The 72,089-nt window shown below is 36.0% G+C and overlaps 2 protein-coding genes and 1 long non-coding RNA gene across 3 annotated transcripts in view; 1 reads left to right on the forward strand and 2 right to left on the reverse strand.

The window, feature by feature from the left end:
• Nucleotides 1-1,732: 1,732 nt before the first annotated feature.
• LOC146477621 (uncharacterized) lies at nucleotides 1,733-51,883 on the reverse strand. The gene is made up of 10 exons (XM_085113084.1): nucleotides 51,785-51,883; nucleotides 24,116-24,187; nucleotides 22,718-22,789; nucleotides 17,671-17,742; nucleotides 15,427-15,501; nucleotides 12,891-12,965; nucleotides 12,585-12,778; nucleotides 8,296-8,421; nucleotides 5,821-7,428; nucleotides 1,733-2,100 (listed from the first exon to the last, which is right to left on the reverse strand). The coding sequence occupies exons 5-10, from the start codon at nucleotides 15,495-15,497 to the stop codon at nucleotides 1,733-1,735; spliced, it is 2,442 nt and encodes an 813-aa protein (XP_084969210.1). The 5' UTR covers nucleotides 15,498-15,501; nucleotides 17,671-17,742; nucleotides 22,718-22,789; nucleotides 24,116-24,187; nucleotides 51,785-51,883.
• LOC146477622 (uncharacterized) lies at nucleotides 26,684-28,000 on the forward strand. Its single transcript, XM_085113011.1, has 3 exons — nucleotides 26,684-26,748; nucleotides 27,396-27,797; nucleotides 27,898-28,000. Exons 1-3 carry the CDS (start codon nucleotides 26,684-26,686, stop codon nucleotides 27,998-28,000), a joined length of 570 nt encoding a protein of 189 aa, XP_084969137.1.
• A 10,861-nt stretch (nucleotides 51,884-62,744) lies between the features above and the next one.
• Nucleotides 62,745-72,089, reverse strand: part of LOC146477623 (uncharacterized) — a 26,667-nt gene continuing 17,322 nt past the window's right edge. Inside the window, exons 3-4 of the long non-coding RNA XR_014865292.1 lie at nucleotides 70,622-70,693; nucleotides 62,745-62,850 (exon numbers count right to left, since the gene is read on the reverse strand). This is a non-coding gene — a long non-coding RNA (uncharacterized LOC146477623). The remainder of the gene's footprint in view (nucleotides 62,851-70,621; nucleotides 70,694-72,089) is intronic.

Consider the following 72,089-nt stretch of genomic DNA (forward strand, 5'->3'; position numbering starts at 1 on the left):
TAATGTAATCTTTAAGTTTCACTTTCGTTGGTGTCGTCGTCGTCTCTGCCGAGGTCCCTATTTTCTCTTCTACACCGTATCGTTTCCCTGGCAACATTAAGGGTGCAGTCTGATCTATGTATAAACGAATCAATATTCACTTTAGTTGATAAATAACGTGAATCACCGAACTTACTGAATTTATCTACTGAATCTTTTCCTTTTTTTTATTTTACCTACTAAAGCTTTTCTTTTCATGCTATCTACTAAATCTGTTCCTGTTATGTTATCTACTAAATATTTCCTAGCTACTAAACGTTTCTTTTTTTCATCTACTAAATTCTTTTCTTTTATTTATCTGCCAAATCTATTCTTTTAATGCTAACTATTAAATCTTTTCTTTAATGTTATCTACTACATCGTTTCTTTTAATGTTATCTACCAAATCTTTTCTTTTTGTGTTATCTATTAAATCTATCCTAGCTACTAAATCTTTCCTTTTTATGTTATCTACCAAATCTTTATCTTTTCTTTTAATGTTTTCTTCCAAATCTTTTCTTTTAATGTTATCTATTAAATCTTTTCTTTTCATGTTATCTACTAAATTTTTCCTAGCTACTAAATCTTTTCTTTTTATGTTATCTACTAAATCTTTTCTTTTAATCTTATCTATACCAAATCTTTTCTTTTTATGTTATCTACTAAATCTTTCCTAGCTACCAAATCTTTTCTTTTAATGTTATCTACTAAAACTTTCCTAGCAACTAAATCTTTTCTTTTAATGTTATCTACTAAATCTTTTCTTTTTATGTTATCTACTTAATCTTTTCTTTTAATGTTATCTACTAAATCTTTCCTTTTTATTTTATCTACCACATCTTTTTTTTTTATGTTATCTACTAAATCTTTCCTAGCTACTAAATCTTTTCTTTTAATGTTATCTACTAAATCTTTCCTTTTTATGTTATCTACCAAATCTTTTCTTTTAATGTTACTACTAACTCTTTTGTTCTTATGTTATCTAATAAATCCTTTCTTTTATGTAATCTACCAAATATTTTCATTTTATGTTATCTACTAAATCTTTTCTTTTTATATTATCTACTAAATCTTTCCTAGCTACTAACTCTTTTCTTTTATGTTATCTACTAAATCTTTCTTGTTATGAGCCATTTTTCAGGCGATTTACTCTTTCGGAAGGTAGCATCCCATAACTCACTAATTAGCACGCCACAGAGAAGGTATATTTATTATCCCCTAATGTTTGCTTTTCCCTTTGTTATTTATTGGGATTCGCTACTTTTAAAGTCAATCATCCTGTTGGTAATCATAATTGTACTAGTTAGAAATAATAAGGATTCACTTATTTTATTATTGAAATTATTTTACTTGGACCTCACTAACTGACTCGTAATTCAGAACAGCATCATTTAATAGGTATCTATGTCTCTCGGATAGATTGTTTGTAACAGCGTTGGCAATGTAACCTAGACCCCGTTCTTTCTACGTACTTAAATCATACAATTATTTCAGAGTGGAGTGACGCCTGGATCACGTTTTACACTTCTATCCTATAAATTATATTTAAAAAGTGAAGGCTACGTTTTTTTTTTTTGCGCAAGTGAATAGAAAAGAACATAAAAAAGTAAAAAACATTAAAATTAAAATTAAAATAAAAATAACCAGCCAACTAAAAACAAACACAATCACTATTACAACAAAACAATTACAACGTTGGTTGCGTATCATTTACTCAAAGTTTAGTATTGTATGATTTTGTTGGTTTGGCGGTGTGGATAGTGACGACAGTCACATCAGTGTGGGATTCGAAGTTGCCGGGCCGTTCTTCGTCCTCTCTCCTTGAAGGATTCTCAGTTGATTCTTCCTCTTCTTTGAGGGTGAAGTTGACCACGCCGCTGTCTTTTATGGCGGTTGTCATGGACGGCATGTCAATTCTACCTGTCTGAAGTTGATGCTTAAGAACGTTAGCCGCAGCCAAACCTCGAATTTCGCCCTGAAGTTCATTCAAAGGTAACAATAGGGCGAGGCAGCAAGATAGGGACCATTTTGGATTTTTGCGCCATTCTTTGACGTAACGATAAATGTAGATAATGTACTGGACTGAAAAGACAAAATAAACCAAATTACTTAAATTTCAATGGGACAGTTAAAGTATCTCTTTCTAGGATTGAGAAATAAGGAATTCGGCACTTTGGAACCTGCCTCATTGGGTATTGAGCGCTTTTACTTATACCTTTTCCAAAAATGGCAGCCGATAAATTATTAATTTATTTTCATGGAAATTAGCCTTAATAGGCTGGCTAGCATAGGCAAAATTCAGTAGAATTTTTACTTTTAAACGAAGTTGGTAAGGCCTATTAACATATATGAAAAGAATAATAAATCGGCCGCCATTAATGAAAAAGGTCTATGCAATACTCGTTGGTCTGCTTCTCTTTTTTTCCTCGTATTCGTTATTTAGACATTAATGAAATACGGAAATTCCCCAATAGGCTTGATCTTCTCTTAAACACAATGATTTACCTATTTTTAGCGAATAATTTTATCAAAACTGAAAAAAAGTGTAAAAAAGAAAATAACTTGGCATGGGAATTGTCAGGCTTATATCTTCGAAAGAGAAATTTTTATGGACGTTCAAAATTAGAAGGATTTGTGTGAGAAAAAGCCAGCTTGCCATCCAGTCAGGCTTCAGTGCTTTTCCATACAAATCCTTGTAAATTTTCGAATTTTTAAACTGGCACAAAATCTTTCGCTTTCATTTTGTTGGTCTGAAAATGTATATTCCGGCTAAGTTTTTCACCCTCTTTCTGTCTGAGCGATTAACTACGGAAAACGTGACTAGATAACAAGCCTTTCTCGTTTCCATACAAAACCGTACAATTTTTCCAACATTCAAATCGTCCTGAAATCTCAGCCTTTAAGGTTATTGGTCTGAAAATTGGTGTTCTAGCTAGCAAAAACATGCTCTTTGCATTTCTGTAATTCATATAGCTGCAGCTATTGGCAAGTTTGCTAATTTTTGGACACGTGATCAACTGTTGCAAAAGGCCTATTCCTTAGGTACATCATGTCCCAGGGAAATTTGTGTTACCTTCTGAAAACACAGTAACTGAGGATTGGCCAAAATTTGAACTGTCCGCTGAGAAGTGGCAAAGTTTATTTTTTTACCTGATAGCTATGAAACGTTCATCAAATGTTACCTGTTTGAGATGCCTAACCTTTGTTTGAGTATAGCCATTGTAGATTTTTATTGGGAAACAACTACCCAGTTACAGTGTAGTTAATACCTAGGGAATAAGAGGCTAACGATGATGGCTTGTAGCTCCTTAGTTTTGTCTAAAGGTCTTGTGATCGTTAGATGATGATGTCCAGTGTTCGTAAAGTCTCAGAAGAGATTGGAATCACTTGAAAGTTATTTGGAAATGTTCGGATGATACCCGGCGCTGTCGGATTAGCCAATGAGAAATGGCTTAACAGAATGCCGTCTTTGCACATATATCGTTTGTTTCAAAGAAGAGATAAAATGCATCCGTAAAGGTAAGAAAGAGAAATTGTATTTGCCGTATTTATAGTCAGGCACGCGAAATGCGAAGGACTGGACTGAACAGACTTGAGGTGGCTTACTTCAGTTTTCTGGTGTGAAAGAAGGCCTTGAATCAAACTTAAGAAGAACGCTAGGAGGAGTTGTTTTGTAAGTTTTTCAGCACAATAAATACAATTGAGATACTTTTGATTCAGAAATAAAATTTGTTCAAAGAGTGTAAAATAGTCTTAAGTGGGGGCCTGGGAACTCCACCTTTTAAGGTTGTCTGGTTCTAAATCTGGTCGTACTACCCTACTTTAAAATCTCAACCTCTGTCAGGTAGAAATTTGGCAAATGACAAAATTTTGAAATTTTGCCTAATTTGAAACTTTCTAAAATATAGCAAATATTTGAATGTAGGTTGTACGGCTAGATTTGTAGAAATTTAGCGAGAAAAATGGTTTTCGCAATCTAAAGCCATTGCGCATGCTTGTTTCAGGGAAAACCCGGGTTGCAGCGTGTGCGTGCGCTCCAACAGGTGAGCGCATGCTACCTTCGTGTTCAGGGATTTCCCGCAGCTCTGCAAAGGCTTCAAGGCTGTTAAGGACCAGCAACCATTGAAAAACACGTTTTGTCAGTTTTGTGTGTGGTGCTTTCGTGCTGGGAGAGCGCGCATATAACGCTCGCGTAGTACAAAACCAGCGTCCTGTAGTAAGCCACCAAAAAGGATCTTAGTCAACCACGGCTTTAATGTTGTTTGGCGGTCTAAATTGGTTATCAACGTGCGAAAAAGATTAACAGTATAACTTGCATTATTAAAGTATTTGTGTTTTCAACACTCGATACATGACACGATGCAAATATTTATGGAATGTTTTATATTATTCAATATCTGTATGAATATCGAATACTTAAAACCATGTTATACTGGGTATCCGAATTTTTCACGGCCATAGACCACAAGAAGAAATGGCATCAAGGGGTTCGCGTAAATACAACATTCGGTTGAATAAATCGCATGACCGAATTCGTACAGGTTAAGACAATAACATTTTACATCCCTTTACACAACAAGCCATGACGCCATAAAATAAAACCTTTAAATGGGTTTTATTTGGGGTGTCTTGAAAATCTGGAACATGGAACAGTTCCCCAAAGTCTCTCCTGGCGACTGAGCGCTGGCCAAAGAGCCCGAGAACTCTAAGTACGAGATTGGCGGGTGACAAGAACGAAAGTTCTATGCTTGATTTTAGGGCACGTCCCAGAGCTACCGAGAGAGGATCAACATTTTGGAATACTTCAATGATTAAAAAAAAGTTCTCCATTGAGAGAAGCTGGATTAAGTCGGTGAGAAGCGCAAAAAGCAAGCCGAATAACGGTATTACAAACATGGATTCGCTTTTAGAGGAAATGGTCGGAAAAAAATTGGAAATGTGTGGTCCTCTGATTGATTCGTACTTGAAGGAGACCGGGAAAGCCATAGGTTCGAAGCTAAGTAGATCAAAAGCCACCAGCTTAGCCAATCCAGTTATTCCTTCCGTTCCTTGGCCTGTGTTCCGCCATGTCCGTACTCTAGCTAGGGGATACTCGGGAGACACAACAGCCTTGAGCCCCTCCCCGTGAGATTTTCATGCAGAGAAAGAGTTATTAATAATTTATGCAAATTCAAATGACAAACGAACAATAAGGATATTGGCCTGGAACAAAGTCAGGCGAATATATCTACATAAATTATTATTACGGATGCCATCTTAGAAACTAAGTACATCGCATGACCAGAACAGCGTCGCAGAGGAAAGTCGCCTAGCAACGGGCCATCGTGTCTACACACGGGTATCAAAGAAGATGTTCCAATGATGAATTAATCCATCAAACAAATTCACTGGTAAATTAAAAGTGTGTTGATAGTGAATTAAACCCAGAACGTGTTGTATAAGGCAAGATGCAGCAGAATTTCATTCCACCGTGTAAAAATTAAACAAATAAATAAACAAACAAAAACAAAAAAAACCCCTTGAATTTCTATAAAAGAGAGAACGGTAGATTTCCCTGTCGAGGAGTGCAAAGCATAATGGGTGACAATGTTGTCAATATCTTGTCGGCATGGTAACAGCAAGCCACTTGATAAAATTACTGTTATACCAGATTGTAGGCTGATACATCTTAGGAAAAGTCAGCAAGTTTGGTGGTGTTTGCTTTCGTACTTTAAACGTCACGAGCTGATTCTAGATCAGCCTCCCCACCCTCTCTTTCCAGGCTGAATTGGATAAAAAGATGACTTACAAAAAGGCACTTACCAATTAGAAGGAGGATCACTGAAGCATTTGCTCCAACCACCAGTAACTCGAACATGATTTTATCCACGGAATGATCCACAGATGTAGGGATATTTTCACTGGGAATCTTACTCACGGCTCCTATCCCCAAGTTGATGAAAGTGACCGCTAAAGATGTTAGCATTAACCTGTTATCGAACGGATCTACCATTGGTTTTTTGACGGCAAAGGCAATTGCATAGATACCTGAAATGATGGAAGCGATTCCTGCATAGGACCTGCTCTCACTGCCGATTAGGATTAAACCAGATGTCAGAATAACCTTGCGCACTGTATCAACAAGTTCCCAGTACCATGCAGAAGGCCTGTAATTTTCAAACAGGAATCGTAATCCCGTGAGCAATTCAGCGCTTTTTGCTTCATTGTCGTCGTCGCAACTTTCACCTTCGTCGTCGTTTGGGATAGTTTGCAGCGCCCTTCGTTGACACAAGAAGAGAGTGAGGAATGAAGCTGCTGGCAGGAAAAGCACGTAACCAACGGCAACGTATCCGACGATAACTAAACGATTGTATCTTGAACTATCACAGTTTATGCCAAAGTCCGCCTTTAAATATCTGGTACAATCATCCTTTTCATCATCAGTGCAAAGCGTACGACAAGCGAGAGGCAGTACGGCTGCTGTTTTCAAACACGTGCTGAGGTAGGTAACAAACAGGATGAAAAAAGCGTTTCTGTAGATCAACTCTTTCGTCTGAGACATTTTCAGGGCTTTCTGTTGGTCATCCAAGGTGGAACGCAATCTCAGGTATAACTTTCTGATTCCGTAAACACAGATCGACAGGATGATAACTAAAGCGTTTAGCGTGAGTATGGAAAAAAGATCTCCAAATGCATCAATTTTCAATTCTGGAAAGAGACAGTGAACAGGCGCAATCTGGAACACGTTTAACTGCAAAGCCTGGGAATATGTTCCGATGAGGGCAAGAGAGTCGGGCCATTTAATGTATGCAAATGCTTCAAGCAGTCCAAACGTTACTTGGTAAAAACCAATAACGATTTTGAGCCGCCCAAGAACAATGTCCACTGAAGAACGCCCGACATTCTTTTTGCTTTTCTTTTTGCTTGACCATACCACGATAGTGATTATTATGATAATGATCGCAGCTGAAATAGAAAGCTGCCCGATCATCCATTTTTTTGTTGGGCACAGTTCGCAGCTTTTAAATTGCTTGTAGTAGCCATCACTGCATACTTCACACAACGGACCTTTGTATCCAGTGCTGCAGTTAGAATCTATACCTCCAGTACAAGATTCTTGGCGAGGACATCTATGAGGTTTCGGTAGAGCGTGTGGGTACTTAGTTAAAGACCGATTGGGTAGCGAGCCATTCGTGTGTGCATTAACTTCAGCGGTAACATTAAGGACATTGCTTGTGAATTCTTTATAGAGATGTTTGTGTGTCTCATTTTTCCAGTTCCACCAGAAACCAGACTTTAAAGTTGCGAAGTCATCAGCGCATTCTAAACCATCACCAGCACATGGTTTGCATTCCCCAAACAGATCTGTCCGATGAAACGACTGCAGGCATTTGCAAGCTCGAAATCCAGCAAATAAGCTAGAATCAGTTCCTGTTAACGAAAAATAAAGTATAGTTTTTAATCTGCTTATCTATGCATGTATAGCTTTTGGCCTCTGTGTCTATTAGTGATTTTGAGGTCGCTCATAACGGTTTGCAGCTTTTCTCTTCAGTTACAATTTGATCGATAAGTACTGCTATTCTTTATCAATAAATGGTGCAAAAACAGTCAATTTTTCGACTTAATAGGTAACCATAGCAAAAATATAGCCGTTAAAAACATCCCTTGTTTTAGCTTAGGTTAGCATAACACAAAAACAAGCTGTATGATCCCAACGTTTTACAATGGAAGTGTAACCAGCATGCCAATAAGCACCTTCTTGCAAACTCACTAAAAAAAGATGTTATAGGAGGAGTTTGGGAGCCACCTTAAATTTTCAAAAATGTGAGGTGAGTTATTTATCGCAGTATAAATTAATATTTCATAACTAGTGTACTGATATGTACTGCCGGGACTGAAAGCCTACCAGCTGGGATTATAAAAGTAAATTTTCCTTGTTGTTTTCATTTGTTATTTTTTTTTTAAAGTTGCTCATGTTTGCAAATCGTTTCAATCTTTTCCAGTAAGGAAAATTGTCCTTTAACATTAGGATATACAGTAGGGTGTTTGTTTAGAGGAAGAACGAAAGAAAAGGAAGCACCAACGTTTGAGTATCTTGGCGAGGGATGAGTAAACTCTGCAGCGACACATTTGGTTTTTCATCGATGCGTCGGGATAAGTGAAAGAAGGGACAACGCCCAAAACCTTTCCAGGGTTTCGAATCTAGGACTGGGTTAGGTTACTACATGCCTTGTGTTACGCTGTAGATTTTTAATCCCTTTAAACACGATGGACATTTTAGCAAGATAATGGTACTACCTTGTGGACAGGCTCTGCAATCTCTAGCTCTCTTCCCAGGCGCATCGTTCTCAGAAACAAAAGTTCCATTAGGGCATCGTAAACAACTGTCACTGACAAAGGCTTCAGTGTCCGAATAATAACCTCCTAAAATGTTAAACACAAAAACGGTATATTCAAAACATAAAAGCCTGAACCATGCTTTCTAGGGTAAGCAGGGAAATGGCGGGAACGTAAAACAAGTGGAACGCGATAAACGAGCAGCTCACCATACTTATTGAGCGGCCATGACATTTTCGGATAACCAAACAAGCAGTTGAAAGGACTCTTTTCTTTTCCTTATAATTACTTTTAATTAATAATTAATACTTTTATTAATGCATTTAGAAATAAATTCGCTTCAATCTGTAAGGAAAAAAAATAACGCTTGCGCGCGTTAAGTTGTGTCATATAAAAATAACATGCTGGAGTCAAGAATGTGCTTTCTGAAGCACACTAGATAAATTAAAGGGGCGGTATCATGGGAGATATCATGATTTTGGGCAAAAAGTCACTAAATTTAAAACTTTGAACACTGCGTTACAGTTAATTTCAAAATCGTTTATTTAAAGAAATATAAACAGTGAGACAAAAGGTTGAACAAAAATATAGTACAGCCTATTTTTAGTGCTTTACGACGGCGAAAATTGAAAACGTCGGCCCGACGTTTTCAAATTTGAACCCATTTTTACTTTGGTCATCTGCCGGTGAAAATATCTGTGGATAGTTTCTTGGCATTCTGATAGTCTTTTTATGGAATTTTGGTCATTGTGTCTTGGCTGCTGTCAACCGAATAGCGTCTTTTCGATTTCGAATGTGTTGCTAAAAATAGCGTGATCCCTTTAAGATGAAGTTTTTCCAGGATAGTATTTATTATTTTGTAGATTCAATTTCCATAACAATCAAGCATCACTAGAATTAAGAATCTTTCATTATGGTAGATCTGTACATTTTAAAACATCATATCTTTTTAAGTTAAAAAAAATACGTCCATCTTATGAAAAATACTTGAAAAATTGCAAGGTCTTTAGTAAAGAACAGGAAACCTTAATCGTTTGTGGTTTTATATCAGGTTGTTAGTCTGCTAAGTAAGAATATGACGGTTCAAACAGCACGGTGATATTTTTCCCCCTCTGGTTGGTGGCAAATTATGATGCCCTATTATCCATGATTCTATGATCATGTCATATCTGTTAATAATCCACTATTTAGTTTTTATCTAGCGCGGACATGAAAATTCTTACTTCCTTTCTAGAAGCGCTCGTACTGTCTAGGTTTCTTATTCAATCGAAAAATACAATCGAATGTTCCCTTCCTTTTCGTGGAGATAGTGAAAATGCCTTATTTTGGAAATCGAGAGTATTTCCGGTTGCGAATGCACATGCATATGATTCACTTTTAGTTATACCGAATGCCATAATTTGACTAGGCTGATTATAGAAAGTACACTGAACTCTCCCTGTCCTGAGAATAAAACCATTTTCTTACGATAATCTTCTTTTATTAGTGTAACTTATTGCTTTAGTTCTTTTTGTTTTAAATCTCTTCATTTTTGGTTCCTCACCTGTCATTCATTTCTAAACATCATTACGTAACATGGAGGCCAACTAAAAAAATCGGATGTTAACTTGGCCTCCATCCTCAATCGTTACTTCAAAATTATTCAAAACAAATTAAATTTTTACTATACAAGAATATACTTATAACAAGCTAATTACCATGAGGAAATAAAGTTGTTGTTGTTAGAGAGTAAAGCTACAACTGGCTATCTCAAACTGATTTTTCTGGAACGAAAAATTGTCTCCCTTGATTGTTGGAGATAGCGGAAGTCTAAGCTATAGACTTCTTGTAGAATTCACTTGTCATAACTTCAATCGGTCACGTTGTCCTATCTGATTGATCCATCCAATTGGCCCTCTCTAAGTATCAAATTTTGAAGCCTTTGTTTTGTACACTTATAAACATAAGTTTTAAAGATATCAATCTTAACACTTTTTTGAAAGTAATTTCCAGCTGGATCCCTTTGAGCGAACGTTTTGCTAAATCAAGGTTGGTTCTTATTAAAATTTATTTTTCGTGTCCTGTAATCGTGATAAAGTGGACTTCAACTCTATTTGTTTATTTGTTTATTTATTTTTCTGAATTCGTGAAATGGAATTTTGGCAAGGAAATGACCATAAAAATCGATGCGGCTCAACAGGGTTTTTTGTTTGTTTTCTTTTAATTATCATCACTTTTCAGGGCTATCCATGTCCCATTAGTCTTCCGGGCTAGGTGAGACCGTACGCAGTGAGACAATAGGGACCTTTAGCATTAGATTTTTCAAGGCGACGGCAACGTCTGTGACCGATTAAGACTGGGGTGGAGTCTGCGTTTTACCCGCCGAAATAGAAAATCTTTAGGTTTTTGCCACGGCAACGTCTTGATCACTCGAGGGCAAAACCTAAAGGCCTAAAAGATGAACTCAGAACTGATTAAAAAGCATACGGTAATTACTTTTATTTTACTTGGTTATGTAAACAATGTCGTTTCAGATACTGATTTTGTCCTTCTTTATGACGCTTTTTAATCCAAAAACCCAGATTTTAGTTACCAGCAATACGACCCGTTCAATCTCGATGACATCGATTCAGCCGAATGTAAACAGCGATGCCACTAGCTGCCTCCTCCTCTCTATTCTTGGACTTGAATTTTCGTCGAAACAATTCTTAGCGTTTTGTAACTCCTCTCTTATCTTTGATTCGAAACTGTGGCGAATGTCTGATTTAACTTTTCAGCTATCGAGTCCCACGCATTCCCCGGCTGACGCTTCCTTTCTTTAAGGAAAATACATCGCTGACAATCATTCCTCTGAGCATCACCACGTCGTGTTGGTCGGTCCACTGCATCGGCGCTCTTTATAAATAAAGAATAAAACAGGAATGATGAAACAAAATTTATTGTCGCCGTACATTTGAGTTTCGTCAGTGCTGAGCTTTCGTTCTGCAAGGCCTTGAGTTCAGTAAAATTTTAGCAAGCTGCTTGACACCACCGAGCTTTTCTACTCAACATCATTTTCACTTTGCTGTTATCGTAACGAGGTCAAAATTGTGGAAAATCGTAATACTCACAAGGTTACTCAAAGCCACACCAACAATTCATCTAGAAAGTCATATATCTTCGTAAAAATAGGATTTATCGAGTTATTTTTCCAGATTTTGCGTAAACTTACTCGTGAATGAACTTACTTTAATACAAGCTGCTTGCCTTCGTTCGCATTCCAAGCCATGCCGTAGACCTGAAAGTAGTACGAACAGATTTAACCGATTATTTAGCCTAAAAGTAAACTTAAATTTTAATTCCCTGTTGCCTAGTTTGCGTTAAGGCTTTCCGAAACAAAATAAGGGTGAAATGAAAAATAATTACTGTATAAAAGAAAAAAATGTACTTACGTTTTGTAGACAACGGGAACCTTGCTGTTCCCGCGTCCGCGCGGAAAGGGATGGCTGCCAGTCAAAACGTGAAACGTCTACCGGAAATAAAATTGACTTTCGGTCGCCGTAGCCGTCGCGAAAATCTGAGTTGCTAAAGGTCTCTAATGTGTCACTTTCCCGACACCCCTCCCGAAATGCCTACTAGGTTCCTGGATACCGTATGCCCACCTTGGCTAGATCACTATCCTATGATCATGTTGCTCTGCTGAGCACGTTTATAACACATGTCATAACCCGGACACAGAGTATTCAAAGGAGTGGACAAACATCTAACGGTGTAATACTGGTGAATAGCCAGCAAAAGATGTTGAAGTTAGATAGTCCAAATAAATACCAATTATCAGCTGTTTATTTCGAATGAATGAATGAATGAATGAATGAATGAATGAATGAATGAATGAATGAATGAATGAATGAATGAATGAATGAATGAATCATGAACAAAACATTTTTTTAAATTAATCAATTGTTTTAAGACGAAAGTTAGCGATAAGAAAATCCGAAGTTTAGACGACTCTGTGTCTGTCGTTATCAATAAATATGCAAAGTAAACGGAATATATATATCGCGACAAAAAGTCGTCATAACGTCGATTTCCTTCTCGCTAATTTTTGTTATAAAATGCTAGTCAAAATGTTCAGTTATAATAAGCCAATTGTTTGCTAGCTTTAATCCAGTCCTGGTTATTTCCGTAAATCTTGCACCGATGAGAACTTTTTATGAAACATCTGCCTCAAATCACTAAATGGTGATTTTAACGTGAACTTCTATACAAGATAGACGCTTGAAGAGACCCACCTGCTGGGCACTCTTGGCAGGTAAGGATTTCCAGCTTCGAAAAGGTGCCGGATGAGCATGGAAGGAGTCTGTATTCTCCAAGTGACGTATCTCCAAACCCAGCAGCCACAAAAGCCTGTTTTATTCTCTGCCCAAACGTTGTAAACGACATTTTAGAAAGGTTGATATCTTCTGATTCGCCTTTCCCCAGGCCACTTCAACACAAATCGCAACAGAAATAAATAAATAATAGAATACTTAGGCGATAACGATGAAGCTAAGAATTGCTCAATACTATATTTAGAAAATAATTAGTTTAAAACTTACAGCTGGATTTTGCAGCGCTCCATGCCATCCGCACCAGTGAATTTCATGGTACCTATTTGCCCATTTTCCACGCTTCTGCAAAAGGTACAAACAAAACTATTTGCTTTTAAACGGGTGAATTGAACCATGAAATTAAGATGAAAAACATTACGTCCAAAGTTTTAAATCTTTAAAGGAAAGCCTTGTCTCACTTTAGAAGTCTGGTAGGGATGTTTTATTCCGAATTTTTGAGGTGGAATCTTATTAATTTGAGGTAGAATAAATTAAAGCCGATGACGTCATCGCCTACTGTCTTGATTTCATGAATAAAATGCGGTGGATTCTCATTAACGTGGCATTAATTATAATAGGATGATGTCATGTTTTATTTTAGCCTTACCAACAGGTTATGATCTGGTTTGATAGCTTTATCAATGATGTCATACTCTATTTTATCTTATGGTCGTCATGCCGGGAGTCACCGGTTTGAAAGGTTTTTGAAGTAGTCATGCCTATTATAAACATGACTATAGGCATGACTATTATAAACACATGAAGGCAAACTCGGCGATTCAGATTTAGAACTGTGAGTTACTTTTATTCATTCAAAGTTTCCGGTTTTATAATCTTTTTCTGTATTCTCTAGTTAAAGGCAATAAGTTATTTTCAGGTCTCTCAAGAAATGCGTCTTTTTTTAATAGCAAGCATTCAGTAGTCGTGTGTTTTCATTAAATTGACGTTTTAATTTAATTTGTATAAACTTAAGCTGTCTATTGTTTTTGTTAAATAGTAGACGTTTAAAGGTTATCCCATGGGCAAATGTCCACTTTGAAATCGGGTTACTGAATGCTTGCATAATCAGTGCTTAGAGGACCGCGAAACAAGAGAGGTTATGCAAGAGTTTTAGTCTCTGATCTGAAAGCCAAAAGCGCATTGACCTTTAATAACGTAAGTAAAGGTGGACAGTCATCAACATCAGACATAATCGACCTTATTATGATAATCAGTTGATTACTTATTGATTACTCATCGATTACTCATTGATGTTATTGATCGCAGATTAGTTACTTCTTGTTAAGGACAATGAAAATAAACTATGATGTCATGTATCCAAAATTAACTTCAAAAACTTTCCAAACCGGTAATACCGACCATAAGGGCCATAAGATAAAAATGGAACATGACATCATCGATAAACCTGTCAAACTGGATCATAACCGGTTAGTAAGGTTTTTTTTAAATTTTTTAATGCAACAGAAGAGAGAGAGAGAGAGAGAGAGAGAGAGAGAGAGAGAGAGAGAGAGAGAGAGAGAGAGAGAGAGAGAGAGAGGGAGCGAGAGAGAGAGAGAGAGAGAGAGAGAGAGAGAGAGAGAGAGAGAGAGAGAGAGAGAGAGAGAGAGAGGGAGCGAGAGAGAGAGAGAGAGAGAGAGAGAGAGAGAGAGAGAGAGAGAGAGAGAGAGAGAGAGAGAGAGAGAAAAGGAAAAAAAAAACTATATATATATCCATAAATGAAAAAAGAGAGATATTAAGGTAGAGGTTTGCATGGCTTTACCTTTACATGTGGATTAAGAAAAGGTTTTTGTTATGTCGTAATGTGAGAGGAAAAGGGAAAAGTTTTCTATTTTGGGAGAAAGACTGCGCATTTTACATATCCAAATAACATATCTGGCGATCAAAAAGTAGAAGTTTATGCTCTTGTTCTTGTTTGGCTTTAACTCTTATACCAGAAATGGCGATAGATTAGTATTATTTGAAAGTTCTCCTCGGTTGATTGCCCATTGTTTAAAACCTTGCCAAAAAAGAGTTGGTAAGGTAACCGGTTGGTAAGGTTAAAATAAAACATGACATCATCCTATTATAATTAATGTCACGTAAATGAGAATCCACCGAATTTTATTTATGAGATCAAGACAACAGGCGATGGGGTCATAAGCGTTAATTTATTCCAACTCAAATTGATGAGATTTCACCTAAAAGATCCGGAATAAAACATCGCTACCAGACTACTCACTTTATTCTCCCATTTTAAACAATCTAAACCGAGCTTTTTTTTTTCGTCCTCTGCCCCGGTTAGGTTGGGAGGGAGGGGGAGGGTTGCCTATAGACTATTCAGGCTATGACATTGCATTGACACCTGAGAAAATGATAGGAACGTCAAAATATGTTTCTTAGAGGGGTGCAATGAGTAAATACGACGCCATATAAGGTGTAATTATGTCACAATTCCAAATTGCGGCCATTTTGAATTTCTCGTATTTTTAATGTTACAGGGTGCTGCAAAAAAAATTACTTTAGCTCATTCAAAACAGGAATAATCCCACTTCTGAAACAAAAAGTACCTGCCATAATTCAGTTGACATTGCAACATGAAAATAATTGAAAACTGACCTGTCATAACAAATTGTTCCCAGACAAATTTATTTAAAAAGTTATAAAAGTTCAGATATTTCGACACGGTACCAAACTGGAATATCTATTACATGTAATAAAGAACATCACTATTAAAAAAAAAAAAAAAAAACCGTTTAAGCACGGAGCAGGATTTTTTGATACTCACATTTCAGTAGTCAGGTTAGATGCACCAATGAGAGATGTAGTGTTTACTAATTTCAACTCCGTCCTGATCATGAATCTAACGACAATAAAACGATATTGTGTTGATTGCTGGTGACTCCCTTTTTATCAAATGTTATTTAAGTGTTAGTTAATATATTTCACAAGAGTAACGGGATGATGACAAACCTTATAATTCGACATCTTTTAAAACTTTTTTTGATAACTGATCTTGGACGTGCAACTTTTTATTTACAAATAATTACATTTATCACAAGCCTCTAGTTCAAGTCGACACATAATCATCCAAGCAATCTAATTGATTATTTAGAGAACGAGACATAGAGTCATTGTTTCTAACCTGTGTTTGTAAATAAAAGTAGACAATTTACGGAATTAAGTTAGTATACCTCTCTCGGAAAAAAAAAATGCGACGCAGAATATTTTACACAACAAGCAAGACGCTCACGTTTACTACTAGCCAGTCGAACGGCAACGGAACCCTTTTTGATACAATTATAATTAACTGTTTTTCATTCTCTCTTAACTTTGTTTTGAGGCATTCATTTACACATTTGTGTAAATGATGACAGGCGACATCGTTCAGAATCTATAGCCTAATTTTTATGTAGTAGATTTTTTTCGGAAAACAAATTCCTTCCGCCGAATTTATGAACTACCGTTGGTCTTCCGAAAATGCTACTTTACTTTATTCAGCTCTTTAAACGAATTTTTGTTTTCCTTTCAAGACTAAAACGATTAATATTCGATATCCCAAAGGTCTGTTCAGATCAAAAACACAACTTTTTTTTTGAAAGAAATGTGATGGTATATTTCCAGCCTGGTGAATGAATGAGAATGATGATTATTCAAGAAAGTGACGCAGGCATACTCGGAAAAAAGAAATCCGAGTGCTCCTATCAGGAGTCGAACCTAAGACCTTCCGATTACTAGTTCGGATGCTCTACCACTGAGCTACAGGAGACTCGTGGGAGCTAAGGCCATTAAACTAGGTTCATGGGACAAACATCCTGCATACTGCTAGCACGTTCGACATTCAAATCCTAGCAGTATGCAGGATGTTTGTCCCATGAACCTAGTTTAATGGCCTTAGCTCCCACGAGTCTCCTGTAGCTCAGTGGTAGAGCATCCGAACTAGTAATCGGAAGGTCTTAGGTTCGACTCCTGATAGGAGCACTCGGATTTCTTTTTTCCGAGTATGCCTGCGTCACTTTCTTGAATAATCATCATTCTCATTCATTCACCAGGCTGGAAATATACCATCACATTTCTTTCATATACCACACGTTCGACATTCAAATCCTAGCAGTATGCAGGATGTTTGTCCCATGAACCTAGTTTAATGGCCTTAGCTCCCACGAGTCTCCTGTAGCTCAGTGGTAGAGCATCCGAACTAGTAATCGGAAGGTCTTAGGTTCGACTCCTGATAGGAGCACTCGGATTTCTTTTTTTCCGAGTATGCCTGCGTCACTTTCTTGAATAATCATCATTCTCAACTTTTTTTTTATTACAATTTGAGCCGAACCTCTGAAGCGATAAAGTCTTTCTATTGTCGAAAAGGGCCGTTGGGTGTGCTGACAAGTAGGATTAGTGGGTGAAATTTAGTAATGACTGATTGCCTCATTTTCTTTGGACCATGAGCAGAGATTTTTGAGAAGCTTGCATATATACAGTTAATACAGAAAACCCAGGCTCCGTATGTAAACGTCTTAGTATTTTGTGGGTGATTTGGAAGGAATTTGTTGATGTTTAAAGCCAGCGGTTTCGCTTCGTTTTTTCCTTTAAATACCAAAAAAAAAAAACGAGGAATGCTGGAGACTCGCTTCCTTCTCGTATCAGAAATTGCTCTCGAATCAAAATTCTCACCCAATTCTTCGACAAGCGCTATAATTTAACCATAGCATTCACCTTTCATGTTGATCACACTGCGATCTTACAAAACATGCAAAAATTGGAAGAAAATTCAGTTACCGGTGATTTTCGCCTACGTTCGGCCTTTTTGACGGAAACCGCCGTGACGAGGCTGCATGAGTTCAAATTACATTAGGTTCCGTTATTGGCCAGTTCAAAGCGACCACCACCCGCCAACAACGGAAAATGCACAAGAAGGTAGAGATTTCTTTCTTTCATGAGTAATCACGCTCCTAGAACTATTGGGAACATGTTTTCATTGTGGACAATGTTAACGGAATTAACGACTTTCCAACATATTCCATCATATACTTACATAGAGAGAACATCTTGTAGCACAACGAATGCCCGAGATCCAATAGCTTGTATAGGATTATCTGACAGCAATCTGCGGAAAGAAATAAATTTTGTTGCACAAGTGCGCATCTAGCTTAATTACCGAACAAGAGGCTACCAAGTGCTCGAAACATAGTAAAAACACATTAAGGATAACACTTAAGTGAGAGCTATGATTGAGATTTGCTAGAAACACTCCAGGGCTGATTTTATCATATACGGTTTCTTTTATTAATATTATAAATAATTTTTAATGCAAGGTAAAAAAATACAGCATTTGTATTTATGCTATTAACCATAATTTACACACAGTATTACGGTTTCATAGTTTCTAGGTTACAAGCTATGCTTTTCTTTTCTAGTTTTTGTCAGTTAATGATTGAACTTGCATAACAATTGATAACATTGACAAAAAAACCCAAAAACAACAACAACTAAAAAAATCCAAAACAAAACAAAAAACACGTCAAAACTGCATATTAAAAGAATATTGAAAGATAGTAATAATCTTATTTGCAATAGCTAATTCTATTTCAATGGTCAGTTTTCGGCGAAAGAGTGCAAGAAAACTGTCAAAAAAGAGTTCTACATTGTGTAGGCTTCTTTAGAAACCCACCTACAATCATAATATTCGATAATGTTTCGTTTTATTAATCGACCAGCCTTAGAAAGTCTTTCAAAAGCTATAGGGCTATAGTATAGGAGTAGCGTATTAGAACATGCGATGTAAGGAGTGAATATCAGTTAAGCATTGACCGTATGCATTGTTGCCACAAATTTTGGCTCTGAACAGACTTACTTTGGTTTTAAGAATATTAATGTTTGAGGATAATCATATATTAATAATTCATAACCCATTGTCCTATCAAATGGTCGATAGCAGCGGTTTTATATCCGATAAAACCCCCTCCTTGTTAGTATGCGGATGTTGAATGTTTTTCTTGCATGTTAATTTCAAACGTTCACAAAAGCATCATTGTTATGAACTATCTTGACACACGCTTCTCCGGGAATGTTTTTGAAGCTGTTCAAAAGACTCCCTGCACGTGTTTTATCGGGTCTAAAAGCACTCGGCTGCGCTTCGTGGTTTTAAATTCCGATAGAACACTGCTGCTCGTGTTTTAATCATTACTTAAGGAGGTGCCTACTAATACAGTAGATATTTTGCGTGGTTTATGACTATGCGGAAAAATCAGATCTTAGCAAGGGCTATTGGAATCCAAAAAGAAAATTGGGGGTAACCACGCATTTTTCAGTGATAATTAAGCAATAATAATTCTAAAGAGTTGTGAAATACAAAGCAATATATCGCATTCTTTCCCAAATTGAAACTTAATTATCTCTGAAAAAATGCATGGTTACCCCCAATTTTCTTTTTGGATACCAAGAGCACTTGCTAAGTTCTGCTTTCCTCGCATAGTTTTAAACCGCGCAAAAATATCCCAATATTGGTAGGCACCACCCATAGGAAACCCGAGTACCTCGAGATGCACAGAACGTATGTGCAGTAACAAAGGTAGGCACCGTCCTTAATATCTGTTTTTTTTTTTTTTATCAGCGGTGGGCAGTACTAAGATTTCCTTCAACAGAGTGCTTAATACATTTCTGTAGAAATAGCTTCTTTTGCTTTCTCACTATCTAAAAATCGAAATGGAGACTTTTTATGTGAAAAATTCCTTGAGACTGCTATAGTGTCAAACCAGCCTTTGTGAGAAAACTGTTTACAATTAATTACAATATTTTCGTTATTCCAAATTATTCATGAGAAAACTGCAGAACAGGTGCTATTTTTTTATTTATTTTATTTATTTTTTTCGTTTTTCAGGTGAGTGGAGGCAAGTGCGAGGCTCGATTCACGCGCGACGAGAGGGAGGGAGGAGATACTACACCTGCCCGCACACTATTGTTCATGCTATTCCGCCCCCAGGCACTTTCCAACATCTCCAACCATTCACAGCGTTTAGTATGGACGGTGAATACCGGTCCTACGTAAACTGCCACAAAAACATACGCTAACGGAACAACAGCACGGAAAAATTGTTGTTGGAGACAGTAACAACTCTGCAACCTCCAATTGATTTAGAACAGGAAGTAATGAGAAGTTTTATGGATTTCCTTAACGAAAGAAGGACAATTACGGAGGCTGGCGTCGTAAAGAACATAAGGCTCCCGTTCTTTTGTTGTCAGTTGTTGTTTAAGTCAACAGTCCAATTAGGCCCAATTTATTTTCTTTTGCGTATGTCGATTGTTTACTGGGGCCATCCAGAAAATAGCACGGTTCAATAGATTTGATTTCCAGGATATTCAAGCAACAATTGTTCGAAGAGCTGTGGAGAAAAACTATAAGAGCATTCCGGTTAGTACTGAAACAGCGAAGAAAGGGGAGCGTTTGCTTGATCAAACTTTTCCAAACCTAGCTGTAAGCCATTCAAGTATAATTTTTATTACTATAGTTTTTCCTTTACCGAATTAGGGAAAAATAACGAAAAAAAAACGAGAAGGGCTTCTCGAATAGCTTAGTCAAAAGAAAACAATGACGCGACCGCCATTTTGTTGTCCAAAAACAGGTCATGACCACTTGACATTAAATAACCAACTGGATAGCCGTGTTCATACATGAAGGCCTCAATTGCATGAACAATAGAGGGCGGAGGGGCGTTATTTATTTATTTATTTTTTTTTTGCGCCTCTCTCGTCGCGCGTGATTCGCACCTCTCGCTTGCCTGCGCTCACCGGAAAAAAATGCAAAATAATGACGGCTGTTCATCAGGCTAATTCATGAGTAGGTAGGGTTTCCATATAATTTTTTTTTGTATTTCCTAATTGTTTCAATAGTTCGAGGCAAGATGATGGAGATTGTTAGCCTGTAATGCGTCAAACTGTTAGTTACAGTTTATTTGAAAAGTTAGTACACCATGCTCTCCAAGGCTGCTTCTGGGATGACTTTCTAGGATGCTTTATTTACTGATTACATGCGCGGTATCTAAGAGACTTTTAAGGCTTTATTCCTGATATTAAAGTCCGTCAACCTAAGTCCTTGTTTTTTTTTCTCGCCTATAATAGTTAACTTTTTTAATTTCAGTGAGTTTTCAATCCCAGAAGAAATTGAAAATTGTAGAATTCATTTCTCTATTTAGTTGCTCAGAGATAACAAGTATAGACGCATTGTAAATTAACCCTATCTAGACTATTTTTTTTTTTTTTTTTTTGTCTTCTGGGACCGGGGAGAGGGGGTGGATACTTCACAAGTATAAAAGCTATGACAGTGAGAGGTCCGCAACGCAAAATGATGACATCATATCACGTGGTAATCATGTCGTAATGATCAAATGGCGGCTATTTTAGATCCGCCACCACGGAGTTTTGAATTTTCCCAAAACTTCAGCGCCGAAATTGAAAGAAAAGTAAACAAAAAATAAAGAAACGCTAATTTGCGCTAAAAAAAAAACTATTAAAGATTACGGGAAGAAAAACGATTTTTCTTCATTTTTAAAAGGGATTTTCTATTTCTGAAAAAAAAAAATGCCTGTCAAAAATTGGTGGCATTGGTAACCTCAAAGACAACGAACACTAAAAGACCACATCACGTTTTTCCCAGACAAATTTATTAAAAACGTCCTGAAGTTCCATGACGTTTGTTAAAATATTCAAAAAGTATTTCAGGTTTAATGTCGCCGCGGGGAGAGTCCGCATCCCGCCCTCTCATTCCCCGGTCTTCTAGATTGGGTTAAGTTTGAAAGTTTTAACGATTTGTCTTGACCCTGGGGGATCTTGTTATTGCGCTGAGGCGACGTTATTTAACAAATAGATTCCAAGTTGCCGTGCGTCTGTTCACTAATAGATCACAGATGACGTCAAAATGTGGTAAGAACAAAAAAGTGGCACACGAGCGGCAGGCTTGTGTGTCACTGATGTTCTTACCACATATTGACGTCTTCTGTCATCTATTACTGAACAGACGCACGACAACTTGGAATCTATTTGTTTTATACAATGAACAGAACGGAAACACGACAAACTTGCCTCGGAGCGCTTGACTGTTCGATTTGTGCCAGTTCAGGCATTTTCAAAGTCACCAACGCTTCTTTCCGTGTCGGCTTCTTCTTTTCTTCTTTACTGTACTTGTAAACAGCTTCCTCTAATTTTTTGCGAGGCCTTCGCTTGCTCGAAGCTTGCTCAAAGGAGAATATGCGAGTAAAACTGTGAGCGTTTTCGTAGCGATAACTGCTGTTTTGAAGAGTTTTTCCAGTTTAGGCTTTTTCAAATAGATAAGAACACTTAATTGGTCTCTTCAATTTTCTTGTTTTTTTGTTTGTAAACCGGCTCCTGTTAAACTTTTCTCGAAGCTTTCACTTGCTCAATTCGAAATAATCTTGCAAACATTTTAAAAACCGCGCGCCATGTTGGACAAAACAAAGAAAAACAATTTTCCCGTGACGTCATCCGTGTGTCTGTACTCTAATAGATCATGGGCAACGACCAATCACTGCGTGAGTAGTATTCAGTGCATTGTATAATTTGCTATAATGTTGTTTCGAAATGAAGGTTTCTGATTGGCTCAAAAACTGTCATGTAAGCGAAAACCAAATGAAGTGGTTGATGTCGTTTTTCGAATTCCAACAACCAAGCCGCATTCCTTTTGGTTTCATCTTTGTTTGATTATTTTTGTTTTTCATCTTTTTTAATTTCTTTTATCGTGTTAATGCCAGGTCAAAAATTTAAGCTATTCAGAGTGTAAATATGGAAATTTTGATTTCTTTCGTTACATGTGTAAACTTGAAAACCGTTCCTACCTATTTTATTGCTGGATAGTTCTGCCGTGTAGTTTACGTTGCACGAGTTGAAATAATAGGCAAGTTGTCGAAGATACGTGAATTTCTATTTCTAGTCAAGTAGTTTTAGCTGGCATTGCTATAGTAGCTTATTAGCTTATTAGTTTAGTAGCTTAAACACCTGGTGAAAGGTTTACTACAGCTATCCTTGAAATGTTCAAATGCTGCTGAAGGACAACATGAACAGATACTTACAAATATTTAAGTCTTGTGAGGTTAACAAAAGCCTCCTCTGGTATTAAGCGGATGCTGTTATTTTGAAGAATCCTATTGAGAACAAAAAGGAGACAGGCAAACATGCAATAAATAAATAAATAAATAAATATGTAAATGAATGAATGAATTAATGCATATGAATGGATGCACAAACGAACGAACGAATGAATGAGTGAATAAAAAACTGTTAAAATTGTGCACCGCTACAGTTTTTGTTACAAATTCAGTTGTGGCTATTTGCCAACTATTATTGTTGTAACTCGATTTTTTTCATTCTTAAGGTGGCCGAACACAGTTTGCGCGCGCTATACAGATTCTGTTAGTGATGTTATTAAGCGCGCTAGGGTTGTGGTACGCAAATACGGCGGTCGATAAAGTAATCCCTCAATTTCACATAAAATGAATAATAAAGTTAAGTTGTGGTCCTAAATAACTAAGTTTCTCGTTTCTGGACTCTTTTTCTTTTCTTTCCGAGCAAAAAAATCATTCACCAAGACCTTTTGCATGCTTTTCATCTTTGCCATGAAACCCAATTAAAGCCACGCATGCGCATTTGACCAAAAAATTGTGACTGGTTGTTTTCGTGGAAATGAACTGTTTTTTGAGGAACCGCTCATTAGAATTTCGTGACATTTGGCATGAAAATAGTTCCCTAAAAGCGTAACTCGCCTACAAAGAGAAATCTAAATCTAACAGAGGGTATCTTCACAAAACATTACAATGCAAAATCAATATTTACAGGAGATCTCTCTGTTAAAATTACATGAAAGTAGTGCAACCGTGTCAGTGTTTTGTGAGTTTTTCTGGATACAAAAAATGGAAAAAATCTAATGAGTACATTTTCTAAAAATAAAGGAAACCTACTATTTATGGACGTTTAATAGTTCGCTGCGTTGCCATGGAAACGGTACTTAGCTCAACAAGACGTACGAAAATACATTCCTTCTTAGTTAGTCTTACACCATATCAATTTTGGGCGTCCAGAAGTACATAGTTTCCAAATAACGTCTTGTAACCCCTGTACACTAAAAAACTGTATTCGGCCACCTTAATTGCTCAACATTATATTTCGCAAACGAGCGTTCAGTTTCTCGAAAACCATGCCCGTACATGGTGTTTAATTTTTCTGTTCAATCAGTCGATCATTCAAGCAATAAATCAGTCAGTCAATCAATCAGTGATGTTCAAGCCTAACATATAGTCAACGACGAAGGAGGATTGAGAAAAAGGATTGGAGAATAAGTTCAGAGTTTCGATTCCATGTTATTGACTAAAAAGTACCGTAACCAGACTTATCCATATTTCAACTATGAAAACAATGGAAATGCTATACCTCAATCCTAATAGAAACATGACAGACCATAGGATGCTACTCACAAATATAGCAGAGACTGTTGATTCCAGAAAAGATCAGCGGTAATGTTCACGAGTTTATTATCTGCCAAGTTACTGGAAAAATACAAACAAACAAATAAAAACAAGACAACACAAGGGACTTTTTATTAGGTTTACAAACATTTTCCAACAATTTGCAATAACCAATAATGAATCCTTTGCATGAATGATGCCCCATTTGCCACATGACTGGTGGGTTCATTCCTTGGAAGGTGTTTTCCAAGAATTCCTTTTCCACTGTTGCCCTTTATTTATGGCATGAACTACTCCACTACTTGACTTCATTAATTTCAGTTGTGCTACTGACAGTTAATTGGTTCTTGCAATTTCAATAGCTTTGTCGAGAGATAGATTCGAAGCGCCAGCAAGTTGTTGAAAATAGAGTCGCGACGTTAAAATTGATATTGAATTAACCCAGGATTTTACAGTTGCAAATTTCGCCACGATAATAACTATGTTCAATTTTTTTTTAAGTTTGTGTGCTTTTATAAAACAATATTTAATTGATAACACAAGTTCTAAATCGCTCAAACTTTGGATATTATAAGGTTAGTGACTTCTATTTTCCCCGCATTTTCGTTAAAACCGTTTGTGCCTAGCGGATGATTCTACTATTTGTTTAAAAAAAACTGGGCGTCAGAGTTTGTTAGCCATCACTTGTTTTCTCACGAATCGACCTATGAGCTTGAACTTCAGAAATTCCTAACTGATAACATAATTTCCATACAGATCTGAGTGCAATTTCTGACTTGTTATAACAATTTTCCCTTGTTGCGTGTTTGAATTAGGAGGAGTATACAGCTGTTTCGACAAAGGTTGTCCAAAAAAGCGTAAACGCGTACGCGAGAATACCGAAAGGTAGTCTGGAAAATGCCCAATAAATTTCAATAAAATCCATAATGCCTCATGGATTTTATTGAAATTTATTGGGTATTTCCCAGACTACCTTTCGGCATTGTCGCGTACGCTTTTACGCTTTTTTTGGACAACCTTTGTCGAAACAGCTGTATGTAGCGTACGTCTTCCTGTGGTATCTCATCTAAGTTTTCTATGGTCGTAATTATGTATTACATCTCTGCCTAATTTTTTTTTATTTGCAGAGGTAAATTTACATTTCTCTTTTTTTGCCGTTGTTGCATATGAATAGCGTCTTTGTTATTCTTCCATTTAAAGTACCTTTAGTACGTCCCTTACAGAACATACCAATACCTATACAGCTACTAAATTGTACAAAATACACTGAAGTAGTAGAGAACGAAACAACGTGGGGCAACAATAGCACTGATATTTTACTCTGCGTTACTTGATGATACAGTTAGAGACAAGAACAGCGTTATTTAATACAAACAGTGATTGCCAAGGAACAAGGTTGTGTTTCAAATTCTTCTACTTTTGTCACTTTTGTTGGAATAAAAACCTTAAAGGGCCCTTGTCAGCCACACCTTGGTTTTTGTTTATATGCGAGAGTTTGGCTGTTCTGTTTTATTCGGAGCATGTCGAAATGAACAAAACCACTGTGAAACTACTAAAGATAATGAAACATACTTTTAGGAACACAGCTTACAGTGAAGCAAGAAGATTTCGCTTCACCATGCAATGTCAATAATTTCAATGGCATCAGAAAGGGCGGAGGCTGACTAGGGTCCTTTAAACACGGCAGACTACCTTTGCAAAATTCTCCAGTCACAAAGTCCTGCTAATGAAACTGTATAATACGGGAAATTATTGAAAAAAGACACATTACTATGAACTTTGTGCCATTTTCTGATTTGGATCACGTGGCTATGGCATGGTCCAATGTCGCCATCGATTAAACCAGGCTTACAATATATGAATTTGACCAAATCCGGTTGAATATGAACAAACATGTGCTAAGCTATATCAAACAGACATTTTAATGGCAATTGGCTCAGAAGACAGGAAAATTGACCCTTGGAGACAGTCCTCCCTTTTATGATACGCGGGTTAACTTTGACTTGACGGCCAAAAGGAATACCTAAAAAGGCGTCAGTAGCATTTTGGGGAAACACATATAAGCCATCCGACCAATGACAAGACAAAAAGGAACTTAAAGTACTTCTAAATTCGTCGCTTCACTGCTAAGATGCTATAAAGAAAAACGTATACGAATACATTTTACTCTAGCGTGAAAATCCTTTGTACATTGTTGAAATCGTTAGATGTAGGCTTAACGAGAAGAAGGGGAAGAAGAAGAAGAGGAAGAGGAAGAAGAAGAAGAAGAAGAAGAAGAAGAAGAAGAAGAAGAAGAAGAAGAAGAACAAGAACAAGAACAAGAAGAACAAGAAGAACAAGAAGAAAAAGAACAAGAACAAGAACAAGAACAAGAAGAACAAGAAGAACAAGAACAAGAAGAAGAACAAGAAGAAGAAGAAGAAGAACAAGAACAACAAGAAGACGAAGAAGAGGAAAAAGACAGAAAAGCTGCAAAGCAAATTGATGGTGGCACACTTGCATGTACTCTAGGTACGATAAGGTGGAAAAGATTCCTGAAGAAAGATTTCTTAAACCATTTCCAGACAAACTCCTGCCATGAAATTAGCTTCTTTTAGTATTTCAGACAACTTAAAAGAAGGAGGAAACTATCAGAACATACCGTACCATAATAAAACGTGATAATTATGTTAAAAACAAATTGAAATATAAAGCTGAAACCCTTTCCAGTTCCAGTTCTTGTTGTTGTTGTTGTTGTTGTTGTTGTTGTTGTTGTTCTTCTTCTTCTTCTTCTTCTTCTTCTTCTTCTTCTTCTTCTTTTTGTAATTCTTACGTTCATTAAACGACAATAAGAATTACACTATCAGGTTACCCACAGAGAACCATTTTCCAACCATTTTTTAACTGATGGTTGACATTTTGCAATACAAACGACGCAGATATATATTTCCAAAACGAGTGCGAGTGTTTCATCGGGGTTTCCAAACACGAGAAAAGTGATGAAAGCACGAGGCCGTAGGCCGATTGCGTTTATTGTGTTCGAGTGTTTGGAAACCGCGATGAAACACGAAACACGAGTTTTTGAAATTGCTTCTCAATCGTGTATCAGTAACCAAGAACAATGAAAAAATTCTCACTGATTTTGGCATCGTACGCGGAATATAAAGTACTTTTTTTTAGTGTTGTTTATCAGTAATTATTGGCCTTTGTTGTTAAATATTTTAGCAGTGTCACAAGTCCCTGAACACCGACATTGTTTAAAGCGGAACAAATATACATCCCTTGATCTCAATTGGTCATTCTTAATAAGATATGGCGTTGTCACGTTTTGGGAAGCCAAAACAGCCGAAGAAGAGGTTATTCTGGTTCAAAACGCGTTACCCAAGTCCACTCAGTACAAAAATAAATGGGCTTATGGAATATTCGAGGAGTGGCAAAGGCAGCGTCTGGTAAAAGTACCCATTGTCAAGGTCGTTGGTTTATTCAAAAACTACGATTTTCATCAAGTTGAGTCGTTGGAAACGCCTCTGGTGGAGACGAGTGCGTTGTCTGTGAATTATTGGCTTACGAAATTTGTCCAAGAGGTCGCAAAGCCCTCAAAAGAACGTTACCCTCCGAGAACCTTGTACGGCATTGTTGCTGGTATTCGTCGCTTTCTCGCAGAGAAGAAACCAGGTGAGGATATAAATCCACTGAGTACATCTGACAAGAAGTATGCCTTGGTGATTTCAATCAAAGCACGCGCATAGTGTTTATATTACGCAGTTAAAGTTCTTGGTAGTACTACAATGAATTTTGTTTCTATTTTCTAGGTTTGTTATTTTCCGAACAGCGCTTGATGCTGAAATGAAGGACGCAACGAGGGCAGGAGTCGCTCTTGGTTTTGGACATTCTGTAATTGTCTTCAAGTATTAATAAAGCTTGCCAATTCATGTTGGTGTTGTGGCATTAATATTTAAATTAGGATAAATTCTCCATCAGTGGGGTGTGACATTTTATCAAGCTCTTGGGCTTGATATTTCATTAAAGTATAGGGGAAAGCCTCTGTCTAGGGTTTCATCGGGGTTTCTAAAAACACACATTTGGCCAAATTGGCGTATCCTGATTGGTTTGTAAATTGATGAATTATTAATGAGTTTGAGAATTAATTTTTATAGCTCTACAAATTGAGGCCACATAGACATTTAAGACTAAAAAAAAAAAAAAACAAAGCCTAACGTCTTGATCAAGAATATAGCAAGTCCTGTTTTCGTTCTGTTTTTCTTGATTATATTAACCTGAGCACAGATTTCGAAAGAAAATGATTAAAAATAGTGGGCTAAAGCTCTAAGTACAGCTAAGTTACCTGGTAAAATAGTAGTCAAATTTTGTGGCACAAGGTTGCAAACTAGATCATTTAAGCGATCTCAAAATAGACAATTAATTTCTTTAAATTTGGATTAGGAGGAAAAGATTTGGAGGAGTCCTCCCGTCCGATGGGATTAAATAACCTACGAGTAAAGATAACACCTGAAGCGTCATAAAAACGAGCGCTAACATCAAAACTTGTCAAATGAGAACTCTAAGTTTAGTTGGCACAAGGCTTAGTCAAAGTTCTTACGGAAGACAGTGAACACACTATGTGTTCGCCAACACTTTTACGTTTCCTGTCTTAAGGAACGCATGGGAATTTAAATTATTCTTAAATATTTGGTGTCAAAGGCTCGTTAAACGATGTGAAAGGAAAACATTTTTCCTATTTCAAAACGCTTTACGAGAGGAAGGTGTGAATGACATCCATATGAAAAGATCAGGTGCAATTTCAGTCTACTTCTAGAAAACTAGCCAATTTTGCGCTAAACAGTTAATTATTGGGAATTGTGCTTAGCTGTTACCAAACAAAAACAAATATCGGTGAAAGCGAAGTCATCTTTGCTACTTTTCAGGCAAATCGAGGTTTAAGAATGTTTTTGAAAAGCGACCCATGCTCATACCAAGAGTTCCAGCTCCTCGAAAAATTTGTCCGAAGTCGATGCTGACGAAACTTTTGAAAACTGATGATGTATCTTAGAACATTTGTCTGTGATTTCTGAAAACGTTCACCATCTCTGAAATATTGAAAGACTGGATTTTTTGGTGTATTCTTGGTGAAAATCTCGGAAATAAATGTAAAACAAAACAAAACAAAAGTCACATACTACTCTCGGCATATGTGAAGTTTTAAGCATTGATCCATTCAAACCTAGAAGCGCGAAAACATGCTGTAAATTGGTTTCCGATACCAAGATATCTGCATCTTAAGTAATTGAATACCCACACATTTATGTTTCCTTAACGATCAAATCTGTCGGCAACTTTAACACTTTATTGCACGAACTTTCACGGTGCCTCCAAAAGCTCTAGTGACATTTTTCAATCAGGCCATAAATATTTTCGAGTTACGTCTATTAAAACGTAACTCAATATAGGGTCTTCAATAGAACGAACCACGTGGAAATGTCGAGTCAAACCAACATCGTCAGCAATATATCACGGGAAGATCGAGAGCATACTTTCTCAACAAGAAATTCCTCACGGAAACATGTAAGCGTCCGGGTATGTAATTTAGACTTTGTACATTTCTTTAAATTCATTCTTCCCCACCAGTTTTCCACTTAACCCTCGGACTTAAAAGGAAGAAGGGGGGGGGGGGGGGAGGGTTGGATGACAACTCCTTCTCCCTGGTTGTTGTTTTTTTTTTTGTATTTTATTTTATCACGAGAGTTTTTGTTTATATCTGAGACATTTGCAGTGAATTTTGGTGGAAATCGGCTCATAGATATAGGAGATATTAAACAAGAAGTAAAGTGTGGTTTTAATGCATTTAAATGTACTATTATAAACTGTCAGAGCCATATTTTGAGCCAGAAGTAGTTGTAAAGCAACTTAAGGATGTATTAAGCCATCTTTTACATGCTAAGCTGTCGTCAAAAAGTGTATTTTCTGGGTAAAACTTTCAATTTTCTGGCAGAAAACAAAAATTATAGTAGAAAAAAGTGAAAAAAAAGTGTCCGCCACGTTGGATGACTTTACTGGCCCCAAGCAGCGCCACTTGTATATGTATCCAAAATTATTAACATCTTCTTGTACACGAAATAAAAGGTTATCTATTAAAGAATAATCGATCCCCCTGCCATGTGAACGATCATAGCATTTAAAGATTTATAACAGCTCCGGTAACAGCTACGATCATATCGGTGACAGGTAAAAATGACTAGATTTTTTTTAATTTGGTAAAATAAAAGGTTAAAAAAGGTGGAAACATGCATTAATTCGCAGATGGGTTTAACACTTATTATTTCGTGAAACACCGAAACTTTAAGAATTTCAAGAAAAAATATAGGCTACTCCAAGATGACTCCAAGAAAATCTATCTTTAACATTGGTCTCTTTGGGGTACCAGGAATCTCAGTAAACGTCTCCTACTGGAAATGAAATTATGATAGAAACTATTTAAGATGGGCTGTCGGCGTTAGAACGGATAAGGCAAATTTCGGCTTTTCACCAATTTCGCTGATTTTTGCTATGAATATCAATCATTATATCCCATAAACAAATATCACATTAACTAAGATCAATGCAGGAGGTACTTCTATAGAAAGAAGACGGTCAATGATTAGAGAAATAACTAATTTATGCAGTAATCATAAATTGCAAGATGACTGGAGAAGCCAACACCCAAATCAATCACAATTCACGTGGCGCAACAACTCTTTAAAGATTCAATGCCGTTTGGATTACTGGTTAGTCTCTAACGATTTCTCTTCATCACTGCAAAGCACCACCTTTACAAGCCCCATTTTTTTCCGATCACTCGGCAGTTAGTTTCAGTAGTTAGATGTTTGGGGCTATAAGCACACTTTTGAAAATTTCACTGAATTCATACCTGATTCAACAATGAACTCAAAAAACGTAAATCCTCGGTTTTTCAAAAACCTAAATTTTTATCCTCGGTTTCTCAAAAACCTAAATTTAGGTTTTTCATAAATGACACCAAACTGATCCCCAACTCACAAACAATCATCGATTAAATCCAACCAACTCATCAATCGCTGATTTGAATGATGAATACAATATTTTTGAACACCAATTTGGAGAAAAAAATAATCATTATGGATGTTGTGTGACTGGGTGCCGTTACTTTCACGCGTGACGTTGTGTGACTTGTCACGAAAATGGACAAAACCCTAGACGTGGGGTGCTCGGTTGGCTGTTTTCTTGCCTAGCCCCTGCTAGGTCTTTTTCCCGCCGCTGGACAAGGCGGCTGTCCCTTCCCAGTTTACCTCTGGGACAGAGGTTGAGTTCGGGAAAGAACTCTGAGCACCCCGCTGTGAACCAGTAGGGCCTGAGCGGGCTCACCCTGGAGGTACCGTCCACTGGAAGACATCCCACACTACTCAGTAATTCACCCTCTGCACAAGCCGTCAAACAGGTTTCAGTCAGGGGCCAACTGACACCACCCTAAAGCTTCACCAGAGTTTGTGAACTAATGTAACAATGGCCCGATTACCTATATATTACACTCAGTTCTGAAATTTTTACACTTGTGGTGATATTTTTCTGTATATTGCGTAATATTGCTTGATTTGGATTAACACGCATGCGCTTTCATGCATGTTCACGATGACACAACCCAAAGGGGACTGGACACTAGTTTGTTAATACACGTGTCGGCCATTTTGTCGCCATTTTGTGAAGAGTTTGTGTTTTGATGTTTATCGTTTATGTTTTGGGATATTTGAACATTTATTTCTCCACTTTCATCGTTCTGATGGTTGTAGACGCTTTTTGAGGTAAGAATATCATTTATCTTGCACCCAACAATAGATTTTTTTATTGGATCGACTCGCTATCGAATATTCGTGAGGCCGTGACTGTATCGATAGTATTATTTTTGCACATCAACTAAATCCTTGATTGGGATCCAAGAGTTAAAGGCATCATTGTATCCTTTCCACTTTACCAAAGCTTGTTTCTTCTTGTAATCTCTCCTGATGACTTTATCGATTCTGAATATCTCCTGATTAGCTTTTAATAATTCTGGTTCATAAAAGCTCCCTTTAATCTGTTCATCGTTTAGATCCTTCAGTTTATATGTGATTGGTGTAGTGTATTGAATTTTATCGATAATGAAGACCTCTTCTGTCCAGTTTTCTGTATAACCTCGATCAAACAGCTTTCTTTTATACTTTGATATTCTAACCTTGTCACCAACTTTAAATTTTGCTTGGGATGACAATTGTGTTAAATTGCCAAATAGATTGAAGTAAACAATTCCTTTATTCTTTTTCTTAGATGCCTCTGTCGGTGTCATTTTTATTGAACTGTGTTTAGTGTTATTATACTGATTCAATATTTCAGGCAAAATATGCAGATACATTGTATTGCCTTGGGCAGTGAATCGTTTCCACATTTTATTTTTAATCGTCCGGTTCCATCTTTCCACCACTGATGACTTCTCTTCATTTTCAGTCGAATACGGTGTAATGTTATGTTTATTGAGCAAGTCTTTGAAATGTTTGTTGTAGAACTCTGAGCCTTTATCAGTCCACAGATACTTTGGGTTTCGACCCTCTTTGAATATGCTTTGAAATGCTGTAGTTATAGTCTCACCTTTTTTATCTTTTAATGGGACAATCCAGCCGTATTTGCTGAAAACATCTATAACCATGAGAAGATACCTGTTACCTTTATTCCATTTACTGAATTGTTGCATTTCAACAAGGTCAGCAGCCCATATTTCATCAATATTATTTACAATAACACGCCGCCGAGTAACGTTACGCCTTATGGGTTTATGCAGCTCATTAGCTAATTTTTCTTGCCAGTTTTCCTCTTTACCCGACGGCTTTTGACGTTTTTTGGAACCCCAAGACCCAGTTTCTGTTTTGTATTTATTGCATTTCTTGCCAACCAATGTCCCCATTGTCGTTCGGAATATGGAACAGCATCCAATGCTTTTACCATCTTTTTATCAGCTTTGTTTTTACATTTTTGTCATCTTTGCAGACTGAATAATCAACATCATGTTGCATGGCTATTGCATCTGTTTTGCCTGTTGGTTTATCATATATTTCCAATATTTGCCCTGTTTTGGGGTTATATTTTACTTGTTTTTCCAAATCATTGTATGGACCAGTGTATTTGTGCCCTGGAAGTACCCAACCAGCTTTGGGTTTTGGTAACATGCCAATTGCTTTGTGTATATCAATTGAACCACCACTTTTGGGTCGTCCTTTGATTCCTTTATCATACTCATTCCAATTTGGTGGGTGCCAACCAATTGAATCATAGCTTGAACAACTTGGTGTATTGTGATATTTTTTTCCAATCTTTACCATGCTTTGACATGGATAATCTTTGTATTTTTCTAATGTCTTATTACTAGCCTTTCCAGTCCAAAATTGACTTGACAATATGCCAGTATCTGTGCTGAATGCACTTTTGGCAATGTCTCCAGATTTGTATCTATCAAAGACTTCCTTTGTTGATGGAATTAATGTTCCAACAACATCCATTGACTTCGATGCAACCTTACCAGGCGTACCAAATTGTTCCAAAATTGTATCCAAATTACCACCATCAAGTTCTTTTCGGTCAGTTTTGTACCTTCTTTTTGGTCTTACTTTGGTTGATAATTTATCAAACATCTCTGATCCAGTCTTTTGAACAAAAGGAGTTGCTTTAGAGATAGCATAATCAATAGCTTTTTTCTGCAATTTAGGGTTCCTAAGTGCTTCAGACCCATAATATCGACCCATTTCAACTGCTTTCTTTCCCAACCATGGTAATGCATGTTGAATTAACATATCAGCACCAGTTGATGCTAAAGTATCCATTATGCCCGCCCCTTCGAACGGGCTATTTAGTTTCCCTGTTTTTTAACAAATTTGGTTTTAGTTATACCACATTCAGCACATGCACAGAAGAACATGAGCCGACCATTTTTGGCTTGCTTGTAACCTGCAGGCTCAACACATTCAGTTTGTTTCTTTTGTTTAACACAATATGATTTGACCATTTTATATCACTATATTAGATTAATTATCATCAGAGTCAGACTCATAATCTGAGTCACTTTCATCATTGATGGATTCTCTGTCAGACTCATGCTCACTGTAGTCACTTGAATCATCTTCAGAATCTGTTACATAATAACATTCTAAACAAACATCTCGAAAATGATCAGTTTCTTTTTGACAATCTTCCCAAAATTTTCTCATATACTATTGATTAGATATTTTTTTAAAATATTGGATTATAAAATTATGATTGACACTTTGATTGTTCATGTCAAAATGTGCATTGTGGATTGTTTTCAATATACTTGTCCCATTTTGTCTCTCAAATAAATAATACAAACACCAATAGCCACATAATACTGAATCTCTTTCTTGGATTTCATCACCTGAATACATTAATCGTTTGCCACTTGTTGACATAAATTGCATAATTTCTTTTGGCACAATTAACCCAAAACTATCAAAATATTCTGCATATTTGTCTCCGTTTCGATACGCAACCCAATGTGTACCTGCTCCAATCTGTGAATTCAGGTTAATGATACCAACTTCATCTTTTTTCATCTTTTGTGGTAGATTATCTCTGCTGTAAATGCCTCTGAAGTGTTTTATTTTGAGTTTTTTGACCCAATCAATGAGTTCAAAGTTACTGAGTGGTTTATTTATGAATTTCACAGAATGTCTCCGATTAATGGAATCCCCTTGAATGGACTGTTTTTGCCTAATAACAGACCTTTTCCTTTTTTGGTTTTTTTTTTTCCTTTGCCATATTGATCCCATGTACCGAAAAATGGAGGCGGCCTATAATTAACTGGTAGGACCAAACCACCATCTTTTTTGGTTGTGTTTGGAACAAAAACTGGAACCGATCTTTTGGATCTACTTCTATCCACCTGTAACCCTTTACCCATTAATGCATTCAAAACCATTGGAATGCCAATTGAAGCCAATAATGTCCCCAAAAAACCTCCTGATTGTTCCTTAGTTGGTTTAATTACAATCTGTCCACCAGTATGTATTGCATTGACAATTTGCTTCTTTTGTGCTTCAGTGAGCCAATCTTTGTATTTTATTAATTGATCAATTTTATTTTGAGGAATGAGGAAACCACCAGCTTGTCCTCTACCAAATATTTTATTGACTCCCACATTTGCAAGCCCAGAAAGTGCTCCAGTAGCTAATGGTCCAACTGCTTTTGCTGCCATTGGTAGTAATTTTGTGCCAATTTTGAATAATGATGACCAAAGACTGCCTCCTTGTTGTACAGCTTTTCGTATCTGTGTTTTGCTTATTTTAATATCTGCTCCAGTTTTGTTTCGCGTTGCCTTTTTCAACCTATTTATTTGTGTATTGGTTAACATCAGCTGATCCGGACCAGTTAATTCAGAATTTGATAATCTTATTTTTATTGCTGAATTGTTTTTTAATGCTTTTGCTAGTTTATGTTTTTGCCCAATTGATAGTTTTACTCCATGTGAATGATAAGTTGTCATATCTTTTATATAACTAACGTTACATTAAAAATTTTGGACAATTTATCGAAACAATATTTTACCATCTTTTTGGATGAGTTCAGCGTCTTGTTAATATAATGTCAATGCATAAACTGAATATGCAGTTGTAGCTGTACCAGATAATTCATAATGAAATGTCAGCTTTGTGGTACCATCTTTGATATCCATCTTTTGTTTTGTCAAATCGAAATACAAGAATGGAAATAGTGTTTTGAAATTGTTGGCATTCAATAAAGTTCCTTGACTGTACTCATTGTTTGCATGCACATATTTGAGAATATCTCTGTAAACTCGAGTCAAATCAGCCTCTGGAGTGTAATGTACATCAGGATATTCATTGCCATTAGCCACAGATAAATGACAATTCAGCAATGTTCTGGGATCTGTTGATACACTAAATGTATTGTACAAAAACGGATTTGCTGTTTGTGCATTAAGATTTGCATCATTGATAATGAAAACAAACACATGTCTTGGCTTTGAAATCTCACTTGTTATCTGAAAATGGCCACTTCTTTGTGTTGAAGAATTACTTCTCTCAATATTTTCTCGCAAATAAACCCATTTATGTGGCTTCAAAAACTGACTCATATACAGTGATTGCCCCTCTGAAATGAAAGTGATTCGTGGCACAATAAGCTCCATTCTGGTAATAATTACATGACAATCAGCCCCAGCTTGCCATATTAGAATAGTATCAGATTCAATCTGCAAATTTAATTCCAATCTTGTTGATGGCAATAACTCATCCATCAATGCTTCAAAGAATGAGTATCGATTCAATGGTATTTCTGTATTGACAACCACTGATAGACCCAAAAGTGCTTTTCTTGCAGCAAATCCTTTATTGTAGTTATCTTCAGCCGATCGTTCTTCAGCGTGTCGACTTGTATCCAGATAGAAAAACTCATTTGTTGCTGTCGATTGAGCATATCCTGGACTATATTCCAATAGATTCTTAATATTTACACAATGATTTGCATCATTACAATCATATACCATTTTACCATTCAATCTTACATCGAAATCATGTATAAGACTGTGTGAACCATTAACAATACCATTATGGTCTTCAGCTGCTATATTCACATTTTGCATTGTTTGGACTTTAAAACCAACTGATATTCTTGCATTATACCAATCAAATGGTGTTACTTCTCCTGTGTTGTCAACAACAAAACGATAACCATCTCTCTTTTGTGACCTATTATTTCCTGGATTACCAGTATTCAATGGTGTCTCCAATTGGAAGAAGACATCTTCGTATCTCTCAATGTATTTTGGATTTCTGAATGATTTCATTTATACAGATATGTTACATTATTTTCATTTTCTCCTTCTTTTGAGTTTTCCACCGGATATCATCCTATTGACTCTCTCAGCTATTTGAAAATCAGTCAGTGGCTGCTCCATTTTTGGTTGGCTCATTGTCACTGATTTTGTTTTGGAAGGTTGTTTTTTGCTCAATAATTGAATTATTTTATCACCTGCTTTATTACCAGCAAACTCACCAGTTTTGGTGACTGCTTTTTCAGCTGCAGTTTTGGCTCCTTTTTTAGCTAATTCTTTTGCTGTTTTCCCGAAAAGTTTTGATCCAACTGATCTGAAAACATCCATAATTCCTTCACCATGGATATGTTTCATCGCATAACGATCCAATTCTGGGTCAAAACGTAGTTTAAATTCACTTTGTCGTACCATATATTGATATATTATATTAAACTAGACCTGAGAATCAAGCTCATGAACCAGTCAATGCCATTCAAGTCAATTGGCCGACCCAAAGCGTCAGTCACTGTTATCCCCATTTCTGAAATAATTGATTTAAAAACTGGGCTGAATAATGCTCTTTTTGGCTCAAAAGTAAATGGATAACTCCTTGTTAAATTGTCAGTGGGTATCATTATCAGTGTATTTGTGAATCGTCCATCACTGAGGCTATCAGTTATTATATCACAATTAATGTTCAAAACGTCAATATCATTGGTAATATTTGGCAATTTTGTCCCGTGTTCAGTTTGGTTAATTAACTTTGGTTCAAATCCAATAAGTGCTCCAAAATTAGAGTTTCTAATATCAAGCTTCCATTGGTTGTCTAGCTCAATGACAACTCTATATGATGAAAGCACAAAATATAGATTGATGCTCTTGCTGGAAGATGGTTTATCTCCATTTTGGATAATTGATTGAGTGATATAATCATCAAGATCATCATATGAATACATTCCATCAACAAATGTGATTGTCTTCCATTTTGTACCATTATCTGGGCTGTATTTGATTGTATTATTGTTGTATCCTGCATTGACATTATGCCACGAGTATGTCATTGAAACTCGATCCACAGCTAGCTCATGACTCATTGTTGTGTCAAGCTTCAATGGTGGATCAAATTTGATAATAAAGTCTTCAGGCCGACTTCGACCTATTTTTTGTCGGTTAACAGATGAAATATGTATCGCTCTTTCTTGCATATATCATTACATTATATATTGTTGCAATAAATCAATGAGTTGTTTGTTGCTTATCAAGCCAAGTTGATTCAATTTATCGGCTATTTGTGAAAATTCCTCTTTGACTCTATTATTGCCAGCCAAAATGGATCCACCAAGCAATTCCATTCTGTCAATCAAATCATTAGCATCATTGAAATAAACAACACCAGAGCCCAATTTCTTGAATTTTTTGCTGGATTTATGGATTGGAATCTCACTGAGTTGGTTCAATTCATCAAATACCATTTTGGCAATATCACTGTATTTCTTCTTTGAATTAAATCTCTTGGTCAATAAATCGATTGTATCGAAATCAACCTTTTTGTCCATTACTTTGCGTTTATCTTTTGTTGCCACAAGTCTGAGTTCTCCCATTAATTTTGGAATATCAATCATTAGTCCACCATATTTCCCAGAAGATGATATTTTGTATGCATTTCTCTTTGGTTGCGTACAACCAGAACCTTTTTTGATGGTTTTCATTCCTTCTGGGATTATTTTAATGCGCCCTCTGTATTTTTCAATAATTTTATATCTTCATCAATTTTATCAATTTTGTCTTTATTCTTGGTCTTTCCTTGGCCCTTGGATAAAGGACCCTTCTTTATTCCAAGTTTTTTCAACATTCTGCTAATATTAGCATCGTAATCCTTGATGTCAATATCTCCTTGCATAGAAGCTTGGAGAACAGAACTCGGAGGTGCAAGATCGTATTGCATCAATTTTTGGAACTCATCATCATCAAAACCAGCATCCAAATTTGACATTGCTGGTTGATAATCTACTGGTAACTTTGATTCTGGTAATTGTGGTTGTGGTTTTGTTTCAGGCTGATAAGTTAACATAGCAATGTCTTCCAAACCTGAAGTCAACGCTTTTTGGTTTTTCTCCAATTGTTCAATCAATTTGTCTTGTTTTTCATCAATTGTTTGTTTTGTTTCCTCTTGAGCTTTAATAATTGGTTTGAAAGTTTCTGATAAACCTTGTTGTAAATCTTGTTTATCATGCTTGTACTCCTTCAATGTATCTCTAACTTGTTTAGTTATTGTTCCAGCCTTAATCTTGGCTTCAGATAGTTGTTTTAATCTTTGTAGATCCATTATGTTATTAACTTATATTAACTTTTCTCAGCTTATATAATGTATTGATATACATGGAAATCCCAAATTATGACAGACATGATAAAAACACTAATTTCAAAAGATTGTATGGTTACATGCCAAGTGACACGTTTCGGATGTTAATATGTGGTAATTCAGGATCTGGAAAGACAAATTTATTGTACCATATGCTGATGAAACCCCTTTTGTATTATGATAGAATACATTTATATGCCAAAAATTTGGAGCAACAAAAATACAAGGATATGATTCAAACATTGACTGATATATCAAATAGTGTCGGGTATAATGTCCTTGTTTGTAGCAATGATGATACAATTCCAGTAGAGGAATTGAAGGATGAAGATGCCCAGAAGATAGTAATATTTGATGACTTTATTTGTGAAAAAAACCAGAAACCATTGATTGATTATTTCATTCGTGGCAGACACAAGAACTGCTCTGTTATTTATCTGAGCCAATCGTTTTACAAAACACCAAAAGATGTTCGACTCAATTGCTCTCATTTCTGTGTCTATGACTTTCCTAGCAGCAATGAAAGAAGCCTGATATCTCGTGAGTTGGGAGTCGACAAGGATAAATACATTAAAGCAACAAACGAGCCATTTTCATTTCTATATGTTGATAAGCCCATGAAAAGAATTAACAGAAATTTTTATGGAACAATATAACCAAATGATATAAATGGGAATTTTCAACGAACATAGTTCATCGTCTTCTTTCACAACAGGAGGATTCAGAACGGTTCCTCTTCAAGGAGCCGCTGGGCCTCAAGGAATAGGGTTTAAATTAACCCAAAATGGAAATTATGATATACAAAACAAAAAACTTGTTAATGTTAAACAAGGAGCTGATCCCAATGATGTTGTCACAAAGAGCCAAATACAATTGCTGGATAATGCTCCTAGTAATGTACAAGCTGATAAAGCAGTAATTTACAGCAATACTGGTAGTGTTCATACCAATAGTATCTATCTACAAGACACGCCAGACGGGGCTGGTAGCTCCAATGATGTTCGATTATTGACTGAACATCAGTCTTATGAAAACATTCATCTTAATATACCAGATTTGAAAAACTTTGATGGACATGGTGGACGAGCTAAAAGCGAAATAATGGTTACATCAACAGAACAACATATTACTGGACGGAAAACATTTTTTGATATTAGTGTTTTAAAACCTGATAATAACGATCAAGCGGCGAATAAAAAATATGTCGATGATGAGATTAAAAAAATACCATCACCTGATTTATCTACATATTTGAAAAAAGATGGCACTGTTGAAATGACTGGAAATCTGGATATGGGTAATCAACAAATTACTAATCTTGGAGCCAATATACAAAATACATATGATGTCGTTAATTTAGGTTTCTGTGATACTAAATATTTACAAAAAGTCTCCAATAGTGACCTCGATATGGACAATCATAAAATCAAAGATATGGCTCAACCAACTGATGATAACGATGCTGTTAATAAACACTACGTTGATCATAACTTTCTCAACAGGTTAACACCCAATGTTCTTGGTGGTGAATTAGATATGAGAGGTCATAAAATAATCGTTCTTGGAAATCCTTCCAATCCCAATGATGCTTCCACTAAAGCATATGTTGATACAGAAATAGCTAAAATACCATCTGTTGGAAGTGATTTGAGTGTATATTTGAAAAAAGATGGAAGTGTTGCAATGACTGGAAACCTTGATATGAATAATAAACAAATCAAAGATATGGCTCAACCAACTGATGATAATGATGCTACTACCAAAAAATATTTTGATGACAAATTGGAGCAAAGTCATCTTGTCAGCAGCCATAAAACAAATGAATTCAAATATCTTACAGATACCGATGAAAGCAGTTCAGAATACAATATCACAGTGAATGGCATAGCTGCTTTCAATCAATCCCCGCATCAGAATAAAAAAGCTTATGATATCACATTGATTAAAGACAGTGGAAGTAATGATTACAGATCAAGGATAGGTTTCAATATTTATACTCTTGCTATTGGAACATACACAATTGTGTTTGAATTCTACCCACCAGAAATGACTAATATTCAATTATCATGTGATGCTTCTGAAGCATACATTCACAAAGCTGTACAGCGTGATTTCACTGCTTATAGCAAGCTATTGGTTCAATTCAATAACAACAGCAAACAAACTCCAAATTACATCTATTTGACGATGCATGGAACAGCTACAGCGACTCCAGTACAATGTCATCTGGTCGTTTATGGGGTGAAAGATTGGTCAGATAGCGTTTATCCAGGAGTGTATGATGGCTTGGACAATGTCATGTTTGAATATAAAAATGGAGATATGCAGATGCAAGTCAATTTGGATATGAATAATAAGATTATTTCTGGTTTAATAAATCCGATATATGATTCTGAAGCAATGAATTTGGGTTATTTTACCAACTTATTCAAAACGAAATACACTGGAACTATTGCCAGTGGTGTTTTCCAAAGAACAAATCCAACAAATAATTTTCAAATCGCTGCTGATGGAACTAACTTTTTCAATCTATACTCCGTTGTTTTCCAAAGCAATCAACAACTTGCAAATGCACAAATTTTGATAAATGGAGTAAAACAAGGTGAAACAACCAACACTGACACATACCACAGAATAGGAAACATAATAAGTGGAAGCAATACATTTGATTTGCCCAAATCAATGAAATTTGTTAGTATTGATTCTATGTCAATATTGGATAATATTGGAGCAGGAACTGCTGTTAATGGAACTTTTGAATTAAAAGTATTACATTCTAATTATTTAGTCAAATATTTCAAATCAATAAATACAATTTCAATATTTCATGGAACTCTAAGAAATGAAATTTTTTATTTAGGCTCAAATGCTTTAAGAATACCAGCATATAATTTTATCATTTTAAAAACGATTATTATTTATGCAACAAAAGGAATGAATCATACAAGAATATTTATTCAAACAAAATCACGAAGAAGTATTTATCATCGTTTGGATGTAAAAGTTGGAATCAATGTTATTTCATTAAACATGAAATTGGATAGCATAACTGGAATGATGTTTCACAAACAAACAGAACCAGAGACTCCTCAAATCGGTCGAGTTGAAGGATCGTTTGAAATTCATTTGTCAACTTTACTTATCTAAATAAATAATATAATGCCATACATTGAAGATGAAAATGGAAACCATATTCTTGATGAAAATGGAAATAAAATTGAATTTACAGTCACTTATGAAAATTGACCAGATGAATTCAAATACAGAGAACCAATACATCTGAATGATGATGGTCATCTGGATACAGAAAACAGACATTTGGTGATAAAAGATGGAGTTAATTCAAATCATGCAATTTCACTCCAACAATTAATAAACAACAATGAAGACATCATCAAACCATATATTGGAACCAAAATCCAACAATCAATGGTGCATTTGGATAATGATGTCAAAGGGTTGTTGGATTCATTAATAAAAAAAACAATAATGCCAAAAGTGGATGAAAAAATAGACACAGCAATCACACTCTTTGCAAATAAATTGAAACAAGATGCATCAAAACCATCTGAAGATGACCCAATGGATGCAATAATGGCAGCAGTTGATAAAAGAATAAATACTTGGTTAACTAATTTCAAAGCTGAGTTGGTTCAAGGTGTTGATGAATATTTGAACAACCAAGTTGCAATGAGAATAGGAAGAAAAAGTGGTACAATACCAAAAACAAATTACACATGGATAAAATTATTGAGTAAAGATGACATTAAAGGAATCATTACATTGCAAGAGATTATTGTGATAAACACATATATCAGGAGAAATGACAGATATCATCATTCCAAATCCGATTTGGTGTCATCATCATTTGATCAATTGGAATTCTTCTTTGATGTGTCATTTGAAAACTATTATTGCTACTTCAACAATCATCCATCTGATTGGACAATGAAGTATTTTGTTGAATATATTAGGATACAATTACCTGACAATAATGATGAATAAAAATATTGTAATCAAATTGTATAATGAAAGAATTGTCAGAATTGCAAGAACACATTCGAACATCGATGATAGATTTTCACCGTAAATTGAGTCTTCCAATATTGCCCAGACAGGAATGCAAGATAAAAAGTATCGTAATATTCACATATTTGCATGAAAAATATTACAACACAGGTTTACCTGATGAAGTTTACAAAGAGTTAATTCATGATGGAATCGGATTAATTGGACCTGGAGATGGATGGTTAACAGCTATTCTCCATAAATTATTTGGATGGCATCCATATATCAGATCACATGGAATATTACATGATGCTTATGGTCAATTTTACAACAAATATCATCATGACAAAGGATACATGTACACCATTAATGAGAAAAAAACATGTCCTTGGATGAAAAAATGCATGTTTTTGGGTCAAATAACTGGTCTCTGTTATTGCATCAAAAATAAGATAACCATATAATATATGCAAAACAATTCAAAACAAAAGAAGAGATTAATAATTGATTTCAATCATATTTCAAATCGATTATCAATAGAAGAAATTGATGAATTGAAAGCTTATTACATGTCATATCACAAAAAGATGTGGATGTACAAAAGTGCATACAAAAGATTAAAAAAATGGGAGTTTGCTGGTAATATTTCATGCATTGTGTTTGCAACTGGTGGTATTGCATCATCAATTGCAACCAGTGGAGCTTCATTATTGGCAATATCATCAGTTTCTGTCGTAATTCAAGCTTATATGAAGCATAAAAATATAGAAATAAGGTTGTATCAATGTCAATATGCTTTTCAAACTTACGGACATTTATTAAATGAAATAAAAGAAACAATGAGAAATGGACATTTTGATAGAGATGATTGACAAACAAGCTTACTCAAAATGATGATTTCATTTTGGATAATTCGCCGATTGTCGATAAATGGGGTGATAAATATGATAAAAAATATCAGATATTCACTTATGTATGATTAATAATGTGCATGATTTGGGGGCCAATAATGTCCATAATTTTATCCCAATAAACATTGTATAATTTCATTGTTTTTTTGGATTTTGTCAACTCAATTTGGGAAGAATCAATTTTCATCAATTGCAATATTCTATGCAAAAGATATTTCAAACTGATTATTCTCTTTCTTTTACCATTGATTTGTTGCAAGATTTTGTTTATTTCAACGAATATTTTATGAATTTTGAAATTGGTTGAACAACTGATTTCAACTTTGTTTTTCAAAATAATTTGATCTAATGTATGCGACAAATGGTATTTTCTATTATACACTGTTTTCTTGTATATTTTGAACAAATTGGCATGAAAATTGATGTATCCTGTTTTGAAATCTTCACCAACAACTTGTCCACAATAAATGCAAGTCAATTGACCATAGATATCTCGAATGTTTTGATTTTCACAGCAATAAGGCATATTTGTTAGTTTTTCATTGGTTGGTTCTTCATGAAAGTCACAAAAAACACATTCATCTTTGCAATGCAGGAATTGACACAGAGATGATTCCACCTGCATGGAATCATCTTTGATGGGGATTGGCATGTGTCTGGCACCCATCATACCATTCTTGTTTTTTGTTTTATGGGGCATACACCCAACAAAACATTCGAAAATTGATGAAAAAATAGTCGAAAATATATGAAAAATGAAAATCGAAAACCAAGTTTTTACACAAAGTTTGAGGCGCAAGTTTTTTGTCACAAATTTTGTTTACAAACGAAAGTGTCCATAAGCATATGAATCCAAACCATTCGGATGTAAATATCGTTTATCATCGAAACATGACAATGATGTTTTGTTGATGACAAAGCTTCCAAGTTCATGGTTATTACTTCTGATTGTTTTCATTTGATGATGCAATTGTTTCTCATTGAAAAGGACATCTTTGTAATCAGAATGTTGAATTTCTTTTTTGATTACATTTTTTTGATTCCTTTAGCCGTTTTACCACCATTATTATTGTCTTTGATGTATAAGTACATTTTGGATCTCAATCCAACAAATTCAGTGATGGGGATTCCAGCAGCTTCATCTTTGAACTTACCAATGACTTTCTTATTTGTGGCATCAAAGAATTGATGATTGGATGGATAATCTGAATTATCAAACATTTCTTTTTTATTCCAAAAATCTTGATACACATCTTCGGCTTCAATTTCGTATGTCAAACTATCAGTATCAGTAAACAGTAATTTGGCTTTGTTTCCATATTGTTTTTTGACATGATTGTAATGAAAGTCATACATGAGAGTCTTACTCAAATCCAGAATACACATTCCAACATATGCCGGCCTATTGAGAGTCAGTGATTCTTTGATTTTGTGAACTGCAACCAGATTCGGATTAAATATTTTACTACCAATGAATGTTGGTTTGGAAGCTAATTTGGCCAATTGTTTTGGTGTCGTTACTAATCTGATATCTTCTCTTTTCCTGATATTCTCCATTGTTTTCCCAAAGACACTGTTATTCATTAATTTGAAAAAGTCTTTCTCAAAAGCATTTTTGGCTTTAGTTCTTTGAAGAGTATTGAAGTCAATATACTTTTTGAGCCATGGACTTTGATTAAAGGACAGTACTCTATGGATTTTGGTTAATTTTAACCCCAATTCACGATATAATTGTAGATTACGATAATGTAATACATATTTTGTTTTGTTTGCTAATGTTGGAATCAATTTGCTAACTTGTCCACTTTTGATTCCGAATTTTTGGGCAATTTTCTGGCAATAATCTGACAGCATATTTTGTGTTACTTTGATTTGTTCAGCTGCACATGGATAATCATTGTGTAAATCATGCAATTCATGAGGATATTCCAAATCTACTTCCAAAAGGTATCCTTTCTTGTTTTCTGCATTGATATTTGACCAATTGATTTGGTTTATTTGTTTTTCATTCAACCATTTGAAATTTCCAGTTGGAAGATATTGACTCATTGCCCAACCATAGAGATTATTTGCATCCAAAGACATGAGATATTTGCTTTCTTCATTGGGATTCCAATTTTGCATATATTTATTGTTTGCTTTACCGTATCTATTGGCAATGTAACTGATTCCGCCTCTCATTCCTTTTTCAACGAATTGATACATATCAATATCCGTAATAAGTTCCAAATTGACTTCAGTCATTTTCAACATTGCATCCCAACTCAATCCTGGTGATGTGAAATAATGACAAGGATCCAATCTGTAATATTCCAGACAAGTTTTCCTGAAATTTTCAAATACATCAGCCAACAATAATACATCAGATTGGAGATACAAATTATGATATTCTCCCATTGTTTTCAAATGAAATGTATTCCAAACATTTTGTGCATGATTGTATTCTTCATCAGTAATATGTTGATTATTCATTTGACTGTAAAAATCGTTTTGACTTGGTAATTGTGTTTCATTGAACTTTTCGAAGCTGTTCATATAGTCATATGGATAAACACCTTTTTGCTTCATTAATCTAAATTTATCATCTTTGAACACTTGTTTTGTGTATTTGAAAGCTTCTTCTGGTAAATTTTTAGCAAGATTGGCCAAACTTTGGTTCATAAATTGGAGACTATCAATGAATGCCAAATTATTACCCAACATGAAGGCCATGTATTTCTCCATATTATGAGGAATTACGTTGATTTTATGCTTTCTGGTTTCTCCTTTTTTATCCTCAAAAGTATTATTCTCAATGATTTCTCCTATTTCTTGCATGATGAAATGGCTATCATATCCTTTCAAATTATGGAAAATAACTAGGATTTTATCTGTTAATTGAAAATTCAAATTACATAAATTATGAGCTGAACCACGGAATTTTCCAGTAACATGGCAATGATCTCTTACTCGTAAATCTGATTTATTGTATTGCTTTCCACAGATATGGCAAGAAGTTGCTTTTTGGAAGTCATTTTCATTCTCCTGAGTCATTACCAGTGGTTTATTGAATTCGTTTTTGATAATTGTTCGGCAATATTTGACTTCATTCAACATGGATTCCATAAATTTGTAAACAGCTTTTTCTCCTCGATAATATCTTATTGGTTTGGTATATTTGTCGTTATAACAGCAAACAACTTTGTATCCATAACCACAATCAGTATGTTTTTGATATGCTTCAGTAAATGATTTTTGATTGGATGGTTGACAACCATGAATTGGCTCAGTGATTGCTTCAAAATCAGCATAAATCACAAATGGAGCTTGCATTTGTTTTTGGAAATTTTTGAATCCGATTTTTGATCCAACTTTGGGCATTTTAATAGCTTGTTTTCCATTGATTTCAATACATATTTCTTTGTGATTCGATAAAATTTCTTTAGATGAAAAGCATTGCAAACAATGCATACAAAAATGTTTCTTTGCTTTGTGGCTCGAATAACTGTACATAAATCGGTTAAAATCTTTGATAAGACAGTACTGTTTATTTTCATTTTCTGAGATTAACAGCAAATTCAATACATCATCAAACTTTTCTTTGGAAATATAAATTGGATAAGGTTGTTTCTTTTCATAACCAAATACATTGATGTTAATATTGTTTTGATTTTCAATTTTGTTATATTGTTTGATGGAAACTGGAAATTCAATTCCTTGGTAATCCAATTTTTCGACAAATGATTTGTCAGTTTTTTTGATTCTTTGTGGATTGTCATCTCGTGGATTCAAATGTCTAATGTGACACCAACGAAAACATTCATTGTCTCTATTTTGTAGATTGATTATTCCTTTTTGATGATGTTGAAGTTCAGTTGGAAGTTGAATGTAAGAACTTCCAGTAAGAGGCTCATATTTGATAATATTAATGTAATGTCCATTGATTGATTTAATTATCCAAGCTGAACCTTCACTAATCCATTTGTGAATATCATTCATAATTTGTTCAACATTAACATCCAAAGATTCTTGAAAATCATTGGCATTAGTTATTGTTTTTGGTTTACTATTAAAATATCCAATTCTGGAGACAGTTTGGTTTCCTTTTTGTTGTTCAAAATAAATTGTCAAAGTTTCAATAAATTTAATTCCTTTCATTTGAGGTAATAATTGTTTCATAAAATGAGCAATAGCTAATCTGGTTGAACTCATTTGAATCAAAGGATCTGTTTCATTTTTAATTCCAACTTCATAAGATTTTGTATATCCCTTGAATGCTCTTGCAACTTCTGTGATTTGAGTTCTGGGTTTGGGAATTGGAGCCATTTTCTTAGTCCTTGGTGCTGCTTTGGGTATTAATTGATTATCAAATGATACTTTTTTCACTCTGGGTGCAGCTTTGGGTTTATCAGCAAATTGAATCGGAGGTGAAATTATGTTGTTTCTCGGCAAAGGTTGAGGTCCATCTCTAAATTGAACAGGTGGTTTGATAATATTATTTTCATAATTCTGGACCATTTGTTTGACTGATTTTCGTGGATGGGGTGTTTGTTTCACTTTCTTTGTTCGCGGTGCAGGCACAGGACGTTCTTTTGCGAGTATTAATTCAATTAACTGATTTTTCGTTAATTTTGATAAATTATTTTTATCCATATTATATATATATACGATAAATTATTTTCAGAATGTGCGTTTAAATTTTGTGTGTGGATTGTATTTTGCAGTTTTGGGGTTTTGCTTCATGATTGAACACAAAATTGATCAATCATACTGAGATTTTGCGGTGATGGAGTACTCAGTCGGCTCCTATTTCGTGTTACTTTTTTGTGGGACATCTCCCAGAATACTCAATTCATTGAATACTCTGCGAAATTTAAAAATTACCAAAAATCCATATTTGAAAAATGTTGTTGTAATTGTTTTTTGTATGGAAAGTCACCATTATTGATTTTCTTGATTATTGCATTATATTTGTTATCAATCAATTGTTTTTCATCTTCTGTAAACTCATCATCTGATTCCTTCAATTTAATATCCAATTTAATTGATTCAATGGGTTTATCAGATGTGATTTCAATCTTTGTTTTATATTTCTTGGCTTCATGAGCGTGTTTAGCATTTTCTGATCGAGTCATTAATTCAATATTATCAATACAATTATTTTGTTTATTTGAGTCAATATGGTTGATTTCCATTTTTTTAGGAATATCACCGTTATAACATTCGTAAACAAATCGATGAATACGAAAATCTTTACAAGGTAATCCAATTTGTGATAACCGCATCAGTCTATAACCATCAGGTTTTAAATTTCCAATTGAACATCTCTTGGTTTTTTTATTATATATTTGACCATATTTATTAGCTCCAAAGTTTGTATAAATATGATGATAATGAAAAATTTTACATTTTATTTCAACATTTTGCTTTTTTGATTTTGTTATACCACGTCTTAGTTTTCCATCATATATCATGTTTTGTTGTCTGGTAACAAGCTCAAGATTATCAATCGAATTATCTTGTTTATCATTATTGATATGATGTATTTGATATCCATTTGGGATTATTTGTTGATTAACAGCTTCCCAAATAAAACGATGAGAATACCATTTTTTTGTTCCATTATGATTATAAACATTAGTTTGTAAATAACCAGTGCGATTTAATATTCCTTTTTTAGGAATCAATTTTTTACGATTAATAATGTATCCATCCGTTGAACATCCATAATTTTCATAATTAGGATGACAATAATATGTTTTTCCATCATGAATAATAGTCTTTGTTGTCGGATTTGATAAAGATGAATTTTCACCAACAGGAAAATCCACATATGCGATTTTTGATTTTTGATTTTTTTTCATTTCACTCATAATACTTTTATATTTACCAAAGCTTTAAACCGTTAGGGTGAAAAAAATTAGAGAAAAATGTATGGGCGTCCAAAAACCCATCATTCATAGTTTAATTACATATTTATTTCAGTATATTTAATCTGTGTAAAGTGGAAAATCAGTGTCGTCCATATCGTGACACATTCTGTAATACATCTTATTGATTAACCTGTTTTCTGTCCTTGTAAATTCACAATCATTATCTTCAACAGGCGGAAAATCCATTAATTTGTTTATTATTTGTAACTCATTTTCTGTGTATGGATTGTGAAAGAATTCTTTTCTGGCTTTGTGCATGTGAATCATATTTTCAGAGGCTGTTACCAATTGCAAATTTTCAATTGAATTGTTCTGGCGATTGGAATCAATGTGATTTACCTGTATTTTAGACGGAATATGTGTCTGATTTACGGCCTCATAGACGAATCAATGAGCGGGGCATGTATTGTTACGTCCCGGAGAAATTATATAATAGCCGTTCTCAGACAAATATCCTTTTCTTGGTTCCAATCTTTTTCGGTTAATTATATAACCATCAGCAGATGTTGCATAGTTTTGAAATGTTGGATGAATAAAATATGTTTTATCATTATGATCAAATTAGTTGTTCATATAAATTAGATTAGATAATTTTTTTATCCAAATTGGTGTTCAAAAATATTGTATTCATCATTCAAATCAGCGATTGATAAGTTGGTTGGATTTAATCGATGATTGTTTGTGAGTTGGGGATCAGTTTGGTGTCATTTATGAAAAACCTAAATTTAGGTTTTTGAGAAACCGAGGATAAAAATTTAGGTTTTTGAAAAACCGAGGATTTACGTTTTTTGAGTTCATTGTTGAATCAGGTATGAATTAAGTGAAATTTTCAAAAGTGTGCTTATAGCCCCAAACATCTAACTACTAGTTTCGCACTTCAGTCTAAGGAATACGCTAAACGCGGCCCTGGCTTCTGGATCGAGCTTCTCTAAAATATGGCTAAGTGACCAGAAATATTAACCTAGTGGTTATTATTGTGTTTCTAAAAGAGCTCGGTTCAGAAATGTGTCTATCGGCCTGACGGCTTAATGTTTAATTTCGATTGAAATCCGTAAATATTAGAGAAATCGCAAAGCTCTATACGGCACGCAGCCATGAATTAGTAGATTGGTGTTAGTGCAATTGATTTATAATAGAATTGACCCTAAGTCAGGTCCCACTTTTGTGAAAATAGGCTTTTACTACATGTATGTCACGTTTAATGCATTCTGAAGTTTAGGATGAGGTATTTTGAAAAAATTGTTACTCAGTCAAAATTTCACAGAAAACCAAAGTTAAACATCTAAATATTATTGACAAATGGAACTTCAATGTGTAAAATATTCAAGCTGTTTGAGATAAAAATGACGTTTTGGCAGCACCGGCAATGTATAGATAACTTGTAGAGTCGCCAAAGGTTATAAATTGGGTAGTTTTGAGGTCACCTTGTAAACCGTCTTGCCAACAACGAAACAAAAATAGCATTGACCTTAGTTAATATGATATTTGTTTATGGGATATAATGATTGATGTTCATAGAAAAGAATCAGCGAAATAGGTGAAATTTGCCTTATCCATTCTAACGCGAAAAACCTCTTAAATGCGCTGCTATTATTGGACCCAGGGTGAAGTGCAATAGTAACATGTTAAATCACTGCTAAAAGAGAAACAATATCAACAGCCAAGAAAGTTAATCACACTTACAGAAATCCCAACCCTGATTGGCGTGAAAATATTTCTCCTGGTAGGTGTTCAATTTTATTCTTGTCAAGGTACCTGTAAATGAAAGGGAAATTTAATTTGTTTAAGATTTCATAAATGTAATTAATATTTAATGGGAATATGATGGGATTAGGTTAGTTATTTCAATTCTTAACAGGGTGGGAGCACTTTATTTTAGAAACTATGATACACCGAGACCAGTGGTGGTTGGACACGGTCCGCAAAGCATGCTGGGGCGAGTTGTCGGTTCGAGCTCAGTTGAAAGAAACCTTCGTGCTGTGTGGATCTCAAGGAATGACAAATTTTGGCTTCAAAAAGGCAGAAAATCGGTTAATTCGGCAGTTTATTCGATAAGTTTTCTCCGATTACCGTTAGCGCACATCGACTGACGACCCGACTGACTAATTTAACGCTCAAAACGTTGGTTTTACACGGCGATCCTAGCGATCGATCGATCGAAAGCCGGTACAGCCGAAACTGCTCCATACAATTGCAAAACCAATCCTGTCGTCTGTAGCGGGCGGAGCTCGAGATAACTTGAACTCCAATGTTGATAAGAACGAGAAAGCATTTACTAGAACTCCGACAGACCAGTCCTTCTTTCTTGATATATAAATTTCATGGCTTGATGGAATTACGTAAAAACTGAGAAGAAAATTATAATTAAAGCTTGATTACAATACATTCACAAGAAAGATTAATTGATCACTCCTGCCGCGAATCTATGTTACGAAATACGTTCTTGAAATGTAACAAAATAGACTACGAATACTACGGATGCAAGATAGACAAAAAAACGTCATCATACCTCTGTCTCCTCTCCTGCACCTTAAATAGACGCTTTGATTCTTTCACTCTTTCTAAAAATGTGTCTGTCTATTTCGGAAACGACAGGAAAACTGAACTGCAACACGATCCTATTTCTTCTGAACTCACAAAACGGAAATTACAAAACAAACAAGCTAATCATTAATCTATGAAATCGTACCTTTTGCATTATAATGTACGATCACGGGGCTCGAAAATCTGGCATTGAAATTTTTTAGAGTTCATAACTACTGGAATCCTATTCTGGTGGAAATAGCCGAATATTATAACACGAAATGAAGTAAACAAGGATTGTAGGGAAATGAAGATTTTCACAGATCTGCTGGGTAGGAATTTTGTTTTATCATTCTGTATACTGGTTGCCAATGAGACTGGGACATGGATAAAAGCTCTCACACAAGTTCAGCTTGTAAGAGTCATAGATTTTAGCCACACAGGAGTACTAAATCTAAAGATATAAAATAAAGTTCTTCAATAATTGTTTTATTACATCACATGTGGTATGAGGGAAATGAAAACATCAAATTGATTTTAAATGAAATAAGTCAAAAATACCTTGTAAACAATTCCAAATACTTTATCTTCCTTTACTGGGCAGACCTTTACTTTGTATGAAAGACAGTGTACTGGATCAAGGTGATCAAAACTGCTGCACATATTGCACATGTAATTAATAACTTGGCAAAAGGGCACAGTATTATAGTCACACTAGATGTCCTCCTCTCCTTTACGTGAGGAACTCTGCTCACAAGACATTCCCCCCACTCATAAACTAAGGGCCTGTTTACATCGAAGTGTATCTTGTACTCCAATGTGAAGATGGATGACTCGACATAGTTTGCAGAGTATACCAGAGATTTCAGCCACTGGCAACAGTCAATTACAACTGAGATCAAACTTGGCAAAGGGGCACAGCTTTATAGTCACACCAGATGCCCCCTCCTTTACATGTACTTGTCACCTTAAATCTACAACATATGATTAAATAATTATGTAATTGGATATTTGGAGAAATATTGAAATACAATTTGAGGGAACTCTGCTCACAAGGCATGCCCCCCACTCATAAACCAAGGGCCTGTTTACATCGAAGTGTACCTTGTACACCAATGTGAAGATGGATAAATCGACATAGTTTGCAGAGCATACCAAAGATTTCAGCCACTGACCATAGTCAAGTACAATATTATTGAGATCAAACTAAGCAAAGGGGGACAGTATTATAGTCACACCAGATGTCCCCCTCTCCTTTACATGTACTTGTCACTTTAAGTCTACAACATATCCTAATAATTATGTAATTGAATTGGAGAAATATTGAAATACAAATTGAGGGGAACTCTGCTCACAAGGCATGCCCCCACGCATAAACTAGGGGCCTGTTTACATCGAAGTGTATCTTGTACACCAATGTGAAGGTGGATGACACGACATACTTTGCAGAGCATACCAGAACTTTCAGCCACTGACAACAGTCATTTACAACTGAGATCAAACTTTGCAGACCCAAAGGGGAACAGTATTATAATCACACCAGATGTCCCCCTCTCCTGTACATATCCTTATCACTTTAAATCTACAACATATCCAATAATTATGTAATTGAATTGGAGATATATTGAAATACAAATTGAGGGGAACTCTGCTTACAAGGCATGCCCGCCACTCATAAACTAAGGGCCTCTTTACATCGAAGTGTATCTTGTACACCAATGTGAAGGTGACAAAAGTCAAGTGCAATTGAGATCAAATTAGCATACATCTACTTTGAAGGTCATCTTGCAAATAAGCTATCAATCCCTTTTATTAACAACACAAATTATATACAATTTTACACAATATATATTTATACCATAAGCACAGAGGTAATAAGGGAAATCATCAATAGAAATGTCATATATGCTTGTCTTTTGATGTAAAATACATGCCTGAGGTGACTAAATATTTTTTTGTTGTATGGGAATCAGTTAATGCATAGAGTGTATACAGCTTAGGCATGCAAATTGTTGTACAAGTATACAAGATATACTTTAAAAGTATAAGTACAATGTAATTTCTGCACAACTGATTCTTTATGGAACTAGGTCGCAAGTGTTTCCCCTTTTTAGTAATTTTCTGTGTATCTGTGCTTGTGATAAAAATCTTTATGTTACATCGTGACTCGCTCATTGTTTGCTCCTCACAATTACCAAACTTTAAACGCAAATAACAGAAAAACGGTGAGAGGTGCGATGGGGCGCGATGCCTTAAAATCCAAGGGTAACTCTCCATAAAACAAATGGTGTAATTTCTTTTCTTGGAACCCTGACGATATAGCGTCAAAAAGCAAACGCGTTCATTGATCATTGCATGTGGAGAAAAGCCGCCATATTGGACAAGCTTGCGAGGAAGTCGAATATTGACGACAATAACCAAGGAAATTATGAGAAAATACAATCAGTGGTCACCTACATACCTCGTCACTTGTTGAATCCTTTCATTTGGAAGAAAAGCCGTCTCCACGGTGAATAAAACAGTAAATAAGACGAAAGAGTTATTCGCGTGAAGATCCTTCCTAAAAACAGCTCTTCCTAACAGCTTCTGGACCAATTTTCCTACCAGCTTTTAACCGTAACATATTTAAAAAAAACCCTCGTGCATTTCGGAAAAATTTACTTAATACTTCTCAAAATGACTCCACGTCGACCAGAATTGTTTGCGGGCCCCATTCGCTAGCATCGAGTAGCTTTCCTTTTGGGTTTTTAGCAGTGAACATAGTCTTACTGAACATTTTTTGTTTTGTTTTTTTGAAATTTCATTTTCTCCTTCTGTGTATTTTCATTCACGAAAACTCATAAATAATCAATCCATATATCAGACACTGAATGGGATGATCTCAATCCTCTGTTAACACTAGTATGATAACATAAGAATACATATGCATATTTCGCTCTGCATGTTTTTGCATCGAGCACTCCTGCGACTGAGTGAAGCAATCATTGTATTGTTTCTTTGTTTATTTCCGCTCCTATCAAGTAGAGAACTCTCTGTTTCACAAGTCCCAACGAAGATGGAAAAACTTCAGTTCGACTATTCAATGAAGAATATCCCAATTCCTCCTACAGACGCATACAGGATCAATTTGCTCGATAAGGTCGAAAGTGTCTTGAAAAGAATGCGATGGAAAGCGTTCTTCTTCCTCAACCCATCCACGGAAAGCCAACCTAACGAATTTAACTTGAAGTCCAGAAAATGCCCGCCGCCAATAGATGATCATAAGCCGTTTGAAGATGATATGTTCAGGATGGTGGAAAACCTGAAGTTCAAAAAGGTCACAAACCGCTTCCAAGACAAACTAAAGCGTGACGTTCGTAGGATCAACTCGTCAAACAAGGTCCTCGTATTTGCAGACAAGACACGAAATATCTACGAACTTGATAAGGACCAACATGAGAAATTGCTTAGAGAAAACATCACTAAGAGCTACAGAAAATCAGACGAGCAATCCACTGATGACGTGAACCGGGAACCGAAAGATATCTCCACCAAACTCGGTATCGGTGACAGGGTCGAGACAATGGCCAGAGGACAAGCATTCATCTCCCTAAAAGATCACAAGGAGAACTTTCTCAACAACCCAAAATGTAGACTGATTAACCCAGCGAAAAACAACCTCGGACTGATCAGCAAACAAATACTGGACGGGATTAACAGCAGTATCAGATCCAAAACTTACGCCAACCAGTGGAGAAACACGCAGTCAGTGATTGATTGGTTCTCGAACATAAAAGACAAAGACAAACACTCTTTCTTGGTTTTCGATATAGTTGATTTCTACCCCCTCCATATCTGAAGCTCTCCTGAAGTCGTCGCTAGAGTATGCGAAGCAACACACCACCATTTCGGACGAGGATGTCGAAATTATCATGCATTCACGAAAAACCCTGCTGTTCAACGGCAACGAACCGTGGCTCAAGAAAGGGGATTCCCCTATGTTTGATGTCGCAATGGGATGTTATGATGGCGCAGAGGTCTGTGAGCTGGTGGGTCTATACATACTGCACAAGCTAACATCCTCCTACACTAATGGAAGCATTGGCCTATACAGAGATGACGGTCTGGCAGTATTCAAGAATATGAGCGCCAGATCTCTTGACAAGGCGGGGAAAGATTTCTCTAAGATCCTGGGCGAGTTAGGCCTGCAAATAACAGCACAATCCAACCTCAAGATCGTGAACTACCTTGATGTAACATTAAACCTGACCACCGCAAAGTACTATCCATATAGAAAACCAGATAACAACCCGCTCTACATTAACGCGAAATCCAACCACCCTCCCTCCATCATCAAACACCTTCCAGATTCCATAAGCACCAGAGTCTCAAGCTTATCATGCGACCCTGATGAATTCAACAAAGCCTCGCAGACCTATAATGATGCCCTCAAAACCAGCGGCTACCATGAGAATCTTCGATATGTAAATATCAAAACCCGGAATAACAACAACAGAAGCAAGAACAGACCGAGAAATATCATTTGGTTTAACCCACCTTACAGTGCAAATGTCCAGACGAATGTTGCAAGATCGTTCCTCTTCTTGATCGATAAACATTTCCCTAAAGCACACATCCTCCACAAGCTGTTCAACAGGAACAATGTGAAGTCAGCTATAGCTGCACGAGTAACATGGCAAACATCATCAAGCACCACAACGCAAAGATACTGAGGAACAACAACAATGAGCCTGACAAATGCAACTGCAGGAAGAAAGACCTTTGCCCTCTCGATGGCGCGTGTCTTGCAAGCGGTATCGTTTTCAGGGAAGACGTCACCACCTGATTCGTCGATAATAAGATTTATATAGGAATGACGGAGCATACTTTTAAAACGCGATATAACAACCACAAGCTTTCCTTCAACCACTGCAAACATTCACATGACACTGTTCTCTCCAAATACATCTGGCACCAGAAGGATAATGGCACCGGTTACACGATCAAATGGTCCATTATCAAACGAGCAAATCCATATCACGGACATCCCTCGCGCTGCAATTTGTGCTTATCTGAGAAGCTCTGCATCCTATCTGCTGACAAATCTACCCTCCTCAATAAACGATCTGAGTTAATTACAAAATGCAGGCATGAAAATAAATTCTACGCAGCCAATCAGAAGCAAGATCGCTCCAACCGCCCTCCTTAAATTATAACTCTACAAACTCCAACGGTACAGTCTGATGATCGCTTAGAGCGTGAAACTCGAGTAACTGTGTTACATTTTCTATCTTAAATTTATATTTATATGCATAGACTCAGTTAATGCAACGGTAAGTTTTAATTTATAGAAGAAAATTAAAGGCCCACCTTCACCCAAGAGTCATTGCGGTCGTTTGTTTTTGTTTTGAAATGCTGTATTGTCAAACGCGCGATCTTATTGGCTGTACGAACTCAAGCGGTTCATGTGGGTTTCCTCTACGACTCGTGCTGGAGGGAAAGACTATTCGTGATCGCTTATTGCTTTCTCACTCGACTTCCGCTCCAATAAAATGGGGGGGTTTTCATATATGAAAACTGTTCCTCGGCGCGCAATACATCTTGGGTGAATGTGGGCCTTTAAGTACCATATTTATTCCTCACAAAGTGAGTGTTACTTTTTCAAGGCGCGCGATAGCTCAGTAAATGAACAACAAGTCGATCGCATTGTTGGGTAACCGTTGTCTTTTTTCCCGCTAATTACTTTTCAGATTTTCTTTGCTCTCAAACCAATCTTGTGGGATGTAAAGGTGTGAAATGTCACAACATCATTTTCCAAAATCGATTTCTTCTCGAATCAAGTCACATATGAGTGATTTATAACAGATTAACCTTAAGCATCGGGGACAGTGTAGTATAAACTATTTAATATATATTTTAAAATGCCATTATAGCTTTTTTCGGTGTGACGAGTAAAACGAAAGAAAAATTAACGGATAGAAATCAGTTTTTTTTTCTCAGTCAACGAGGTCAAAACATGCATTGACCATGTCCCGTACTATGAAAATCGTAGAGGTTGGTTTTTAGAACATTTTTTTAGGAGAAAAGTCACTTAATATTCCATTTCTTTGTATGATGAGATTTATGAATGAAAGAGCGACGAAAAAGTTAAGCCCCGCTCAACTCAGTAACTTCAACAAATAAACAACAACAACAAAATTCCGTGGTAGTCAGTTTGAAGGCTCACATCTCTCAAGTCGTTCTTTTAAGTAAATATTTATTCTAGCAATATCATGATGTATATTACTTTTTTAATACGGTATTAAAATATTCGAATAAGATTACATTTAGTTAAAGTGCCTATGAAGCGAAAATTGTTTTTGTGTCGTTATAAAATTTGCACTTTAGCATATACCATTTCGAAGTTTAAGAGTACTGGGGTAAAACTTGTAGATTTTACAAACGCTCAAAGTTAGGCTATTTTGCTTTAAAAAATGGTCAGAGGACTGGGTCGAGTTTTATGCTGAATTCCAAGTTGTGACGTGACGTTGGTGCCAAAAGTTTGTTTACTTTCATTCCGTTCTTGCTGCCGAAAAGGACTGTAGAAAGAGAAAAGCATGTCTAGCGATTCTGTGAACGATCGATTCTGGCAACTCTCTAGCTTTGTTACGGACGCCAGCAACGCAATATCGCCCTCGCTGTCGCTTATCTTTCTTCTATTTCGCCATGATGAATTGCAATTCTTGGCACCAATGTGACGTTAGCGGTTATTGTCACCTGGCATTTTGGCCGCGCGATTCGAAGACCATTTTTGAAGGCAAAATAGCCCAACTTTGAGCGCTCACAATATCAGCAATTTTTACCCCAGCAATCTCAAACTTTGAAATCCCGTGTTTGAAAGGGTAAATTTTATAACTACCTGAAGACAATTTTCGCTTCATAGGCACTTTAAACATCTAATGATAAAAATTAGCGAAAGAAGTTTTAGACTACCAGCATTATTTTCCTTCACGCTTTAACCTGTGCATATTAAATCGATGCTTATTTTGTTTTTGTTTTTTTTGTTTTTTTCATCAAAGCTAGGAGCGAACAGCGACATTCACACCTCACTGTGTTCGTCCTGGATTTTTGCTTTAACTTTGCAACAGAAGTGGCCACAAAACGTTAATTTGCACAGAGTTTTTGTCCGCGATGGGCCGACTACTGTCAAGAAGAAAGCAGTTTACCTGCGTTGTGTCATAAGCAGCAAATACCTTTATCCGAAGATTTGTCAGTGTGTCAGGTTTCATTATGAGTTCTTAAATACGCTCAACGAATTCCAAAGAAGAGTGTCTCCAAAAATATCGAAGAAAACGTGCGAGCTACAGCCCTGCAACTAGGCTAGAAAAGTGTTCATTATCAAGGCAATTTTAAAGACGACACGAGCACGCTAAATTTTTCATTTTAAGATTTTGTCTTCAATGTATCTAGGTTTTTTGTTTTGTTTGTTTGTTTGTTTGTTTGTTTGTTAGTGCTGTTGTTGTTTATTTGTATGTTTGTTTTTTCATTGATAAGTAGCAAAGATAATTTTATCGTTCGGAAAACGCACGTTGTTTGGGCTAAGGAGATGAGCTATACAAATTGTCTGTATTATCTATCAACTCGGAAATATCGTTCAGGTGAGTTTTTAATTTTATTTTTATAATTTGAGAGCAAAATTTCATGCCAATAGTATTTCAGTTCCTAATCAGAACCTCGGGCAGCTTAGCTTAAATTTACCTTTGAAATTACAAAAGGTGGTTTTATCCAGTTTGATTTATAAACGTGATTTATAAAACCTTACCTTACTTGTTTTGCTTCGCCTCTATTTTTCACACTAATGTTAGGTTATTTTGACTTCTTCCTTTGTTCATATTTGTTTTAATATTCAACTGCATTATTTTCTCGCTGGCTGAGTGTTCTTTACATAGCTGTTCAGTAGAGCATGAAGTGTATTGACGATCGCTTGTCTTTTCGTTCGTCTTTACTTCCATCAGTTAAGTGTACTCAACTTTCTATGCTCAGGGAAGAGTCAGCTATGGGCATTCGAATATCACAAAATTTCCTTGTGATCAAACCTGACCTCCCATAAAAGACATTAATATACATTGGTCTCAGTTTTGCATGGAAACCGCATCGAAAAACATCCAGGGAAACCTAGCCTGCGAACGCAGACGTATTTCCGGCTGTCGCTTCTCTCCACGTCTGCGTTTGCAGGCTAAGGGACACCCACCCAACGGCTAGTTTCGCTGAGTATTTTTTTTGCAAAGATTTTTCAAGCCTCTAAAATGGGATTTAATTGTGAAAAAAAAAATACTAGGGTTATGTTTTCAGCAAAAGGTCACTTCAAATTTTTGCAACGCTGAAAAGCAAATACATTTTGTTTTCAGGGGGCCAAATACCGTGTTAAAAGTATTAAAAAGGCCACCTTATATTTTGGAAAGCTAACAGCAACTCTAAAACTTCTTTGTTTAGGATTTTGTCCCTAAAACTATCGGCCATGTTATTACATTTTTAGATAAAGAATCCGAACAGATAAACCAAGCTGTGTTAGCTCTCTGAGTTGGCCTCTTTAAAACCCAGGAAACATTTTTTAAATCTTGTTTTAATGCTCTCGTTGTGTGACCCTGAACATCGAGTTGCAAACTTTCTGCCACACACTCACAACACGTGCGTATTTTGTACATCCAGATTCATTTGGTTCTTCAGGTTGTGCAAGACCTAACCAACTCAGATTAAAGAGCTCATTCCGCTCCCTTTTTTTCTCTTCTGAGTGTATTAAATATTTTTCAAGTAAATCCTTTTTCACTTCACTAAATTTATGTTCTGCTATCATAACCAGTTATTGCCTCCGACGTTTCTCGATCTGTTTGTAACTGGGAGTCAAAAACATAATTGATTTAATTGTAATTTAAAGGGAAATTACCACTTTCACTTTTCCCTGCGTCCAGAGGTTTTAAACCCAATAAAAAATAAATGTGACCTTAGTTACTTGTTTGCCAAGAATAACAAAAGGCATATCGTAGTTATTTTACTTGTTAATGTAAACAGCGTTTCCCAAACATTGTATAAATAAAATGACTCTATTAGATATTATGTTACACGGTTTCTTTTCCAAATGAGCATGAGTCTATAATGTGTTAGTTTCTCAGAAAACAACAGATGTTTATTTGCAATAAGAAAATCTGGAATCGAAAGATTGTGTCATATGTTTGTTAATTATAAGTCAAATATTGAATGTGATTAAGAAAACTTTATCTCGTATCCAGAAATACAAACAATAGTAAAACTAACAAGGTTGTGTTGAAGAAAATGGACGAACGCAACAGAATCCTTTGCAAAATGAGGACTTTTTCAGAGGTTGTGAGAATCGTGAGCACATATCGAATGGTGAGAAAATCGTGAGCTTCTTTATCTTTATTTCATTCCCTTTTTAGAGTGCTAAACCTTGCTCTGCAACTTTTGCCGCGCGATCTATCTTACCCTTAAGGTGATTCCCTTGAAATGAAAGAAATATTTGATTCCAATATCAGTCTAGTTGATCACTCCTTGTCAGGTCGTGTGTTAGCAGAAATTATATAGATAAAACAGAGTTGAGAAAAAAAAAGGATGGATTGTATGAAAACACTACAGTATTTTAGGTCCCCAAATGGTGGGCAAGCTCGTTTTCCTGGAAATGACTCATTTTTCTGTCGTCAATTCGGTTAATAGAAAAACACCGAGGTAAAAAAAAGATAGCTCTTTATTAACTGAGCTTTCCTTCAATAAAAACATGTTTTCAGCGTGCGCGCGCCAAAGGTGCGCGATAATGACTCATTAATTAATTCACAAGTTCATCGTGTGGCATCAAGCATTTAGCAATAATACCAGGCATCACATGTGCGGTTCCGGTCCAGGTGTTCACACCATGTTTAATTCAATCCACTCGCGCCAATAACTTATTATACCATCTTCTTATCATTTTCATACACTCACCACTGTTTTACATACCAATTTCAATTCATGCAAGGTGACCTTAAACGATTTGGCACAAAAATGCATGTAGTTCAATAAATGGCCCACAAAAAATGAGACAAGAGTGGGGTGTAAGAGTGCTAGATTCTACGCAGCTCACCTGGTTAAATAACTGTTAGGGAAAAAAACAAGGAACAAAAGAAAAAGAAGTCCATCACACTTACAAAGTGGTTATCTCTGATTGGTGTAAAAATGTGTCTTTCGGTAGCTGTTGAATTTGATTGTTGCTGAGGTCCCTGCAAACGAAATGAAAGTTTATTATATGGGAGAGGGAAAATCGGCAGGATAAGACAGGTCATGAATATTAAAGACAACATATTACTAGTTAGCCTCGTTATTGCAATTTAGGAGCAGGGGATGAAGCACTCTTAAAAGAAATTTTGTTACTCTCTCTTGGTAGAAGCCGACGCAGCTGACAATAATTTCAACTTAACATTTTCGGTCTGATTGGTAAAATATTGTTTTCATAAAATATATGCCTGGACTTTGGGACGCTAATTTCCATGTTACTCATTCCTCAGTGAACACCTCTAAATACCTTTAGTGACTGCGTGGGAACATTTAAAAATGGTATGGGGTTACCCCTGGAGCGAGGAACACCGGCTAAAGTAGTGCCAACCTTGGTTTATCCGACTTGATCGCGAATGAGATCTGTTGCTGGTGCGTATAGATTGCTCTTTTCTTTTTTCTTTTTTTTTTTTCTTGATTGTTTTGTTGTTGTTTTTTGTTTTGTATTTTTAATCAACTTAGGATTACACCAGCCACAGTTCCAACGCAGCCATATCCCCCACCCCACCCTCAAACATTAAGTTCTACATAGGCAGTTCGAATTTCGCTTGTCACTTATGTTCTGCAAAAAAATTAGGCGATAATAAGTTGGGTAAATGGCGTTGCGAGATATATTGTGGCCAAGTGTAAACGTATGTGCCTGAAAATGTTGTTAAAAGTGTGAAAAAGGCCGATTAGCACTTCCGAAAAGCCAACAGAAGCTCGAAAACGTCCAAAATATTATATGTTTTAGTGACAGAAATTAAATAGTCCTTATCACGGTTTCCGACGCCATTTTGACGAGTAGGCAAACACGTCTGAAATAACAGTGTTTGTATGGAAATCCGATGTCAAATAATTTTCATAAAACATCACTTCTGAAAAACTCATGAATTGGAAACTTTTAGCACTAGGAAAAGGATTTTAAGAAAAAAATCGGAGGGATGTAGCTGTGCCAGAAAGCGTCCAGTCGTGTTTTGAACTTTCCTTACATTTGTCTGCATAGCGAACCAGCCGTGAACTGCTACTAAAAAACGTTCGCGGGAAAAAAATACAGGAAAATGTATGGAAAGTTCAAAACACGACTGGACGCTTTCTGGCACAGCTACATCCCTCCAATTTTTTTTTCTTAAAATTTTTTGCATAGTATGAATTATTCATAAGCGATGTTTTATGAAAATTATTTGACATCGGATTCCCATACAAACACTGTTATTTCAGACGTGTTTGCCTACTCGTCAAAATGGCGTCGAAAACCGTGATAAGGCTATTATAATAAGCTTTTCAAACATTGGAGACCAGGATTGTAACCACAAGAATTAGATTTTTGTATTCATTCACTGTCGTGCAATCAGATTAATCATTAAATTTGTCATCACGTTGAGTTCAGCTTTTTGTAACCAATGCTAATTTTTTCCTTGTAACTTATGCTTACTTTTTCTTGCAAGTTAGTTTCTGGGCGTTGCATACGTAATCGTTTGTTATTAATTTTATAAGTGCATTAGGCCTTTCTTTTCGGTTAATTTTTTATAACGTTTTGTATTTCGCCTTTGTAAATCAGCTGTTGTTGTGATCCCAGAGTTGCCGTACAGATCTTGTAAGTAGTTATAGTTTTGCATCTGAATTTTTGCTAGTTTTCTATTCGATTTGTTGTACATTCGGTTTTTCTTAAGTTTTTAAGTTCGCGTTTATTAATTCTGCATTTTTATCTCGTTTATGATCGTTTCTAGTGAGTTGTAAAGTATTAAAAGACGAATTTGAAGCTGTACCAGGAGCGTTAATTACCAGGACCTTGTAAACAAATTAATTATATAAATAAACAATTCCAGAAATTGCTTCGATCCAGGAGTCATGCAATAAGGACGTAAATTTTGATCATCCGGAGAAGGACTGTTTGCGAGTACATTAGCTGACGTTTTCACAACCTAACTGAAAGTCGTTATTAGGTTCAAGTAAATTGTGGAGCTTTAATAGATGATAGTAGTGGCTTTGGCCATTGACCTGATTGAAGGCGAGATGCTATTTGTCGTTTGTCAGCTAAAACGGTATGTTATTGGCTGTAACGACTGCAAAAAATGATTCCTGCTTTTCGATTCGTCCACTGTAAGTGAAAAGTCTGTAGGGCCTATTGTAAGTAAAATTAGCCAGTTTGTATAGTGTTTGCCTGTTTTGTTGATGTTATGAATAAGGGCCTGTGGTAAAGCGGGTGTCGGGTGTCTCGCCCCCTCCCGACTCAAATTAAGAATATACATTTGAGCTCCAGTTTTGGGTTTACAATCACACATTCATGTACAAGAATTTAAATTTAATATATATTCCTACAGTGATTTAATAAAGGAAATGCAATTAAACTAAAACATGCATCGTTGTTTCAAAAGATCTATTTCAGCCCCACAGTGCCACCTCAGCTCTGTGGCCCCCTTGAGCTGATTTTGCCTCTTTGAATTCGTGGATCCATTTTGTGAATTTACTCCATACCGACCCCAATAAAAACCTTTTCAGTCCCACCAAAAAGTCGGTTTCGCCCAGTGGAGAATATTTCATGATCAGCACCTTGGTGCATATAGGTCCTTATCACTAGAGCCATTTCCGTTCAAGCCTAGCTGGTTCTAAAGCAGGGCCGTCTCTGCTCCTATTAATAACAGAACTACAGTATTTTGTTACAACACGAGATGGCCCATAATCACTACAACCATTTTGGCTTCGACTGGTAGATCCATTTTCATTCAAGCCAAGATGAATCCGATTTAGAGTTCATTCGTCTTCAAGTATTAAATTTCGTGGAAAAAATGTATGATAATTTCCACCTTCTTTTTACTTGCGGTGGGTAAATACCGTCATCGGACAGCCACGATAGGTTGTGCAATAAGTCAAAGATAGTTGTGGTCGTAAGCGTCTCATTATAAAATAGCATTTCTCCGTAAGTCTCAAATGGCAAAGAGGGGTCCACTGCTCGTGCGCTACATGTCGGCCGAGTCTGCATGTATTCATCATAGGCCGCCCTTACGATACAAAAAAACAAGGACGTAAAATCAACACAACGAATAACGTATTCTTAAAAGAAAACTGCTAGTATGTGTGTTGTCCGCTTACTCCTTCCATTGAACGAAACTAAGGGGCAACTTTCCATTTAGGACGGATATTTTCCAAAAGTTCAACTTCGATTAACCTCCCTCCCAGACGCTCTTTTGACTCTTCTCGATAAATTGGCCCCCTTCAGTGTCAAACGTAATCGTAAAGATCAGGCCGTAAACACTGAATTTACATGCAGCCGAGCAAAACATTTCATTTCTCTGGCCGCAATATAAAAAAGAAAACGTTCAATTAACTTAAAAGATTCAATACCATTCCGTGGGTAAAAGGCTTAGGGAAAAGTAGAATACTAAAACTAATGCTTTGAAAATAAATTTCATTCGGGGTCCAGTGTCAGCGATAAGATCTATTCACCAGAACAAATGTAAACACTGAAAGTTTGCTAATGCACAGCGACAATCAACGCTTGACGAATTAATTTCTTTATTTACGTTCACTTGGAAAAAAACCAAAAAAGTGATCCTCGACGGGAAAACAGGGAAAAAGGTGAACGCACGGGCACGCCAAATTGACACGCTAAATAATAGACGGTGAGTAAAATGACACGCCGGCATCTGAGCTGTGTGTCAGAATGCACGGCTAATTATTATCTTTTAATTAAAAGGGATTTGCTGAACATCACTCTATTCAAACAGAGGCTACGCAACAAAGGTTACCTTATATATAAAATTCTCTCAGAAGTCAATTTCAGCGAAAGAATGTCGGCACTACAAAACAAACAAAAAACGCGCAAAAACATTTTGCCGTTTGTTACGGAATATCGCCCATCTGTGCCTAGCCTAAAAACCATTCTGATGAGTAAATGGCATTTGATAGAAAACCAGCCTCTGCTAAGAGAGATCTACAAAGATCCTCCCCTACTTTCGTACAGAAAAGGGAGATCTTTGAAAGACGTACTCGTAACAGCAAAGCTTTGAAGGTAATGCACTTCTCATCTCGACCAATAGGAGTCGTGTTTGGCCTGTCTTCATTATTTTACCAACATAGGTTTCCCCACCAAGGTGGGGGTTTTACCAGTCAATATGGCCCAGTAGGGTGGGGGTTTGTTAAAATTTGTAATGATGTCAAGTCAAATCCCCACCTTGGCCCGGGGTGTGTGTGTGTGTGTGTGTGTGTGTGGGGGGGGGGGGGGGGGGGGGTCAGGATTTTAATTGATAAGTGAATCAGTAAGAGAGTAATGTTTAATTTTGCTTGCGTGACATTTTCGGTCGAACTACATTACGTTTATCGCAAATATGATATGTATGTATGCGTATGCAATGGCAACTTAAACTTTGAAGGTTTTCTTTTACGTCTAAAAAACAAACTAACTATTCTGCGTACAATTGCTGCGAAAAATAACAACTTAAAAAAATTTATGGAAACGTGGGCCCCTGTGCTAAAGACTACCAGGAAATGTGTACTTTTGTCCGTATTCATGCTTTTTAAATTGTTTTGTTCGTCGTTAGAATCTAATAACTTACTATTTTTCTTTGTGCATTTACTGTAAGTAGTACAATTTAAGTTTAGTTATTGGAAGTTATGCTACGGTATTGTAAGTAACGTGTGGTATTGTTTAATTAGTAAGAAATGTTAGTATTGTAAGTTATGTTTTGTTTGGAATAAACTTGCAGTAAAAAAAAATAAATAAATAAATAAAATAAAATAAAATAGCCAACTTTAGACTATTCTCTAGGCGGCCATGATATAGCTGCAATCTGTAGGGACATAAATGAATGTCGTTTCAATTTTCGGGAGTTTGAAGTAATAGATCAAAAACGAGTGCGAGTTTTTTTATCAGGGGTTCCAAACACCAAGAAACGGATGTAAGCACGACGCAGAAGGCAGAGTGCTTTTATTATTTCGAGGTGGTTGGAACCCCCGATGAAAAATGAGGCACGAGTTTTTGAGCTGGCTTCTCAAAGTAGTATCAGAATTTAGTGGAATTGTTTCCGAAGAATAGGTAGTTAGAAGGCGTGCTCAATAGGCTATTGTTTGTTTTTTATTCGTGGTAAATAAAATAAATATTTAAAATGTGGCCATGGGGGCGATTTTTTTTTTTTTTTTTTTGGTAAATTAACATTACGGCGCGTGACGGAGTTTGAGTCCGGATCAGAACGATTTTGCGTTCCTAAGACTTCTTTTCAAGAAAATTTTCTGGTGAATGACGCCGTTCCAGCTTCAACTAAGTATAAAAACAAATGCGCTGTGAGCATTTTTGCCGAGTGGCAGAGGTTAAGAGAGGTTAAAGTTCCGGTATTAGATAATGGTGGTCTATTCAAGGACTACGGTTTCACAAGGTTGCCGCTCTGAGCGCAGATATTGCCGGAATGGACGCTTTGTCGCTGAACTATTGGTTGTCAAAATTCGTGATGGAGGTTGCTAAAAAGTCAGGAGGAAAGAACAATATGTTGCCCTATTGTTGTTGAAAGTAAAGATTGAAGCGGCAAATATACTGTATTTAGTATTAAGACTGATTAAATTTCAAGTTTCCTGACCAGTGTCTTGATCAGTTTTTGAACTAATCGAATGTGCCTTGATCAGTATGTTTATTTGTTATCAAAATACATGCACCTGACCGAATTGATGCTGTTTGGGTCATCAGCACATGAATAATTAATGAGTTTGAAAAGCACTTTTTCAAAAACGAGTACGCGTTTGGAAACCTGATGAAACCCGAAGCAAGAATTTTTTAAAAGGACTTCTTCAAAGAAACAATACAGAATTATGCAGTCTTGTATTCTTCCCATGGAAAAAGCGAACAATGAAATTCACATCTCACTGTGTTTGTCCCTTTGATTTTCGCTTTAACTTTGCAACAGAAGTGGCCAGAAAATGTTAATTTGCACAGAGTTTTTGTCCGCAATTGGCCGACTACTGTCAAAAAGATAGCAGTTTACCTGCGTTGCGTCATAAGCAGCAAATACCTTTGTTCAAGGATTTGTGGGTGAGTCAGGTTTCATTATGAGTTCCTAAATACGCTCTCAAGGAATTCCAAAAAAAGAGAGTGTTTCCGAAAATATCGAAGAAAACGTGCGAACTACAGCCCCGCAACAAGGTTAGATAAGTGTTCGTTATCAAGGTAATTTTAAAGACAAGAGCACGCTAAATTGTTGACTTTAAGATATCGATTTTTCTTCAATGTATCTGGGTTTTTTGTTTCATGCGTTTGTTTGTTAGTGCCGTTGTAGTTTTCTTTTTTTCATTGATAAGTACGAGACAAAGATAATTTTATCATTCGGAAAACGCACGTTATTTGGACTAAGCAGATGTCTTTATTAACTATCAACTCGGAAATGTCGTTTACGTGAGTTTTTAATTTTTATTTTTATAATTTGAGAGCAAAATTTCATGCCAATAGCATTTCAGTTCCTAATCAGAACCTTGGGCAGCTTAGCTTGGATTTACCTTTGAAATAACAACAAGTCGGTTTTCTCCAGTTTGATTAATAAACGTGATTTATATAACCTTACCTTACTTGTTTTGCTCCGCCTCTATTTGTCACACTAAGGTTGCTATTTTGACTTCATTTATTCTGATAAGACGCCCTGTGTGATACTTGTTTTAATATTCAATCGGATTATTTTCTCGCTGGGTGAGTGTTCTTGACATAGCTGTTCAGTAAACCTTGAAGTGTATTGACTATCACTTGTCTTTTCATCCGTCTTTTTTTCCATCAGTTAAGTGTACCCAACTTTCTACGCTCAGGAGAGAGTCAGTTATGGCCGTTTGAAAATCAGAAAATGTTCTTGTGATCAATCCTGACCTCTCAAAAAAGACATTTATATACATCGGTCTTAGTTTTGCATGGAAACCGCATCAAAAAACATTTAGGGACACCCACCCAACGACTAGTTTAACTGAAAATTTTTTCACAAAGACTATTTAACCCCCTGAAATTGGGATTTAATTGAGAAAGAAAATACTAGAGCTATGCTTAGCGAAAGATCACTTCAAATTTTTGCCACGCTAAAAAGCAAATCCAATTTTTTCACGTTACTAAATTTATGTTCTGCTATCATAACCAGTTATTGCTTCCGACGTTTCTCGATCTGTTTATAACTAGGAGTCAAGAACATAATTGATTTAATCATAATTTAAAGAAAAAATACCACTTTCACTTTCCCCTGTCAAGCCGATAAAAAATCAAGGTGACCTTGGCTACTTGGTTGCCGAGGATAACAAAAAGCATATCGTAGTTATTATTATACTTGTCAATCTAAACAGCGTTGCTCAAACATTGTACAGTGTATGAATAAAATGACTCTATTAGCGCCGAATGTGCGCGATGATGACTCATTAATTAATTAATTCACAAGTTCATGGTGTGGCATCAAGCACTTAGCAATAATACTAGGCATCACATGTGCGGTTTCGGTCCAGGTGTTCACACCATGTTTAATTCAATCCACTCGCGTCGATAACTTATCATACCATCTTCCTATCATTTTCATACACTCACAACCGTTTTATATATCAATTTCAGGTCGTGCAGGGTGACCTTAAAAGATTTGGCACAAAAATGCATGGAGTTTTAAATGTCCCACAAAAAATGGGAAAATAGTGGGGAGTAAGTTAGAGTGCTAGATTCTACGCAGCTCTCCTGGTTAAATGAATGTTAGGGAAAAAAAACAAGGGACAAAAGAAAAAGAAGTCATTCACACTTACAAAGTGCTCATCCTTGATTGGTGTGAAAATATCCCTTTCGGTAGATGTTGAATTTTATTGTTGCTGAGGTCCCTGCAAACGAGATGAAAGTTTATTTTACGGGAGAAAGAAAATCGGAAGGGTAAGACAGGTCATGAATATTAACGAAAATATATTTAACAATTATTCCACGAGCGCGCGTTTGATATGAGATGATAGATAGCCAACGAGGTGCACAGCGCCAAGTTGGCTATAATCATCTCATATCCAACAAGTGCAAGTGTGATAATTGTGTTATTAGAAAAAAAAAAAAAAAACAAGAAATAGTGCAAGATCTTACTGATTTCGCTATACAAAAACAACTAGAAGACAATTTAATAGTCACCATTTTTCGGCCATGGTAAAGTGGATCATATACCATGGCCGCTAAGGCAATCAAATCCCTCAAAATGCAATGATTCAGTTTTTAATAATACTAGTTAGTGTCGTTATTGCAATTTGAGAGAGGGGATAAAGCACTTTTAAAAGAAACTTGGGAGAATCCGACGCAGCTAACGATAATTTCAACTTGACAATTTCTATCTGAGTGGTAAGATGTTGTTTTCATAAACTATATGTCTGGACTTTGGGACGCTAATTTCCATTTTACCTATTCCACTTGAACGCCTCTAAAGACCTTTGTTGACTGCGTGGAAACATTTAAAATTGGCATGAAGTTACTCCTAGAGCGAGGAATACCAGCTAAAGTAGTGCGCCAACATGGGTTCATCCGACTTGATAATAGGGTCGCGAATGAAATCGCGTGCTGGTGTGTATACGTTTTTGTTTTTGTTGTTGTTGTTTGTTTGTCTGATTGTTTTGTTTGAATTTTTTTTCTTTTACATTTTTAATCAACTTCAGATTACACCAGCCACAGTTGAAACGCAGCCCCAAACCCTTCCCGCCCAACCATTAAGTTATATACAGGCAGTTCGGATTTTGCTCGTCACTTAAGTTCTAAAAAAAATTAGAGGGTAATAAGGTGGGAAAATGGCGTTATGAGACATATTAGGGCCAAGTGGAAACGTATGAACCAAAAATTGTTGTTAAAAGTGAGAAAAAGGCATTAGTACTTCCGAAAAGCCAACAGAAGCTCGAAAACTTCTAAACTATTAGATATAATTTAACGACAGAAATTAAATTACATTGGAGGACTGTAACCACAAGAATTAGATTTTTCTGTTCATATATTGTTGTGGAATCAGTTTAAACATTTAATTTGTGATCACTTTCAGTTTAGCTTTTGTAACTAACGCTAATTTTTTCCTTGCAACTTATGCTTACTTTTTTCTTGCAAGTTAGTTTCTCGGGGTCGCGTTACGTAATCTTTTGTTGTTAATTTCATAAGTGCGTTGGGCCTTTATTTTTCAGTTAATTTATTTTATAAAGTATTGTATTTCGCCTCTTTAGATCAGTTGTTGTGATCTCGGAGTTGCCGTACAGATCTTGT

The sequence above is a fragment of the Pavona decussata genome, unplaced genomic scaffold, assembly GCF_977016875.1.
Source record: "Pavona decussata unplaced genomic scaffold, jaPavDecu1.1 SCAFFOLD_69, whole genome shotgun sequence".
NCBI lineage: Eukaryota > Metazoa > Cnidaria > Anthozoa > Scleractinia > Agariciidae > Pavona > Pavona decussata.

Coding starts and splice junctions, on each gene's coding strand:
- LOC146477621 (XM_085113084.1), bottom strand. CDS start 15,497: ATGATCAGGACGGAGTTGAAATTAGTAAACACTACATCTCTCATTGGT. Junction 12,779..12,890: donor GAGCGCTGCAAAATCCAGCT/GTAAGTTTTAAA, acceptor TTTGTGTTGAAG/TGGCCTGGGGAAAGGCGAAT. Junction 8,422..12,584: donor CTGCCAAGAGTGCCCAGCAG/GTGGGTCTCTTC, acceptor TTAACATTTTAG/GAGGTTATTATTCGGACACT.
- LOC146477622 (XM_085113011.1), top strand. CDS start 26,684: ATGAAATTAGCTTCTTTTAGTATTTCAGACAACTTAAAAGAAGGAGGA. Junction 26,749..27,395: donor GGAAACTATCAGAACATACC/GTACCATAATAA, acceptor ATTCTTAATAAG/ATATGGCGTTGTCACGTTTT. Junction 27,798..27,897: donor CTGAGTACATCTGACAAGAA/GTATGCCTTGGT, acceptor TCTATTTTCTAG/GTTTGTTATTTTCCGAACAG.